This window comes from Nicotiana tabacum, chromosome 17 (genome assembly GCF_000715075.1).
Source record: "Nicotiana tabacum cultivar K326 chromosome 17, ASM71507v2, whole genome shotgun sequence".
Lineage (NCBI taxonomy): Eukaryota > Viridiplantae > Streptophyta > Magnoliopsida > Solanales > Solanaceae > Nicotiana > Nicotiana tabacum.
In genome coordinates, this window is record NC_134096.1 from 142,952,097 (window position 1) to 143,024,185 (window position 72,089).

At 40.2% G+C, this 72,089-nt stretch overlaps 2 protein-coding genes across 5 annotated transcripts; one reads left to right on the top strand and one right to left on the bottom strand.

Annotated features, from left to right (window-relative positions):
• The first annotated feature begins 24,231 nt into the window (after positions 1-24,231).
• On the top strand, positions 24,232-26,060 carry LOC107804548 (putative pectinesterase 53). The gene is made up of 4 exons (XM_016628459.2): positions 24,232-24,659; positions 24,798-24,987; positions 25,242-25,684; positions 25,810-26,060. The coding sequence occupies exons 1-4, from the start codon at positions 24,325-24,327 to the stop codon at positions 25,958-25,960; spliced, it is 1,119 nt and encodes a 372-aa protein (XP_016483945.1). The 5' UTR covers positions 24,232-24,324; the 3' UTR covers positions 25,961-26,060.
• A 279-nt stretch (positions 26,061-26,339) lies between these two features.
• Positions 26,340-34,905, bottom strand: LOC107804549 (PHAF1 protein At3g51130). 4 transcript variants are annotated; one of them, XM_016628460.2, is made up of 15 exons: positions 34,032-34,905; positions 33,750-33,832; positions 33,047-33,121; positions 30,398-30,465; positions 30,175-30,280; positions 30,013-30,073; positions 29,742-29,908; positions 28,752-28,814; positions 28,206-28,253; positions 27,979-28,092; positions 27,803-27,902; positions 27,633-27,709; positions 27,221-27,325; positions 27,021-27,079; positions 26,340-26,563 (listed from the first exon to the last, which is right to left on the bottom strand). In XM_016628460.2, exons 1-14 carry the CDS (start codon positions 34,123-34,125, stop codon positions 27,032-27,034), a joined length of 1,209 nt encoding a protein of 402 aa, XP_016483946.1. In that variant the 5' UTR covers positions 34,126-34,905; the 3' UTR covers positions 26,340-26,563; positions 27,021-27,031. The 4 variants fall into 4 exon arrangements, with proteins under 4 accessions (XP_016483946.1, XP_016483947.1, XP_016483948.1 ...); XM_016628461.2 differs by having other exon boundaries at positions 29,748-29,908; positions 34,032-34,901; XM_016628462.2 differs by having other exon boundaries at positions 27,639-27,709; positions 34,032-34,901.
• Positions 34,906-72,089: the final 37,184 nt, after the last annotated feature.

Genomic DNA, 72,089 nt, shown 5'->3' on the forward strand with positions numbered 1-72,089 from the left:
AACTGGTGAACCCGATCCTCCATCTTAGCTACAATAGTGGGAGCATACCTAGCCAAAGAATCAAACTGAAGGATGTACTCCCGAACACTCATATTACCCTGTCGAAGAGTCAAGAACCTATCAACTCTAGCCTGTCTAAGCTCTGGTGGAAAATAATGACGAAGAAAAGCCTCTGTAAAATCCTGTCATACTGCTGGAATGGCATCCTCACCTCTGGACAACTCCCAAGACTCGTACCAAGTAATTGCAATATCCCGAAGTCTATAAGAAGCTAGCTTAACTAACTCAGTCGCAGTGGCCTTCATTACCCTCAATGTCCTCTGCATCCTATCGATAAATACCTGAGTGTCCTCATTTGGATCTGCTCCAGTGAATATTGGAGGGTCCAAATAAATGAAATCACGAACCATCGCACTAATGGCCCTATCTGCATGACCAATACCAACCTCCTGGTGTCGAGCTTGTGCGGCCACTAATCGAGTCAATAGTTGAATATCATCTCTCATCTCCTGACCCGGTGCATCCGGATGAGGAGTTGGGGGTACTAGAGCTGGTGCTGGAGCTGGTGCCCCTCGGATCTCCTCTGGAGAGGGCAGGGTATGTAAAGTCTGATATGGAGTCTCACTATGCGACTCTCCCTTAGACCAGGTAACTCGTGGCGATCTATTTGTAGTCTCATCATCCACGGACTTGCCCTTCTGGGCGGTTGTAGCCTTCTTGGGCATCGCTGAAAACATAACTTGTCGTTAGGAAAATGAATTCTTATATCGCACGATCTAAGATAAGAAAGAAAAGTAACCATCCTAAATATCTTGTAGCCTCCTGTCTATAAGTATGGTGCATAACACACCCATAAACAAGACTCTACTAGACATGGTCTGTAGACAACCCTAGGACAGAACTGCTCTGATACCACTTTTGTCACGACCCAAACCGATGGGCCGTGACGAGTGCCCTAGTTCTACCTATTGAGCACCCTAAGCATTCATCTAAGATATAAACATGAAATAAGTGTAGGTCATGCATAACATCTGGAAATAAACTACTAATCCATATGAACAACCTACGTGAGAAAATATGCCCTAAGGACATATATATATATATATATATATATATATATATATATATATATATATATATATATATATATATATATATATATATATACGGAATACGGTAGGGCGAGCCGACAAGGCCACATACTATATAACTATACATGACTGTCTACAGACTTCTATTAGAGTGTACAACTATATAAAGGACGGGACAGGGCCCCGTCGTACCCATATATGTATGCGAACACATCGTACCAAAACTCAAAGCAGCTCCGGATCAAATGGAGCACACCAACTCTCGTTGATCAAGGATCCTAAGAAGGGGGACCGTCAGCCTATCTACATGCACCTGCGGGCATGAAACGCAGCGTCCCCAGGCAAAAAGGGACATCAATACGAATAATGTACTGAGTATGTAAACCATGAAAATCAGTACATAAAAGACATAGATGAAACATGGGGTAAAGAATTCCACATGTGAGTCTAAATAACTTTGTGAATTCTGAAACATTTATAATGCCATGCACGTGCATGTAAATGTCGTATCATGCATAGGTATAGGTGTACATAACATCATCAAGCCTCTGAGGGCATCCCATCGTATCATCTCAGCCACTGTGGGCAAAATAATCAACATATACCAGCTGATCAGGTGGTGGTGCATATATAACGCCGTAACCTTTTCCCATATCCCATATACATATAATATACGCGTATATAACGCCTTCTGGTCATGGGTCAATGTACATGTATAAATGCATGAAATGCATAAGAAATACATTAATATGATTTCTCGAATATCATAAAATTAATATGCCTTTCAGACAAACTTTATCAAATACGTATTTTTCTGAGACCCATGAATAGAGGATATAATAATAATTCACATAGGGAATCAAGAATATAGACACCCCTAGTATTTCTATGAATAGAGTCATTTATGAAAGTTGCGTATTTTGCTCGTTTCGTTTGTATCATTTGGATCATGCCAAAAAGAAAGAAGGGATAGCCTTAACATACCTCAAGTCGTCAATGCAACTCAACAACAAGCTTATGACAACTAGCGCGCCAACCCTATAACAAAGAAATGCTTTTACAATTTAGATGGTGATAGTATATTACGTAATTCAAACGATAACTCGATTCTAAAATAAAACGGGCAGCATTTCCCCTGATTTTACTGCTCCCTCAAGCCTATTATAGGCAAGATAAAAATATAATATTGTTAGCAACTCAAAACCAACCTAATTACAATTCGGGACCTTCAATACAACAAAACCTCAAATATACCATAATACACCAAATCAACAAGTTATCAATTAGCCTGTAACTACAACGATGAGCGACCAACCTACTACCCTACCACATGTAGCATTTCTCCACGCCTTTTCTTCCAAACACCATAAATCAGTAGCACAATAGACAGCCCAAAAGCAACACGAAACAGCCCACAAAATAGTCCACTACAAGTCAAATAACTCAAACTCATGGCTTCCGATCACCGTCCCGTGAGGTCTAACTGTTAGGAAACAAATTTATCAACTTTTCTTGATATTTTAAAGCTTAAATACAGAAAATAGGAATTTTTATTAATTATTAAATACATTCCAAAACTCAAACTACAAATAAAAAGAGAGGCGATATAGCGATACTTACGCCGTAGGGATCGTTCTGATGTTATCGCTTCTCGATTTCGTACCCGTGATGTTAGTATTATTTGAAGCACTATTAGAGAACTCAAGGACCATTTTTTATGGAGTTCTCTGGTCAGATTATGTGTAAAAATGAAGAGAGAGAGAGAGAGAGAGAGAGAGAGAGAGAGAGAGAGAGAGACGAGTTAAAGCAATATAACAACTTTTGAAAAGTCAAAAGGTGCTAGCTTGGCACCCTCTGATTCGCCTATCTTTCAACGCTTATATCTTTTTATCTGGATATCGTATGAATAAATGGTTAAGAGAGTTAGAAACTACATTCCAAGACCTTCAATTTGGTATATTATATGTCCCAAAAGGACCTCATATAGCATACGAAATATATTTCTCAAAAGGCTATGTTACATGGCAAATCCTTAGTTGGTTTTTCCGCAACTTTAATCCGATTTTTCCCAAACTTTATATATTTTATCCAAACATCATATATAGTTGAATTATGACTTTAAACTCATTTAAATCATAATTAACAAGTCTCATATTCATTATACGTCACCTTGGGGCGCACAGGGTGTAACACCTAGGCTTTTTATCTATTTGGAATAAACCTTAAAACAATTATCTCTAGTCTTCTTTCTTTATTTTACAATCATTAGTGTAACATTAGAAATACAAAACATATACTTGTTGTGGGAGTGCAATCTAGATAATCCAATTGCTCAACTTGGAATATTTACCCCTAGTTCCCATCTTAGCTCCTTGTGGATTCGATCCCGACTCTTAGTTGGGTTTCTATTATTGCATACGACCGTTTCATACCTCTTTTGAGGTGTGATTTTGACGTGATTAATTTTTGGCATCATTGCCGGGGAGTTACTCGCGATGCAATATAGGCTCTTGGTGATGGACGTTGGTATTATGTTAAAGAGGAGGAAAAGGTCTACTCGAGGAAGTCCGAGAATCAGGTGGGAACACTTAACTAAGGATAAAGCCCAAGAGTTGGAGGGGCGGTTTTTGGTTATGGGAGCTTGGAGGAGCAGTGGTGACGTGAGCAGTATGTGGTCAGCGAAAGTAGACTGTATTAGGGAGGCTGCAAGAGAGGTGTTAGGAGTCTCGACGGGCGTCTCTGGTAGGCACAAAGGAGACTGGTGTGGAATGAATTGGTTCAAGGTAAAGTGGAAGCTAAGAAGGCGGCGTACCTGAAGTTAGTGGGGAGCATAGATGAGGAGGAGAGGCGAGTATGCATGGAGATATATAAGACAGCTAGGAAGGAGGCCAAGTTGGCGGTCAAAGAGGCTAAGACTACGGCTTATGGTCGTATGTACGAGGAACTGGGTAAAAAATATGGGGAGAAGAAGTTATTCCGGTTGGCTAAGTTGAGAGAGAGGAAGGCTCGGGATTTGGACCAAGTGAGATGTATCAAGGACTAAAATGGTAGAGTATTAATGGAAGATGCCCAGATTAAGAGGAGATGGCAGACTTACTTTTATAAACTTCTGAATAAAGAAGGGGATCAGGATATTATGCTAGGCGAATTGGAGCGTCACCGTGACTTTGGGTACTACAGGCATATCGAGGTTGATGAGGTCGTGGGAGCTATGCATAAGATGAGTAGGGCAGAGCGACCGGGCCAGACGAGATTCCGGTGGAATTTTGGAAGTGTGGGGGGAGAGCAAGTTTGGAGTGGTTGACTAGGTTGTTTAATGTTATTTTTAAGGCGAAGAGGATGTCGCATGAGTGGAGGTGGAGTACGGTGGTCCCATTGTATAAGAACAAAGGTGATATCCAGAGTTGTAACAATTATAGGGGTATCAAATTACTGAGCCATATCATGAAAGTGTGGGAGAGGGTGGTTGAAGTGGGAGAGGGTGGTTGAAGTGGGGGTGAGGATGACAGTGTCTGTATCCAACAACCAGTTCGGGTTCATGCTGGGTCGTTCAACTACAGAAGCTATACACCTTGTTAGGAGGTTGGTGGAACTGTACAGAGAGAGGAAGAAGGATCTGCACATGGTCTTTATTGACCTAGAGAAAGCGTATGACAAGGTTCCTAGAGAAGTTCTCTAGAGATGCCTGGAGGCAAAAGGTGTGTCGGTTCCCTACATTATGGCGATTAAAGACATGTATGATGGGGCTAAGACTCGGGTTAGGACAGTATGAGGTGACTCTGAGCATTTTTCGATTGTAATGGGGTTGCACCAAGGTTCTGCGCTCAGTCCGTTCTTATTCGCCCTGGTAATCGACGCGTTAACACACCATATTCAAGGGGAGATGCCATGGTGCATACTATTCGCCGATGACATAGTTCTAATTGATGAGTTACGAGCCGGTGTTAACGAGATGCTAGAGGTTTGGAGACAGGCTATTGAGTCTAAGGGTTTCAAGCTGAGCAGGACGAAGATGGAATACCTGGAGTGTAAATTCAGCGCTGAGCCAGGGGAAGTGGGCGTGGATGTGAGGCTTGAATCACAGGTCATCCTGAGTAGAGGCAGCTTCAAGTACCTTGGTTCAGTTATCCAAGGGGTAGGGGAGATTGACGAGGATGTCACACACCATATTGGGGTAGGATGGATGAAGTGGAGGTTAGCATCTGGAGTCCTATGCGATAAGAGAGTGCCACCAATACTCAAAAGTAAGTTATATAAAGCGGTGGTTAGACCGGCCATGTTGTATGGGGCTGAGTGTTGGCCCGTTAAGAACTCACATATCCAGAAGATGAAAGTAGCAAAAATGAGGATGTTGAGGTGGATGTGCAGGCACACTAGGATAGATAAGATTAGGAATGATGTTATTCGGGAGAAGGTGCACGTTGCTTCCATTGATGACAAGATGCGGGAAGCGAGACTTAGATGGTTTGGACATGTTCAAAAGAGAAGCCCGGATGCTCTGGTACGGAGTTGTGAGCGGCTGGTTGTGGAGGGCACGAGAAGAGGTAGAGGGAGGCCTAAGAAGTATTGGGGAGAGGTGATCAGACAGGATATGACGAGGCTCCATATTTCCGAGGACATGACACTTGATAGGAAGATGTGGAGGTCGGGTATTATAGTTGTAGGTTAGGATGTAGTTGAGTCTAGACTTACTTCATACCATTGTGGGACTAGCCAGGTAGGGTTTTTGTCTAAGATAGCTAGTGACAATATTGTGTTTTACTACTTCGCTTTTCAGTGCATATCCTATTTACTAGCTATCGCTTTTGCTTTGCATCTTTCTTCTGCATTTCATGGTTTTCCTATTTTTTCTATGATTGTTGTGATGAAACTAATATTGTCTCCTTTTGTCCTTTTGCCTTTTTGTTTCTTGAGCCGAGGGTCTTTTGGAAATAGCCTCTCTACTCCTTTGGGGTAGGGGTAAGGTCTGCGTACACACTACCCTCCCCAGACCCCATTAGTGGAATTTTACTGGATTGTTATTGTTGTTGTCGCCGTTGCCGGGGGGTTAAAAACGGTGTTAGCTATATATTTGGGTGTGTTTTTGGAATATCTTCTTTTCCTTCCGTGTTACTAACTTGTTTGAGAAATCGTAGGTACAACCATGGCAAATAATGAGCTCGGAAATATTGCTTTGGGGGATGTGGACGTCGAGGATGAGCAAGTTGATGAGGTTCCTCTTGAACCTCAAGCTAATAGAAGAGGACGTGTGCCTCATAATAATGTCCCCGCTCCACCCCCACTTCTACCACGAGCGGCTCCACACCGGGTGTTACCCAATGATGGATATGCCAGTGCAATAGTCCATCCCCGTATTAGGGCGGACAACTTTCAAATCACTAATGTGATGCTCACTTTGCTAGAGCAACGAGGTTTCTTCACTGATGCTCCAAGTCAAAATGCATACAAACACTTGAAGGGGTTTGTGGACACTTTTTGGGGGAGAAAACAAACAAATGTCTCCGAGGATGCATTGAGGCTAAGGCTTTTTCTCTTCTCTCTATGGGGGAAAGCTTTAGATTAGTTGGAACGTTTGCCGAACAATTCCATTCACACTTAGGATGAGTTGGCGGAAACTTTTATCTCTAAGTTCTTCTTCCGTGGCACATGGCTACACTTGGGGATGAGATTTTGGCATTCAAGAAAGATCCAAATGAACCACTACACGAGATATAGGAACGCTATAGAACAATGGTTAAGTAATTTTCCAATAACGATATAATGGAGAATATGATTCAACAAACTTTCTATCGTGGGATCAACATAACCAACCAATGTGTAGTGAATCAACTTGTCGGTGAGAACTTCATGACTATGTCTTATGCGGAGGCGTATGAGATGTAGATGAAATAGAGAAAACATCATCAGCATGGCAATCCTGGCTAATGTTCTACAAGCTGATCCCAACGTGATCCACCTTCACAAAGAGTTGCATGACCATGGGCAAGACATTGCCGAATTCACTACCACAATGAATCAATTAGCAATGGCTCAACCTCAACAAGTGCAAAATCCTAAGTAAGTCAATGCCATGGAGGGAGTGAACATGATGGTGAACAAAAGAAGGACCAAGGGTCCACAAGAGGATAGTGGTTTTGATCAAGACAATTCTTATAATGAACAATAAGAAGAGGTGCAATATGTAAATAACTTTCAAGAGAAACGAAAACAACTTCCAAGGCCCAAACCAACAACAATGGCGACCCCAAAATAATCAAGGCAATTGGAATTCTAACAACCAAGTAAATTGAAGTGGTGAAAACAATCAAAGGAATTGGCATAACAACAACAATCAAGGAAAGTGGAGTGGCAATAACCAAGGAAATTGGGAGGATAACAATCAAGGCGTATGGAATAACAATCAAGGCAATCGGGGGTCGGGTTTTCAAAGGCCCCCGATGTATCAACAACCGATAAACATGCCTCCCTATCCTTCCCATGGCCCTAGTTCTTCAAACAATGAGATGGGGCGTATTGAGAACATGTTCAAATAAATGATGGAAAAGAATGCCGATTCGGATGCCCAACTTGCCTCACACAACACATCGATCCGTAACTTAGAAGTTCAAATGGGGCAAATATCTCAAGCTTTAAATTCCCATCCTAGTGGGGCACTACCAAGTGACACGGTGGTAAACCCAAAGGGTGGAAACAACACGCGGCATGCCATGGCCGTTACTACAAGAAGTGGAAGAGGTGTGAATGCACCCACCTCAAGTCAAAAGCAACTTGTGGATGATGAGCAAGTGGTACAAGAAGAAGAGGTCCCGAAAAATATAATGCAATCAAATGATGAAGTTTGGATTGATATTGATGATAGTGTGGAAGAGACTCAAGAGGAGGTGAACCCGTCTAGGGATCACATTATTGACATACCGGAGTCGGTAGTGCAAAGGTTTAAGGCACCCTTGCCTAAGCCTCCACGTCCTTACTCTCAAAGACTTGCCAAACAAAATGGCGAGAATAAATTCAAAAAGTTCATGCAAATGATGAAAGGTCTCTCAATAAATGTGTCATTAGTCAAAGCTTTGGAACAAATGCCCGATTATGCAAAGTTTATGAAGGATCTCGTGACAAAGAAACGGTCAATGAATTTTGAAACTATCAAAGTCACTCATCAAGTGAGTGCAATTGTGCACTCAATAGCTCCTAAGTTGGAGGATCCCGATGCTTTCATGATTTCTTGTACAATTGGAAGTGCCGAGTTTGCTAAAACTCTTTGTGATCTTGGGGCAAGTATCAATTTGATGTCCTATTTGGTTTTTAAGTCCTTGGAAATTGGGCAACCAAGACCCACCTCTATGAGATTGCAAATGGCTGATCGTACTATAAAGAGACCTTTGGGAGTGATTGAGGATGTCTTGGTTCATGTTGATAAATTCATTCTTCTGGCGAATCTTTTCATTCTAGATTGTGAAGTTGATTATGAGGTATCGATTATTCTTGGAAGACCTTTCCTTGCTACGGGGAAGGCTCTTTGTGATGTTGAAGCCGAAGAACTCACCTTCCAGGTGGGTGATGAAAAAGTGGTATTTCATGTGTGTAAGTCCATGCGGCAACCAAATAGAAACGAGGTGTGCTCTTTTGTGGACTTGGTGACCGATGTTATTATTGATGATACAAGTGCCACAATCAATGTTGGTGATATATTGGAGGCCGTCTTGCTCAACTTTGATGATGACGAGATGGATGGCTTTATGGAATCTGTGAACTCTTTGAAAGGAATGGGATTGTACAGTTATGCACCCCGGAAACTATCTTTTATCTTGAAAATAGGACAACTCCTCTTACAAAGCCTTCCATTAAAGAGCCTCCTACCTTGGAGTTGAAGCCATTGCCTCCATATCTTCGGTATGAATTTCTTGGCCCTTGTTCTACTTTACCGGTTATTTTTTCCTCTTTTTTAACTAACGTGCAGGTAGATGCTACATTGGCGGTGCTCCAAAAGAGGAAGAAGGCTATTGGGTGGACATTGGCGGATATTTGGGGGATAATCCCCGCATTTCGTATGCATAATATCAACTTGGAGGAAGGCGCCAAACCATCTATTGAACATCAAAGGAGACTCAATGAGGCTATGCAAGAATTTGTCAAAAATGAGATTATCAAGTGGTTAGATGCCGGGGTTGTTTACCCCATTTCCGATAGTTCGTGGACTTATCTGGTTCAATGTGTCCCGAAGAAGGAGGCGTGACGGTGGTCACTAATGAAAAGAATGAGTTGATTCCTACAAGAACGGTGACCAGTTAGAGAGTGTGTATGGACTATCACAAGCTCAACAAAGTCACAAGGAATGACCATTTCCCACTTCCTTTCGTAGATCAAATGCTTGATAGATTGGCCGGTTGTGCTTTCTATTGCTTTCTTTATGGGTATTCTGGCTACAACCAAATCCTTATTGCTCCGGAGGATCAAGATAAAACAACCTTTACATGTCCATAGGGTACGTTCGCCTTCGAGCGGATACCATTTGGTTTGTGCAATGCACCGGTAACTTTTCAAAGGTGTATGATGGCTATCTTCACGAACATGGTGGAGGACTACCTTGAAGTTTTCATGGATGACTTCTCAGTGGTTGGAGATTCTTTTGATGATTGTCTTAAAAATTTAGATAAAGTTTTAGCAAGATGTGAAGAAACAAATTTGGGGCTCAATTGGGAGAAGTGTCATTTAATGGTCGAGGAAGGCATTGTCCTTGGCCACAAAATCTCAAAGAATGGAATTGAAGTTGACAAGGCAAAGATAGAGGTGATTTCTAAACTTCCACCTCCATCTTCGGTGAAGGGTGTGCAGAGTTTCTTAGGCCACGCGGGATTTTACCAGCGTTTCATCAAAGATTTCTCTAAGGTGGTGAACCCGTTGTGCAAAATTCTTGAGAAATATGCTAAGTTCAACTTTGATGATGATTGCATGAGAGCTTTTGAATTGTTAAAGTTCAAGTTGACAACTACTCCTATCATCACCGCTCCAAATTAGAGAGTCCCTTTTGAACTCATGTGTGATACAAGTGACATAGCGATTGGGGCTGTTTTGGGGCAACGCATCAACAAGATTTTTCACCCGGTCTACTATGCTAGTAAGACCATGAATAGTGCCCAAGTCAACTACATCGTTACGTAGAAAGAGCTCCTTGCCATTATGTTTGCAATTGAAAAGTTCCGCACGTACTTGATGGGTGTAAAGGTCATTGTCCACACGAATCATATGGTACTTCGTTATCTTATGAGCAAGAAAGATTCCAAAGCTCGGTTGATGAGATGGGTGCTTTTGTTGCAAGAGTTTGATTTTGACATCCAAGATAGAAAAGGGAGTGAAAACCAAGTGGCGGACCACTTGTCTCGTTTGGAGGAAGAGGGGAGGTCGCATGATGGCGTTGAAATCAATGACTTCTTCCCTGATGAGCAACTATTGGCTACTTCAATGAAAGAGGTGCCATGGTTCGTAGATCTAGCAAATTTTCTTGTGTGTGGTATCATTCCGGATGAGTTCTCTTCAAACCAAAGGAAGAAGCTCAAACGGGATTGTCAAGATTATTATTAGGATGAACCATACCTTTTCCAGATTTCTACGGATGGGGTGATTAGAAGATGTGTGGCAGAAGAAGAGCAAGGTGAAATTCTTGGAGCTTGTCATTCTTCACCATATGGTGGTCACCATGATGGGTCAAGAACGGCGGCCAAAGTGCTAAGTTGCGATTTTTATTGGCCCACTCTTTACAAGAGTGCTAGTGAACTCGTGAAAAGATATGATTAATGTCAACGGGCCGGTGGAATCTCAAAGAAAAATGAAATGCCTCTCACCACCATTTTGGAGATTGATATTTTTGACCTGTGGAGTATTGATTTCATGGGTCCTTTTGTGAGTTCTTGTAGAAACACCTACATCTTGGTCGTAGTGGATTATGTGTCCAAATGGGTGGAGGTTGTTGCTCTACCCATCAATAAAGCGAGAAATGTGGTGGCGTTCTTGAAGAGGAATATTTTCACAAGGTTTGGTACTCCGCGGGCTATTATAAGTGATGGGGGTCACATTTTTGCAACAAGGCTTTCGACACTTTACTTATCAAGTATGGTGTTACTCATAAAGTCACACCTCCCTATCATCCACAACTTAGCGGTCAAGTAGAAGTCTCCAACCGGGAGATAAAGAGTATTTTGTCCAAAACAATGAATGCTAACTAGACGGATTGGTCCAAGAAGTTTGATGATGCATTATGGGCTTATCGTACAGCTTACAAAACACCTATCAGAATGTCGTCATACCGGTTGTTGTTCGGAAAAGCTTGTCACCTTCCGATGAAACTTGAGCACAAGGCTATGTGGGCTCTAAAGAAGTTGAATCTTGATTGGGATGTAGCCGCTAACTTGAGGGTTGCACATTTGAATGAATTGGATGAAATTCGGTACCATGCCTACACAAGTTCGTCCTTGTACAAAGAAAATATGAAATATCTTCATGACAAATACATTTGGAATAGAGAGTTCAAGGTGGACGATCTCGTATTGTTGTTTAACTCATGGTTGAGGATATTTCCCGGAAAGCTAAAGTCTAAATTGAGTGGTCCCTTTGAAATTTTGGGTATGACACCTTTTGGTAAATTGGACTTGAAGAACAAAAACAATAAAGTGTTCCGAGTCAATAGTCGCCGGGTGAAGTACTATTTTGGCAAAGTTGGAGATAGCCACATCGTGGAGGTCATTCATTTCAATTGATGGTATCCTGTGTCGTGTCGCGACGTTAAATCAGGCACTTCTTGGGAGGAAACCCATGTTTCTTTTCCTTTGTAGTTAGGTTTTATTTTTGTGCTAACTTGATTTGAAGTGTGCTACAGGGATGAGTGTGCCTTACATGAATTATGGACAGACATCAGCCTAAGTGTTGCATCACTTACGGACCGCAATTGAATTGTGCAGACCGCACATTTATAGTTGTTGCAGCAAAAGTGCTCTGCGGCGGACAATTATCTTGCGAACTGCATAAATGGAAGTTGGAAAATGCCAACTCTATGAAGTTGGTCTGTTAGAAAAATGGTCAATTTGTGGTCGCAACAGGAAATCTGTGGCCGCAACAAGGAATCTGTGGCCGCAAGAAAAATTCTGCGGACCGTAGATAAGACACCAACTTAAGCTCACAAGGTAACAGAGTGCGGACCGCAACTAAAATTGTGCGGCCGCACTCGCTCCTCCTTCCCTTAGAAAATCACTAGTATAAATAGAGGGCTAGTGCGACTGTTACACTTTTCTCTCTCAGAGCACAAAATCTTGCACTATATTGAAATTTCTTGTTGAATCATCTGCCCATATGCCCAACAATTGTGATCATTCATCCCTTGCACTCATTCACATCTGGTGTGCTTAAATTCCTTGTTAGAATTTTTTATTTTTTAGTTTAATTTGTAGCTTTTTAATTATTTCTAGGCCATTTGTCAATAGAATTCAATTGTGCATTAATGTGGGGGTATATCTGTAGTTGGTTAACTAATGCATGCTAATTGGGGACTGGGTCAATGTATTTTCATGCCTTTATGTTGTTACCATATCACAATTTGCACAAAAATTGCAAAACCTAGATTAAAAGGCTGGATTGTTCGTAGTGTTTTGAATTCTGCGGCCACACCTGAAATTATGCAGTCCGCAGAAGTTGATTCTAGGGCAGCTTTAGTAAAGAAGGGTATGCGGCTGCAAGAAAATTGTGCGGACCACAGAATTCCCATTGCGGCCGTAGAACAACCCTTTCACTATCATCAGAGAGTCTACACTTTGTGACTCAAATGTACGGCTGCAGGTCTAATTGTGCAAATCGCAGAAATCACGTTGCGGACGCACATCAGCCAATTCTCTGTCATTAGAGAGTCTGCAGATTTTGGGTTTCTGAGATGCGGTCATAAGTGAAATTGTGCGAACCGCACATCACTTTTGCGGCTGCAAAGCTAAATTGTGCGGTCTGCAAGGCCTCACCTGCGGCCGTAGTAAAATTGTGCGGACCGCAAATCCTTACCATGCAAGCATACTGTGTCTGTGACCGAAACTGTATTTTCTGGTGTATTCTTGCATATCTCCTCTGTATGCATGAACATTGAATTGCAACTAACAACCGCCTTTGCTTAATACAGACAATGGTTAGATCTAGAGGCAGAGGCAACACTTCCAAAGGGAGGGTGAACGTTCTCGGGGATGAGGCAAGAGAGCTTTACCTCTTTCCCAATAGTAGGAAATCATAAAAAAGACAATAGTCGGGAGAGGGAGAGGTGCAGATCTCTCTGAGACAAGTTCATACGCCCCGTCTAGGGACGTATCATAGGGTACATCAGCCCCTGTTAAGGAATAATCGGCAGTACAGTCCAGGCCTCAAGGGAAACTTCAACTTAGGGACGAGCCATCCTCATCCCACAGCACTTCCGAGGGATCGAAAAGTGCTAGTCAAGCTTATGAGCCTTCAGTAACACCAGTCCCTAGGACACAGGATACACCCATTCAGGACATACCCGATGATGGTAGAGGGGGAGATTCCATAACTACTGGGTTGAAAGAACAAAAAGGAAAGTGGTTTGGGAGGACCGATTCGTTAGCCTAACAACTTTCACTAGTTTCCGCACATGGTGGCTGGCGAGGTCGCTAACACTTGAGCGATAGTTCATATTGATAGATTTAGAGAGGTACAACTCGGCCGTGCTGAGGTAGTTTAGAGAACGCAAAGGGTGGATGTGGTTTACCCAGAGTGTGGTGGATGCTAAAGAATACCTTGTCCGGGAATTCTACGCCAATATGACGCATATCAAAAAGGGGACAAAGGTGACAAAAGTGTGAAACCTCAAAGTACGATTTGATCAGCACATACTGAACACATACTTGGGCGTTGCCTCTATTATGGTCGGGTACCCTATCAATGTGGGTGCCGTGATGTCGGCCAACATCTCAGTGATCGTTCTGCAGGATGACTCTTTCTACATGTATCCTAACACCATTACAAATTATCTTACGGATGCGGGGGTGGAACTAAGGGATTTTGAAACAAAGGTGAGGCGGAAGAAGACTTTCTCATGGTACTTACTTATGGATGCGAACTACCCAAAGAGAAAAGGTCAGCCGTCTACCACCACATGCCAATCTAATGAGCCAGTTGTGGTAACTGCGGAGGCAGTTGATGTTCCATCCACTACGGCCGAGCCTTCCTCTAGTGCCGCAGCTATGCCTCCACCATCATCTTCAGTCCCTACTGCAGTTCTTGCTATAGCTTCTACCTCAGCTTTGAAGCCGGTGCCCATGCCTACTGCTCCACTTTCTGCACTGCGAGTCTCCCAGACATTGGCGAGCCTCAACATCTGGATGTCGACATCAACTGCAAAGTTGTCTGACTTATCTAGTATTGTTGCAGCACAGTATATTGTTCAGGCACCTCAATTTCCCCCAACAGTTGAGGAGACCTTTAAGAAGATCTTAGAGAACCAGAAAACAATCATGGCTACCTTGGTATAGCACGGGTCAGTGATCGAAGAGCTGGGAAAAGAAGTAAAGAAGATAAAGAAGTCCCGGGCCAGTAAGAAGTCAGTGGACAAGCTACAGAGACATGTGACCAAGCTTGTTGTAGCCATAGATATCCCCTTTGACATGTTGATTGAACCACACCCTTCAGGCCCAGACCCTGCAGCACCATCAGCACCGGTGGCACCAGCTGGCCAGTCTGAGAAGTTAAACTCTGCTGCCGACACTATCGAGGTAGTGCGTCAGATGTTAACCAACCCAATCACACACAGAGTTGAGGATGATGAGATTCAATTGGATGAGACTGAGGGCGGTGACATTGCTGGGGACACAGAGATGTCCAAGGAGCCATAGGGAGTTTTCTTCACACTTTCCCCTCTTTTACTCTTATTTTGTTAAGCATTGGGGACAATGCTTATCTTTATTCGGAGGAGTGGAGTTTATTGATCATATTTGGTATATTCTTAAATATTTTGCCTGTAATAATTTGATATTATTTTCTTTTTCTTTCTTACTCTATATATATAAACTTCTAATAAGAGAATCTAATAAGAGAATACCCATCCCCAACGGTCAAAAACCAGACCAAACATTCACAGGCAGCCGGCGACCACCCCCACCAGCAGGTAAGCCCCATCTCCCCCCCTCATCTCTCACACCTCCCATTCCTCTCTCTCTCCTCTTTCTTATTTCCCTCTTCCCCACTCCCATACTTACTAGAGCAACAACACTGCCGGCGACTACTGTTTCGCCGGGCAACAACATCAGCCATTTTCCCTCTTGCTTTTCTTCTTTATTTTTAATTCTTAGTTGCGGGTAATCCCCCCCCCCTTCTCTGCTCCTTTCTTCTTTATTACCTTTTTCTCTTTGTTCCTTTTTCTTTGCGCTTTTTTTGCTACGACTGGGACTTCACTAGTTGTAGCGGTGATAGCCCCACCCCCCTTTGTTTGGCTTCGTGGTGTTTTATGTGTATTTCAGGTTAGGGTCGGTAGCTTTTGGCGGCGAGCAGGACGTGTGTGTGCAAACAGTGAAGAACAGACCGGGCGACTGTCAGCAAGGGGCGAGGCAGGAGTTGGACGTGAACGTGCAAGGTGGCCACAATACCGCCATGTATACCAAGACAATTCCAGGTTCTAATTCCGGTTGTTGATACCTCACGTTTTCCTGTTTCCCTTCATTGTGTTAGTTAAATTGCTACCATCTTAGTTCATATTAGTTTAATCACCATATTAGCGTGCTTGTAGTTATAATATATCTTCATCTACTCTGGTCTGTGCCTAGTGTGTGTTAGTGATTTCCTTTAGTCTGTCGTAGGTATAATGGTTGTGGTCTGAGATGGTCGAGTAAGGTTATGTCCTCGGGGGGGTGGGGGTGGGGCGGGGGTAGGGTAGGGTTTAGGGGGTGGGAAGGCAGACAAGGGAGGTAAGGGGAACAAGGGGGCCTATAGGTTGAGAATTGGGTCATGGAACATAGGTACATTGACGGGTAAGTCTATAGAGTTGGAAAAGGTCCTCCGGAAGAGGAGGGTCAATATAGCGTATGTCCAGGAGACTAGGTGGGTAGGGTCTAGGGTGAGGGATGCGAACGGGTATAAGATTTGGTACTCCAAAGTCCGGAAAGGTAAGAATGGAGTGGGTATCTTGGTGGATGGGGAACTTAGAGAGTCGGTGGTTGAGGTTAGACGGGTGAATAATAGATTGATGACTATTAAGATGGTGGTTGGAGAGTGCACTCTAAACATCGTTAGCGCCTACGCCCCGCATACGGGCCTAGATGAGGAGGTTAAACGGCGATTCTGGGAGGGGTTAGATGCGATTGTGCATCAAGTCCCGCCTACTGAGAGTCTATATATAGGAGGGGATTTCAATGCTCATATTGGGTCGACCGCAGGCGGCTATGGCGAGGTGCATGGAGGCTTCAGTTTTGGGGAGAGGAACGGAGGAGGTACTTCGCTGTTGGACTTCACTAAGGCATTTTGGTTGGTGATTGCGAACTCTAGCTTTTCGAAGAGAGAGGAACATTTGGTTACTTTCCAAAACATTATGGCGATGACTCAGATTGACTATCTTCTCCTCAGGAAGTGTGACAGAGGGTTGTGCAAGGATTGTAAGGTTATTCCAGGTGAGATACTCACGACGCAGCATAGGCTCTTGGTGATGGATGTTGGTATTATGTTAAAGAGAAGGAAAAGGTCCGACCGAGGACGACCAAGAATCAGGTGGGGTGCCTTAACTAAGGATAAAGCCCAGGAGTTGGAGGGGCGGTTGTCGGCTATGGGAGCCTGGAGGAACAGTGGTGACGCGAGCATTATTTGGTCGATGGCAGCGGGGTGTATAAGGAAGGCTGCGAGAGAGGTATTAGGGATCTCGACGGGTATCTCTGGCAAGCACAAAGGAGACTAGTGGTGGAATGAAGTGGTCCAAGGTAAAGTAGAAGCGAAGAAGGCAGCATACCTAAAATTAGTAGGGAGCACAAGTGAGGAGGAGAGGAGAGTGTACATGGAGGGGTATAAGGTAGCTAGGAAGAAAGCTAAGCTGGCGGTCACGAAGGCTAAAGTTGCAGCCTATGGCCGTATGTACGAGGAACTGGGGGGGAAAAGGCGGAGAGAAGAAGTTATTCTAGCCGGCGAAAACGAGAGAAAGGAAGGCCTGTGATTTGAACTAAGTGAGATGCATCAAGGACGACGTTAGTAGAGTATTGATGGAAGATGCTCAGATTAAGAGGAGATGGCAGACTTACTTTCATGAACTTCTGAATGAAAAAGGGGATCGGGATATTATGCTAGGTGAACTAGAGCATTCCGAGAGTCACTATGACTTTGGGAACTGCATGCGCATCGAGGTTGAGGAGGTCGTTATAGTTATGTGTAATATGAGTAGGGGCAGAGCGACCGGGCCAGACGAAAATCAGATTGAATTTTGGAAGTGTGTGGGCAGAGCAGGCTTGGAGTGGCTGAATGGACTGTTTAATATTATTTTTAGGACGAAGAGGATGTCGGAAAAGTGGAGGTGGAGTACGGTGGTTTCATTGTATAAGAACAAAGGTGATATCCATAGTTGTAACAATTATAGGGGTATCAAATTTCTGAGTCATACCATGAAAGTTTGGGAGAGGGTGGTTGAAGCGAGGGTGGGGAGGACAGTGTCTATATCTGACAACTAGTCTGGGTTCATGCCGGGTCGTTCTACTACGGAAGCAATACACCTTATTAGGAGGTTGGTGGAGCAGTACAGGGAGAGGAAGAAGGATCTGCACATGGTATTTATTAATTTAGAAAAAGCGTACGACAAGGTTCCTAGAGAAGTTCTCTGGAGATGCTTAGAGGCAAAATGCGTGTTGGATGCCTACATTTGGGCAATTAAGGACATGTATGATGGGGCTAAGACTCGGGTTAGGACGGTAGGAGGCGACTCTGAGTAGTTTCCTATTGTTATGGGATTACACCAAGGTTTTGCACTCAGCCCGTTCGTATTTGCCCTGGTGATGGACGCATTAACACACCATATTCAAGGGAAGGTGCCATAGTGTATGTTATTCGCCAATGACATATTTCTGATTGATGAGTCGCGAACCAGTGTTAACGAGAGGTTAGAGGTCTGGAGATAGGCACTTGAGTCTAAGAGTTTCAAGCTGAGCAGGACGAAGACGGAATACCTGGAGTATAAGTTCAACACTGAACCGAGGGAAGTGGGCGTGGAAGTGAGGCTTGAATCACAGGCCATACCAAGTAGTGGAAATTTTAAGTACCTTAGGTAGGTTATCCAGAAGGGAAGAGAGATTGAAAAGGATGTCACACACCGTATTGGGGTGGGGTGGATGAAGTGGAGGTTAGGATCTGGAGTCTTGTGTGATAAGAGAGTACCACCGATACTCAAAGGTAAGTTTTACAAAGCGGTGGTTAGACCGGCCATGATGTATGGGGTTGAGTGTTGGCCTGTTAAGAACTCACATATCCAGAAGATGAAAGTAGCAGAAATGAGGATGTTGAGGTGGATATGCGGTCACACTAGGATAGATAAGATTAGGAATGAAGATATTCGGGAAAAGGTGGGTGTGGCTTCCATTGATGACAAGATGCGGGAAGCGAGGCTCAGATAGTTCGGACACGTTCAAAGGAGAAGCCCAGATGCTCCGTTAAGGAGGTGTGAGCGGCTGGCTTTGGAGGGCACAAGAAGAGGTAGAGGAAGGCCTAATAAGTATTGGGAAGAGGTGATCAGGCAGGACATGGCGAGGCTTCAGATTTTCGAGGACATGGCTCTTGATAGGAAGTTGTGGAGGTCGAGTATTAGGGTTATAGGTTAGGAGGTAGTTGAGTCTCCCTTACTTTGTACCTTTGTGAGTCTAGTCTGGTAGGGTTTTTGTCGATGTCAGTTAGTGGCAATGTTGTGTCTTACTACTCCTTTGTTTACTATAGTGTCGGGTCTATGTATTGTCTATCGCGTTTGCTTTGCATCTACTTTCTCATTTCCATGATGTTATTTTCTTTATGGTTTCTATTGGTGATATTGATATTGTCTCTTTACGTCTTCTTGAGCCGAGGGTCTTTCGGAAATAGCCTCCCTACTCCCTCGGGGTAGGGGTAAGGTCTGCGTACATACTACCCTCCCTAGACCCCACTAGTGGGATTTCACTAGGTCGTTGTTGTTGTTTGTTGTTGTTCTTATTCTGTATATATTCTCTCTTTTTCTCTCATTATGTATATTCAGTAATTTTTGTTTATTAGCTTCTTTATTTTTTTTCCTTTGTTAGTTCTTAGTTTGAGTTAGTTGCTTCTTTGTTTAATTTAGTACCTTCTTTTTATATTCTAGTAGATAATAAGCCTTTGGTTTTTTTAATGTCATGGTTCTTTCCAAAGGTAGTTGTTGTGTGAACCAGGTGACTCGTCCCAACGATGGATGGCATGACAACCTTCTTAAGGGAATGAGTCTGTTCTTTGTGTTTAGGTAATAATAGTAGTAGTAATGAATAAAAAGACCTAATTAAATCATGCTCTAAGAGTCAAACATGCTTCAACTAGTACCAACACACTTAACTACGTGCTTATGGATAGAAACAAGGTTTTTGAAAGAAATAGCTCTAGTTAGTGACTTTGTGACTCTTGTGTTGACTTTGGCAACCATAGAATGGTTTAATTGAACTATAGTGATTTTCAATATTGAATGTGGTCGTTGTGGGCCCTCGACTCTATCCTCTTTAACAATCTAGTTGCGTGAGGGGTTAGATGCTTTGTTGCTAGTCCAAGTACTTGTGCGAAAGGTCTAGAACTTTCCTCGAATGTATTTTAAGGCGAAATCATAAGTTTTGCTTGGATTGAGAAGTGATTGTAGGCTTTCCTTGGCCCGTTTAAGTTTTCTATTGTCTACCAATGATGTTATCCCTAGTCAACCCCTTTGAGCCTCGAGCCTTTCTCATTTGATAACCATGTTACAAGCCTTTACCCATTTTGTCATGACCCCATCTTGGCACCCGAGCTTTCCTTAACACTCTTGAGAAACAAATGGCTAAAAACATAAGTTTGGGGGAGATACGAGGAACTTGAAAAAGGTATCAAGGCACAAAAAGAGAAAAGAAATGATGAGAAGGAAAGGCAAGAAAAGAAAAGAACAAAAAGAAAAATGCAAAAAAGTGAATAAGTGGAAGAGTTGAAGGGATTCAAAGAGAGGTAATGATCCCAAACATGGAGAAATCAAAGAGAGAGAAAATAAATTTAATGATAAAGAAAGAGTGATGTTAAGTCTCTCTAGTCCCCCAAGGAAAAGAAAGTGTCTCAAAGAATTGGCAAAGTATGAGCCGAGAAATGAAAAATGAAGTGCTTAAGGAAAGGTGTAACCACTCACCCATACTGTATCCAACCCTAATCCAAAAGCCTTCATTACCCGAAAGAAGTCCTACTTGATTTCAAGCCGAGTGATCTTACATTAGTGGCGATCTACATGAGGGGCAAGCCTATGGTACTTGAAGCCGTACTTGCGACATTCTCTTGAGAAAGATGAGTGAACCTTTCACAAATCTTTGGATTGAGTGCTAAATTTCTTAAGTGAGCCAGGCAAATGGAAAGTAGAGGAGAAAGAGTTTGGAGTCCACCATGACCTACATGATATAGAAAGAGTCCTTGATGAGTAAAGTTAATTCTTAAAGCTCAAATGTCACATTAGAACTATATGTGCATGAATGTTTAACTTGTCGTCTTGTTGATAATATATGAGTAGTATGGGTAATTGTTGGTCCCAACTGAAGTGTGGATGGCTCACCTTTGACTCGCTGAAATCACCCTTAACTTTTGGAGGTGGGAACTAATTTATTTTCTTGAGGACAACCAAAGACTTAAGTTTGGGGAAGTTAATAAGTGCAGTTTTTGACGGCTTAATAGCGCCTTTTAGCTTTTATTTTAGTCTAAAACCATTGAATTGTGTTCACGAAACTAATGAAATTGTGCAAAATTGCAGGAATGCTGGAAGTTGGTATCCCGAGATGAAATCCGACTAAAAAGGGAGTAATCCGAAGCATAAGGAAATCAAGGGCGCAGAAGCACAAATGTGCGGTCCGCAGAAGAAATTGCGGACCGCAGAATTCAATCTGTGGCCGTAAACAAAGAGAAAAAATCTAGCAGACATTTGCGCAAAGTGCGGACCGTACCTAAATTGTGCGGCCGCAAAGCTGGGCTAAGAGTCAAAATTTAGAAAGTACGCAAAAAGACCAAGTCCAGGAGCTTCTGTGAATTGAGGACCGCACAAGAGTTGTGCGGCCGTAGTCCAAATTGTGCGGACCGCAAAAGTGTTACCTTGCGTCTGCAATCCAGAAATGTGCGGCCGCAAAAGAATGCCTCGCGGTCGCAGTTCAGAAATGTGCGGCCGCAGAACTCCAGTTCCTGTCAAATGAAGAAATCTACGGACGCACATGGAATTGTGCGGCCGCAGAACCTCCCGAGGGACATTTTTGTCCGAGATTTTTAACCTTGTATAAATAGACGACTTTCACAAAATTAGGTTAAGTTTTGAACATAAAAAGTTGTTGTAGCGGTTTTTCTTTGCTATTTTAGGAAGTTTTAGCTTATTTGAGTATTTTAGCATTAGATTCCATCATTTTAACCTTCCATTATGAGTTTAATTAACTTTTCATCTTTATTTTCTTCAAATCCCATAATGAGTAGCTAGATTTTTAGTAGGGTTGTGACCCAACCCTAGTGTGTAAATCTTTGGGTGATTAATTTTATGCTTGTTTATGATTGGGTGTTGATTATTTAGCTTAGTTCATATTTTATTTTTAGAATTAATGGTTGCAAACATTGATTCATGCCTAGTCTCTACTTGAGAAAGAGGGACATAGTCTAGGATAACTAGGCTAACAAGGAATTTGGTCAATTGAGTGATTGATTAACCCAATTAAAGGGTTCAACCTAGAGATAATAATAACCCGACTTGAGCTCTTATCAACTATTTCGGGTGATACCCATTTGGTCTTGAGAAAGCCAAATTGGGCAAAATCACTCTGTGACCGAGAGGTAGTGAGTGGGTAATTTAGAGTTGAGAGCTATAATACACCCCAATCGGCAAAACAAGCATTAAAGTCTTTATCCTATCAGGCAAACACATAGGTCATGGTCACAGCCCTAGGCTTTTTATCTATTTTGAAAAAAACTTAAAATAATTATCTCTAGTCTTCTTTCTTTATTTTGCAATCATTAGTGTAACATTAGAAATACAAAACAAATCCTTGTTGTGGGAGTGCAATCTAGATAATCCAATTGCTCAACTTGAAATATATACCCCTAACTCTCATCTTAGCTCCATGTAGATTCGACCCTGACTCTTAGTTGGGTTTCTATTATTGCATACGACCGTTTCATACCTCTTTTGAGGTGTGCTTTGGACGTGATCAGTTGCCAAAAAAATAATTCTCTAAGTTATTGTTTGGTGGCGGAGCCACCTTATGCTAAGAGGTGTTAATTGACACTTTCGTCGGAAAATTACACTATTTAGCTAGGTAAAAAAATTATTTTTATGTATATACAATACCATATATTGGGTTTTTTTATCTCTTCGTGTATTTATTTTTTTATATTTTGATATCCTTTAATAAAATTCACGGCTCTACCAGCTTACGCCTACGCCCCTTTCCACAAATTACTACTCCTTCCTCCAAATTCACATGTGCAAATGCCTTCAAAATGCACAGTAGAACTTAGGATTTTAAAGCGTTTCAACTATAATGTTTAAAAACATAAACATAACACTACATCTAGAATCTTAATCAAGATGTTATACCTAAAAGGTCCATTAAATCATACTTCGTATCATTTTGACGACTGCTTAGGACACGACTTCTATAAGTTAATTAGGCAAAAATCATCCATCTTGTGCTTCAATTTTTTATCGGTTGAATACATAGACATCTCTCTAAACTTGTTTGAATTTTTCATCTAAACGCCCAAACTAAGCTTATGACTTATGCTTAGCCGATCGAACAGTTAATTTTCAAATGACTTGATTATATAATATATGTATAAAAATTTAAACAATGTACTTTTCAATGTTAATAATTTGATGCAACTACCTCAGTTTTCTTGTTCAAATCTGTATGTCACATCCGATGGTCAAACACATTGCATATGCAACACCTCCAATTCTTCATCACGGATAAGATATATCATGACTACCCTCATGCAACCACTCCATTCACGCCTCTTCCCCTAATTTAAAATACTCCCTTTTCTTCTTTCTCCCAACTCCAAGCTCTACTTTCTAACTCAAGAAACCAAACCTACTCAAAATCCCAAACTTTATTACTAATATTTTATACTGTAGCTCCGACCCTTATACTGTAGTTCCGACTCATGAATAGTTTTTCTTCCTCCCAACTTCCTTTGAAAAAATATATGGTCACATGAAAAATTAAATAATTGCACCAAACTCGTGCATGAGGGTCCCATGAATGATGCTAGAGTTTCTCAAAATCCGTTCCTGCTTTATCACTTTAGTCAACCTTCTTCTTCTTCTTAAAATCATTTATCTGCCGCAAACAAGGAGAAATCCATGCAAAATGATGCAATAGCTCTAGAGAGAGTTCATATTTTTTATTGCAAATATAAAATAGAGAATGGCCTGTAATGGCCATTGGAGTTGTGTACAGGTTGGTCGTTTGTGTTTTTTTCCTGCAATATAGTCACGGTTTTCCTCCTCACAGTCCCACTCTCCAGCTGACCAAAACAGACACTTCGCTATCAAACAGTGATAAGATGACAAACAATCGGCCCAACTAAACTCAATATTTTCTACATGGAACATAAATACATGTAATTAAAATTACTAAAATTTTAATAATTTTTTTTTAAACACATAATTTTAAAAGTACAATGAGTTCAACGCTAAGAACGTAACCTAATTAATAACTGAACTAATCAAGTTTAAATCTTGGGTTTGTTTCTGTTTCTGGTCATATAGGGCATATGGGCATAAGGTAAAATCAAGATTCAGGATAGATTGGTCTCAGTGAGCAAAGAAACAAAAAGATAATACGAATACGAGTACAGCCACGACTTGTCAGATTCTCTTCCTATGCTCTTTCTTATTCTTTCTCCCGGACCAATCATCTTTATCTCATACACGTACATTAATTCTTTTTTCACACTCTGTGGCCCTTTATATAGTACTCCTATTTCTGACTCTCATTATCTTAAAACTTCATCACGAGTATAATCATTATCACATAGGGACATGGCTACTTCAAGGATGAGATTACTAGAGCTGCTTTTTATCTTAATGTTACTGTTTGCTATTAGGGCAAATGCTAAAAGGGGTAAGCATTCTAGGAGGCATAATAAGTTGAGGGTGGCTAATGAAGATGGTTTCTTGAATTGGATTAATCTCATGAGTTCTCGCAATCATTCTGTATTCCAAGAAGCGAAGAATAAATTTGAGCCTTGCAAATTTATTAAGGTGAATAAAAACCCAAAGCATGGAGATTTTACTACGGTTCAAAAGGCTATTGACTCAATTCCGATAGTCAATTCTTGTCGAGTGGTTATTTCTGTTAGTCCTGGGATTTACAGGTAATTAATTATGCACATTACTTTCCATCGTCTTGTTTTCTGCATCTTGATTACGTACGATAAGGCATTCAATAGAAGAGAAACATGACATAATTCGGTGGAAGAAATTTTGTCTAATTGAGGTTAAAAAATTTGCAGGGAGAAGATTGAAATTCCAGCAACAATGGCATACATTACACTGGAAGGTGCAGGTTCACGCAAAACAACTATCAAATGGGATGACACTGCAGATAGGTTAGGAAAAGATGGCCAGCCAATGGGAACGTATGGTTCTGCAACTTTTGCTGTTAATTCTCCCTACTTCATTGCCAAAAACATCACCTTTAAGGTAAATTGTGTATTGTGTTTAGTTAAATAAGATGCATGTAGTAATGCTTATTTTTAGGGAATAGCGATGCATGTATTGTCAAGGTATAATTTTTAAGTTTAACTTATTGAAGGTAATTAAAGGCAACGATTGTAACTAGAAAAATTCTGTTCTGTGTTCAGTTTAACATGTTCAATTGCACTAGTTTTCTGAAAAGTTCATTTACATAGTTAGTGAATGTCAGATAAATTCATAATTATTTCCTCCGTGAACAGAATGTAGCACCACCACCACCATCAGGGGCACTAGGAAAGCAAGCGGTGGCATTAAGAATCTCAGCAGACACAGCGGCGTTTATAAATTGCAAATTCATTGGAGCACAAGATACACTGTATGATCACAGGGGTAGGCATTATTTCAAGAACTGCTATATACAAGGTTCTGTGGATTTTATATTTGGAGATGGACTATCCCTCTATGAGAATTGTCATTTACATGCCAAAACAAAAAGTTATGGGGCATTGACAGCCCAGAAGAGGGAGAGCATGCTAGAGGAAACTGGATTCTCTTTTGTGAATTGCAAGGTTACTGGATCTGGTGCTCTTTACTTGGGCAGGGCTTGGGGTACTTTCTCAAGGGTCGTATTTGCTTACACTTACATGGATAAGATCATCACTTCAAAGGGATGGTATGACTGGGGGGATAAGAACAGGCATATGTACGTTCCTTCCTTTCTTTTTTTCTATCGTACTTCTTACTGCACATTTTAAACCCCCCCAAAAAAATAAAATTATTTTGTTCGTCTAATATGATTGGTAATGTTCCCATTATATTGCTCTACAGGACGGTATTTTATGGGCAATTCAAGTGTTCGGGACCAGGGGCAAACCACGGGGGCAGGGTGAAATGGTCCAGGGAGCTCACTGAACAAGAAGCTAAACCGTTTGTATCACTCAGCTTCATCGATGGTCATGAATGGCTTCTCAATATTTGATGGTTTCTTTATTACCTATCATACTCATGTACAATTCTTCAATATAACATAATTAAATTTTACACTAGAAAATAATTGTCCCCAACCACCATAATATGGATCAACTTTCTCATCCAGGCATATCTGCATAGTCGCTATTTAAAAGCTACAACTCCAGCTACAACAAAATGAAGAAAACATTTTTTAAAGAAAGTAGCTTTGCTTGCCGAAGTACAGTCATTTAAGAATACGATATATACCCGAACACTTACAAGGTGATAGTTGCTTTCAAAAACTGTTGTAACTCTTCTCCAAAAGCTCTTACAATTTTTTTAAAAATTAATTTTCAGTTTTGATTGAAAAGTCAAAATCTTTCACCACCTAAGTTGGGCAAGCCAGCTGAAAGATAACATGCCACCAAGCTACACGTAATTGAATAATGATGCAGCAAGCATTGTATTACATAAGCTGGGAGCTATGTATTCAAGTTTAAAAGAGACATCGATTATAAATAAAAAAATAAAAAACTGTACAACTATAAACAAATGTACATGGTATACAATTCCACCACGACGGTCAGTTGCTTTCTTCACGTAATTGAACTGTACAATACCAACAGGCAGCCTGACAAAAGAGAACTGGAAAAGTCAACAACAAAAAGAAACATACAAGCCTTTAGGGAGATGAAATCAAAAGGGCAACGGAGAAAGACATGCTAGCATTTACTGGCAAACAAATATAAGTCCACTAGCCATCATATATAGAGAACATCATCTTGGGACATGTTCCAGATTGTGGTGGAGAAGATACCCAACTCCTAAAGAAAATGGACACTTCTTAAACAGGAATTCTGGATATATGCAGCAAGGACAACCCACACCACCCCCAAGACAAAAGGGGGAAAAAAATTGAAGCGAGAGAAATTACTGGGAACTAAATCAAGACACACAGCGATGGCATGATCTTTTTTTGCAACCAAAATGCAAACAGTTGTCAACAACTACAGGAAAATGCTACTGTTCGTTTAGAAGAATGTCTCCCTATATCAGAGAAAACTGAAAAGTGAACAGAGGCCACGCACCACACAGATCATTAAGACTGGAAGAGAGTTACAGTCGCAATGTAACCATTCTTCATCACCTGTGACAAATAAGCAAGATCCTGGTAAAGTAATAACAAAACACAAAGAAAGAAAGAAACATAAAGTGTAAAGCAGAACCACAGCTGGGAATGGTCACTATAAAGTGGTATATAGACATTTATTTGAAACAAAAAATTCACCTCAAAGGCAAGATTTTGGTAGCCATATACAAAGGTAGATCCAAATGGATTGCTTGTAGAGCCTTGCGTTTGGATAGCAGCTCGACCACAATCCCCTAGTATCTCCTGCAGAATCATTGCAACTTAATGATGAGTCAGCTTGAAATTGAGACCAGAAAAAGAAGATATCTGATGATAGTTATGGATACACAGATAACACTACACTAACCATTTGCTCATGAGTTCTAAAATATCATATAACATGAGCATATTGAGAGTTTTAAAAAAATGTGGTGGGCGGGGGCTTCTAGAACAAGGGGGAGTAACAATTATGCAGAACACAGTCAGTGAGAACTCCCAACTTGATAACCTCAAAGGAATACCAATGAATAAATAAAATAAAAACATATGAAACACGAAAGGAAGAATCCACCTTAACTTGTTCCCACTTTGAGCTGGCTGTTATAGTGCCTTTAGAGGAGTTTACATCCTGATTATATGACCCAACAACTGCAATCATATGATGCAAAATGTAAAACGAATATCTAACTTTTCTACATTGATATAATAAAGAGGGATTTAGTCTTGAAAGAATCAACTCACAATCAGAACAGTGGATAACAAAATTGCACTTCATATATGAATTGAAATCGGCATGCCCAGGATAGTTGGTGTGCAAGACAAACTTCTTGATCTTATGTGTCTGCAAAATAAGCACAATAATCTGTGAACCAACATCGACTTCATAAGTGCTCATAGAAACTCAGAGGATGATATACCTGCCCATCAAATAGTATATCTATGCCACGAGTAAAGTAGTTGTAGAAGTAATCACCACAAAGGGTGGTCCTCGGTCTGGGATCTGAAGCAGAATGAATCACCATTTGATCGACCTGTATAGAGGACAAAGTCAATCTCCACCAAAAATCTAACATGTAGAAACCTGACAAAAACTCACAAGAAGTTGTGTACGTCAATTTTCTGTTGGACAGTAAAAACAATGTACCTGTTTCTGATGGATTCCGCATGGTCGACCTAATTCGGTCCAAACATCCTGCATAAAGACAAGATAAGATTGCATGGTTGACTCAGTCATCATAACGTGTATAATAAAGTAATTGGACAAAATACAGTCCACAGAAAAGCCAATACCAGACTGCCACACAACATATAGGCACAACTAGATCCACGCGTTCTAAAACCAAAAGTGGAACTACTAAATGAACTAAGTCAACACCAAGTTCAATATATGACCTAAAATAGGTTTTAAGCCCCTTCAAAATACAGGAGAAGTAGAACTTCAGAATTGCAGCCCCTTCCTGAACTTCATTTTCAGTAAAAGGGATATGATAATTAGATGGAATCTAGACTGAAGATAGTATTCATGTGAACACCATTAGAGTTTTCACAACATCAAGGAAAAAATTATTCAATGGAAGAAAGAGATAATTTGCACAACTGTACCAAATAATTAACCCAAAACAATCTAAAGAAAGAGGAGTTACCTGTGGTGATGCACCAAAGGGAAACAATCTAAAGAAAGAGGAGTTACCTGTGGTGATGCACCAAAGGGGATGTGTTGGCCACCAATGCTAAACCATAATTCTTCCCCCAGCTAAAGAAAACAGAAACAAACATAATCATCTGTAAATCAACTGAATTGCATGTCGGAGTAATTTCAATTGTCAAACGTAATAGACGTTACTTGACACATCTTTTCTGATCTAAACTACTGTGCACAAACATACAAGAACTCTGGTCTCTTTTATCTTTGAAATTAGAAAATACTACGAAACTATTCATTAGATTCAGCATTATGGAGCACGGAAAAAAAAAATCTAACAACAAAATCAAACTAGATTTCATACCTTATCTATTTTAAGAGAAAGCAGAAGGTGTAGACGGCAGACACTGCTATTTTACGAATTCTAACCTCAAAAATAATAGGCATTTGCGAGTGGAGTAAGAACTATTAAAATGGAATGGCACCAGATTTAGTTTACTTTAATTCCATGTCCCTTCCTTCACAACTTGAGAGAGCACTAAGATGAAACAAAAGCACCATCAAGTTGATGCAATACTACAATTTTCTTGCTTGCAAGTTTGAATTCTCTGATGATTGATTTATAACAGAGATAGACACACATATCAGTCATAACTGCAAAATCCCAGAGGTCAACTTCCTTTTGCAATGGCTATATAATTGGAAAAGCAACACAAAATCATGAAGAAGCTAACCTAACGGTTCTCTGGGAAAAGAGAGCTGTGAACGGCCAAATTTAAGCAAATTAAATCTAAGCTAAAACTAATAAATTCCAGACGTGAACTTCCTTAAAGATCAGCTCTATGTAATGAAAAGCACCACAAGCGCGCAAAGTGGACATCCTAGAGAGTTTTCTACCTGAGAAACAACTAAGAGATGCAGCTTGAAGTAGGAGGACTAGACTTATTATTAAAACATTATTCAATAAGAAATCACATATAACATTAGAAGAGACTGCACAAAAACTTCAGTGTAGATATGTGAAGGACCGAAATAAACCTTTACATGCACTTCTTCCATGTAGAGGCTGCCAGCAGGAAGTGGAGGAGTACAGGCCTTGTCCATCATAGATCCAACGCCAACTTTACTGCCAGTAGAACTATCATATATTGATACACGGCAAGTAACAGGAGTCGTGCCATCTGGAAACTCCAGAGGTAGTTCCGCTTTTGAAGTGGGAAGAGAAAGAGAAAGAAAGGAGGAAAAAAATTTATAAGCGTAGATAATTTGAGTCTGCACAAGTGTGAACAACAAAAATAGCCAGGAATACCTTCTCCATCACGACAACAGTCTGTATACTGGGAGGGAATTGGAAAAGCAAACGACAATCCCTGCAAAGTTGCAAACCATCAGAAGCCTCAACACAGAACTAAATGATGGATAAAAGAATTGGAGATAAATGTGTCATTTCATAGACATCGGCTGCACATACTGGATAAAATAGAGTGTAAACTCCTCGATCCTTGTCATATGTTCCTGGATAGGTTGGCCCAAAAAGAGTATAGACTGCTACAAAAGTGGCTAAAGTGGACGGCCCACTGAAAGCAACAAAATTAAAAGACAATTTAATGAGCAGAAATGTAGGGGGGTGTAAACACAGCATTATGAAACCAATCCATTTAAAGAGTTGTGAAAGTAACACTATGAAAACTTACCCTATTACAGAGGTTGCATAGCGCATCTGGAGCCGTTTTACATCAAAAATTTCAACAAGGCGCAGCCTCTGAAACAGGTGAAGACTTAGAGAGTCAGAGATGCTTGAAAAATGTTCCCAGACGTCCACTATGCAAGCAGAATGCTCGAGTAGTGGTGGCAAAATGGATAAAAAAAATAATTATCCACCCATATTATCCGTTAAAAATGGGTTGGATAATGAACTCTTTAAAAATGGGCCAAATATGGATAAAATCCATAATTATCCACTTAAAAAATGGATACTTAATGGATAACCGGGTTTAGCTTTTACATTTGCATTGATTCAAATTGGGGGTTCCTCAAATTTGGGAGACTAGAAATTCTCCCAAAAATGACCACATTCAAGAAGCCATGGATAATATGAGTATCCATATTATCCGCCGGTTAACACATTCTCTAATCATATTAAATATGGGCAGGGCAGATAGTTTATCCGTTTTTGCATTACCGAGTTTTCGACTCACTCATATCCGACTTGATCCGCTCATTTGCCATCCCTACGCTTGAGCTAACTTAAAAATGAAATAAATCTTCTAAAAAAGAAACTTACAAAAAAATAAAGTCATGAGAAAGAAAAGTATAAAAGAAGTAAATTTAAAAGAGAATCACATAATTTTGGAAATATTTCCAGAAAGGTATTTCCATAACTCATTCTATCCCAAACCACGTTACGCTTCGGAAATATACATATCAAGAAAACTAGAGAACAAAGATGTCATCACGTTGTTCATACTTTTGCAAGTATATTCTTTATTTTGGGGTAAATCAAAGGAATTTCATTAATGCGAACCGAGATGATGCGAAGTGCTAAGGGGGAAAAGGTGTTTAGCGTTGAGCTTCTAGAAAACTATCCAACGATCTAGAAATAACTTAATCTCTTATTTACACCAAAATATAGGTAAAACAAGGTAATATTGATCTTCGACATCCCTCGTTCAACCCCTTCAGGCATCGTCCTGCTTTTTTCTCTCTGAATCATACATAATTGCATCAGTGCATTTTTTCTTTTGATAACCGAGAAATCCCATAGGGCTAGTGACGCGCGGTTAGAAACTCGACGGATAATGGGCCCACTCCTCTACCCTTTTCCACTTAAATACCAAGCTTTTGGAAAAGTGCATCATGGTATCATTTCTAAAGCTTCCTCCTTTCCTTCCCCATTTCGCTCAGCCTCCACGTTGCAATGGCATCTTCGACTGTGCAGCAAAATAATTACGGAATACACAAAACTCCTCCCTGCCCTGAATAGCGAATAGTGTAATGAAGGAGCGAAAGACTATTGTCTTCCCCTTTTTTCTTGCACATGCAACACTGACTATAGCCATTATGTAACTTCTCCTCCTATAATTGTTGCAACCTAAGGATAACGTCTGATCCCGCTGGTGGGATTTCAGTAGGTTTGTTGTTGTTGTTGTTGTTGTTGTTGTTAAGGATAATGTCCCATGAAGCGCACCAAGCAAAGAAAGCCAATTTTTAGTGGTTTTTAAACCATACATATAGAAAGGCTCCAAAAGGAACACCCCCCCTCCCCTCCCATGTCAGCTTTCAATACCATCCTATACTGCCCCTCCATAGTCACTACACTATTAATCTCTAAGGGAATTGCTCCATTTCCTACCACTCCCAATGTTTTCTGGGCTTCTCAAAGATATATCCCAAGAAATTCCACAGGTATTCTTTTCCGAGTAGATCTGAAATTGAACCTCCATATCATTTGCAATTAAGCATAAATGAGGGTACTTGACCTTTAATTACTTTCCCGCACCACATGTCAAGCCAAAATAGGATACAATTGCCTTTTTCCCATGAAATCAATATATTTTTTTAAATCGATCTTTCCCCTCACTATTCCTTTCAATAGAGAAGATGAATTCACCTTTTAGAAAGGAGACAACAATTCGGACAATCCACAAAAGGTAACAAGGACAAAAACATAAGATGAATTCATCCATACATTTCACAATTTTGAAGGTTCTCTTGGCACTATTTCCTAAATTTACAGCTTAAAGTTTAATTATAAAGCTTCACCACACCCTAAGAAAAGAAAAACTCATATTACTCCTTATGAATTTTTTACTATATAAAGGTGATGCGGCACTAGCAATCTTGCACAAAATTAACTTTCACTATTTTTTACCCTCCCTAGGAGTTCCCCCCATTTTTGCTCCATCAGTGACTCGTTTGGTGACTCGAACCCACAACCTCAAGGTTGGAGGTGAAGGTTGCTTACACTTGAGCAACCCTCTCTTGTCAACTTTCATATTTTTGCTGCCAGCATACTCCAGCTTAATAAATCTTTCGTTTCTCCAACTGCAGTAACGTGCACTTGTTTCTTCCCGTGCTCTACGCCGAATTCAGTTCAATAAAGTTTGCACATCTAATGTGCATTAAAATAAATGATCAGTATTACAAATAAAGGATATAATGTCAGGAAAAGCTGACAGTGCCACCACATTTTAGCTATGCATTAGTAAAGAATGAGCAGTAAATAAAATATCAACAGTTCAACTGAACAAATTACATTCAATAATCTTCCCATACAAGGTAAATGAATCTTCTCATTAACAAGACCCCAGCAGTAAGAGAAATGCATGCAGCAAACCTAATACCTGCGACCAAGGATCAAACCGCAGATGAAATCCATGATCTGGGAAGCTAATGACAATGTCAAGTTTTAAGGGCTCCTGCAAAACATAAAATTGAGCATTGAGCTATTTGTTATCTAATTTTTATGATGCTGGTGCGCAAAACTAGCCATGGACACACTATTGATTATGGTGTATCATATTAGGATAACATGTAAAACCTGAAAATCTCAGAACCATGTTATGCATGCAAATTGCAGAATTTTGTTTATAAACCCATTATGACTCCTACTACAAAATAGATTACGGGCTAAGGAAATGTTTCTATTCAACCAACAAAGGTACAAGCGTGTGACTAAGAAACAGCAGGACACTAAATAACAGAAAAGGGATTATTTAAAAAGCGAAGTGGTCAGCAATTGGAAAAAAGCTTGTTTTGAACTCCAAAGCAACTAAATGTTCAGAGAGTAAAGTTGATTAAAAAAGACATCTAAGATGCACAATTTAATGAGGTCCTCCAGTCAACTCGCTTTAACAAAGACGATATTCAGTTGTTGTTCCCGTAAGCCCAATACATATCCTAGCTGATACAAGAAATGAATCTCACTATAATAAGGAAAATGTACAAAAAGATGAACTTTGTAAAATTCTCCTACAGATATAGTAAAATAGAAGATAGCACAAATCAGCAACAATATTGTCCTAGGACAGACTCGCTGAATCATACCTCATCATAATACTTCACATGGACAACATCGTAAATGTTAGGCTGCTGCTCTATCTGTGCAAAAGCTTCGCAAATAGGCATTCCTGAAACATTTGCAGGCATTAACACAAATCATTACTTGTAGAATCAACAAAACTAAACCACAACAATCACAATTCGACCAACAAAGTAACTAGAATTGAACAATTGATCAATCAATTTAGAAAACAAAACATAAAATAAGACAAATTAATCAACCTAATTGACAATCGATGACCTAATCGGTAACTAAATTGAAATTACCGAGAGTAAAAGGACCGATGCCAGCACCAGGGCGGAGATCGAGAACGATAGCGCCCATGGCTGTGCCTTCGCAGCGGCGTCTCGGCCTCTGCATCCTTTGTTGTCGATGTTTGTTGAAATACGTTTCGTAGAGTCGAGTTGAATCGCGATTGTGACTTTTATGTCTACAGACGACGATAGATAGCTTTAAGTAGGAGGCAACTGACAACGATGTGGCAAAGTCGAATGGATGGAATCTTGTTACGGAATTTGGCACCCAGCACACGAAACGTCGGTAACTTGGAACATCTTTTGTTTTTTTACTTTTTGCTAATGTCTTGTATTAACCCAATTCAAACTTGGTCATCACTTACGGGAATTGTGAAATGGACGAACTAAAGATTAGAGTTAATGGAGATTTTGATAAGAAGTTTTCCTAATGAATTTACCTGGCATGAATTGGATAAGTTGGGCGAGTGATGTTGTGAATGGGGCCAAACAAAATGAGGCACTCGGGCCTGCGAATGGATTACACTGGGTCAAATGATTAAACAACCCAAAATAAGGTTTTTGGTTTACTATTAGGACCTGAGTTGAGGTACACGTGTTGAAGAGCTATTGAGCAAGAGGAAATATAGTGGTTATAATTATCAGATTGTGCGAGGAAGAAAGCATGCCTATTATTGAAGAAAAGAATGTTTGTTCCTTTCATCTCCTTCCTATGAGTCTAAGCTTCTCATCTCCCTTCTTCTATCTATCCTAGTTACTTTACTTCGCGCAATTCTTATTGTATTTCTGGTATTTGAGTTGTAATCGCACTTCAATCTTATTAGTACATTTGAGAATTTGGGTTTCTGTTACATTAGATTTGAGATCATTACATTGGTGCTTACATCCAGAGGACTCCAATGGCAGCGATGTTATTAGATCGATTCAGCGGCGGCGACAACCCAGAGAGTTGGATTTTTCGTGTCGAACGGTACTTCACCTACCTTGGCTTCTCAGAGAAGGACTGGCTACCTCTTTCTTACTTCTACCTTGATGGTGAAGCTCTTGCTTGGTTCACTTGGTTGCATCGAAACAAACAATTCTTCGATTGGATGCATTTTAAAGAAAAATTGAGTATACGATTTCGACAAAGGACATTCACAAATTCGGTGAGTAGGGAAGATACTCCACGAGCCTGTAATGACTACGTGAGTTACGCTAAATTTGATCCACCAGCGACCTCTGCATCTTCAGTTGCAACTCTGAGCCATGTCCCGAAATCATCTGACTTGGAAGCTGCCTTCAACCGTGGAAACTCCAAGGCAGCCAATGTGTTCGATAAATTGTCCAATAGAGCTGATGAGCGTGAATCGCCATCTTCAGTTCCATCTCCTAAAATCCAGGTGGCTTCGGACTCTGTTGAACTTGAACCTATAGATTATGCAGATAGTGACACTAAAGCTTTAGCAAACGATGAAGACAAAGTGTGTGACAAAAATTCACAAGGAACTAACTCGGTTCTGCTATACCAATCTTCACATACTGTTTCATTACCAATTTGTTATTACTACTCATTTTTGCTTCCATCCAGTGTTGAAAAATCAAATGCACAGGTCGTGTTTCCCTCAGATTGGCTCTCATTTGAACGAAGGAAAAATAAGCTATGTGAATAAGGTGTTCGCTGAAAGTCCCAACAAAGATACTTCAGAGTTACTTAGTCATGTTTCACATAAGGAATCATAGTTGATTCCTTTTCTAGCTAGATACGAGTATATACATCAACATGATACGAAGTTCATGATAGTTAATGAGCTTTCAGTTACTGTGAAGTCTGTATCTGATGAAACCTTATTTGTTGAGTCTGAAAATCCAGCTTGGGATGAAGAGTTTGTGTTGGTAATTAAGCAACCATTACAATGAGATTCTCAGCTTGTAGGGTTGAGTTGCATAATACTACATGGTTGCTCTACTTTGCCTTCTAATACTTAGAAAACAATTTTGAATACGGTTGAGAAGAATGACGTGATGATGGTAGAGGATTCTATACATTACTATAAGATAGTGACTGACATTTATGGAATTACGCCAGATGCCGCAGGAGAGCTAGTAATGTGCACGGCTGTTTATATACATTCTAATGTTGGGTGGGCATTATTCAGTTCTTGTGCTTGTAGGAGGGGTCAGTTTCCTTGTTCCTGCACTTATCTTCAATTTGCATCCACTTCCACCCTCTCACTTCGGACTTGACTTTCCATTTGACCCCGGTTCACGTTTGCATCCCTCGTACTGGAGCAATGACACTAAGATTGTTGGACTAGGTGTCATATTTAATAACATCGAATTAGAGTTGCTTGTTAATATTGCCTTTTATTTTGTTTTGTTTGCTACTATTGGTAAAGCTGGTGTGTGTTGTACAACGTGCATTGGTATGACCGAGAAAGCTTTACAAGAATTTAAGTGTATGTTGGCTACAGGTTCAAATGCATTTCAGATTCAGATTTCCACTTGGCGTAAACTCTTTAAAGAGCAGCGGAAGCACAATAGAATACATCGAGTTACTCAAGTCACTCCCTGGCCTAAAAATCCCTTTTGCTTACATATATGCAAATGTTTTGATACTGGTCAGATGCACAGGGGTAGCTTCATGTACTTAGCTACGACTGAACTAAACAGAGCAATTATAGAAATACTCTATAAAAATCTTTCAGTAGAAGAAACTGAGGTCTTTGTCTCTGCTGCTGCACAATATAACGCCTCCACGGTACAATTCCTTCTTTATTCCAACATGTCAATAAGTGAACAGAGACCAACTAAAGACAAAGTAATACTTGGGAATGCAAGATGCACTTTGAGCGACATGAATACGACGATATCTAGGGATGGTGTTGTTTATATTGTAGGGATGGTGTCTCTCCCCCTATCTTATACCAAGGAATTCAAGGTAAGTGTGCAGGGAATTAAAGTAACCATTCGTGCAACTGTGGATCTATATGTGTGAATCATGGGATAAGTTCCGCGTTCTTGGCTCTAACTGGTTATACAGAGAATGTGGCGGCACTAATATTGTTGGGCAGTACTGACAAGTTTTGCTTCATTGCATATTCTAACTCTAAGACTAGAGTGTAGGATCTCGGACAACCATGATTTGTGAATTCCTATAATTTACAATCTGATTTGGCCATGTCAGTTACTAGTTTACCAAATTGTGTCGAGGAGATAAAACTGGTATGCATCAATGATGCTCACTGCGCATCTTTTGAAATTATCAATTTTCTAAATAGTGGTGATGGCATCCTTATCAAAGGCAGTAGTCAAAAACAACGGGGAATGTCTTTGGCTCTTGTGAACTGCACTTCTCCTGAAGAACTATGTTGTGCAATAGTGAGAGAGAATAAGTTAACTGAATTATCTCTATTGAGTGTGAACTTTTGGAAAATTAGCACAATACATGCATCTATTTTTGGGAGTGGGTATATGTCAAACATATACCAGGTTGCTCTCTTTTTATCAAGATATATAAGTATTATGATTCTACGTGGACAAAGATTTCAGTTACAACACCCCATGATCAGCCTGCTTCTTAAAGCCATCACTGCTTTTGATCCTTGCTTTGAGAGGATTGTCCGGGATGCTCTAGTCAAGTGTGACCCTCTCCATGCAAAACTCCTAGCTTGCTGCCTTATGATTTGTGGGGACACAGTGCCAAATGATGTCAACATTACAACTATCTCAGGTCACGTTCACAAAATTATGACAGATCACGTCTTCTTATTCTATTTCCCAGCACACCTTTGTATAAAGACAGTTGGCGGAGTGTGCACTATTAACACTGTTCTTAAGCCAAACCTTGAGGACAAGGTTCTTATTCAAGGCAGAATTATTATTGTGAATGAGGCCGAACAAAATGAGGCACTTGGGCCTGGGAATGGATTACACTGGGGTCAAATGATTAAACAACCCAAAATAAGGTTTTTGGTTTACAATTGGGACCCGGGTTGAGGTACGCGTGTTGAAGAGCTATTGGGTAAGAGGAAATATAGTGGTTATAATTATCAGATTGTGCGAGGAAGAAGGCATGCCTATTGTTGAAGAAAAGAATGTATGTTCCTCTCATCTCCTTCCTCTGGGTTTAAGCTTCTCATCTCCCTTATTCTATCTATCCTAGTTACTTTACTTCGCGCAATTCCTATTGTATTTCTGGTATTTGAGTTGTAATCGCACTTCAGTCTTATTAGTACATTTGAGAATTTGGATTTCTGTTACATTAGATTTGAGATCATTACAAGTGATAGTCTGTTTGGTTGGGCGAGTGATAGTCCGTTTGGCCAAGCTGGGAAAATTAGCTTATTTTGAGAATTATTTTTTTTCAAAAGTACTTTTGTTAAGAATTAGTTTATTTTTGGCTAATTAATTTTAAAAGTACTTCTAAACAGCAATTAGTGTTTGGCCAAGCTTTTAAAAGGTAATTTTAAGTGTATTTTTCTCAAAAGTGCTTCTCGGAAGAAGCTACTTTTTTTTGCTTCTACTTCTCCTCAGAAGCACTTTTTTCTCCTAAAAGTTTGGCCAAACACTTCAAATTTGAAAAAAAAGTACTTTTTTGTAAAATAATACTTTTAAACTTGGAGAACCTTGGCCAAACAGGCTATGAATTTCTAATATGTTAATCCCAAAAAAATCCGAAATTGATTATGGACTAATTTGTCCTTGATAATCAGGTTGTGGATAAAGGAGTAGCAAAGTATTTTAAAAGGCTATAAAGTCACAATCAGCCCCTAAATTTATCCTTATTTTTCACTTAAACACCTCAACAGACATTTATTTTTATTAAACACTTCAATCTTAATAAACCTACTAGTTTCTCGACACGTGCGTTGCACGTGTGTATCGAGTTCATTAGTACACGTTATTATGAAGTAACATTAAAATTATTAAAATAAAGTTTTTAGCAAGTAAGTATACATGGAAGAATGTAGTATAATATTTTGTGAATGATCATTGAGGATCATCGTCAATTGAATTATTCGTCTAAACATGCAAAGATAAACAATAAAAAATAATAAGATACATGTGATTTGCATACTTATCTATGAAATTGAGGTTAAAAATTTGTAATTAAGTGTATCTCATCTAATACTTCCTTATAAACGATATTCCTCGCGTATGTTCTTTCCATTCGTTTTGGTTGTTCTGTCATAACCAAGACTCTTATTGTCAACATTGATATCCCTCTTGAAAGTGCAATGTAAAGTTGTTCGGGTTTGAAAACATGTAGATACAATCGAACATTGCATATTGTTTGACCCACGCTTTATTTATTGTCATTGTAAAACATAAGTGTACAAAAAAATATTTTCGCGCGAATTTGAAAGGATATCCTTCATTTTCAGGTGGACTTAGTTGGATTCCTGGAATAAACACATGCGTCTTAGCAAATTGACCCGTTGTAATTTTGGCATGTATGACATTGTTGTCAAATCCTCAACATATCATCCTTGTACCATTGAATACGCCATTTGAAGGGTCCAAATTTCTAAGTAGCATGATGGGTGCATTTTCTTTCAAAACTAACCTATTTATGTAAATATAGATATGTTTAATTTTTTGTGTTTTTGTATGTGTGTGTGTATATATATATATATATATATATATATATATATATATATATATATATATATATATATATATATATATATATATAGAGAGAGAGAGAGAGAGAGAGAGAGAGAGAGAGAAAGAAAGAGATGGTATTTTAAATGACATAATGGGTTTGGCGGCGATGTATCTATGTGGAGGAAGACCATTTGGTGTTAAAGTATTCACGTATTCTTCTTTCTTCTGCAGAGTTAAAACTAATAAATGTCTTGCTTACACTAGGAAACTTTGCTATCAACATTTCACTTAGTAGATCTACAAATTCATTTCTACTTGCTAAGATAGCCCTTTCTGTTATGAATTGCGTAGAACTGCATTTTGATGTAGTCATGAAAATATTTCTCTTATCAAGCATTCCTCTACTTTACCATTACTATTGTGTTTGATAACTATTTGTTCTGGAAGAAGTATCAAATTATCCTTTACTATTTGCTCTTCCCCGTTACCAAGACGAAGTAAGAAATTACTGAAATTTGGATCTGCTCTTGCTCTCATATTTGTTGTGAAATGTATCTTTTCCATTAAAGGTCACAAATATGATTTACTAAACTTGTGTTAACCGTCTCTGCTCTTGTAGATTTTGGAACAACCGGCAATACTTGTCAGAAATTGTAACGACCCGACCGGTCATTTTGAGTGTTGTAGTCACGTTCCCCCATTTACTGCTTTTTTATGCTCAATTGTCATTATGTGACTTCTCGGGGTAGTTGGTTCGGTTCCGGGGATGTTTCAGAATGAGATGAGACACTTAATCTCAGGGTTGGGAGTTTAAGAAGGTTGACCGGATGTGGACTTATGTGTAAACCATCCCGAATGGAGTTTTAATAATCCTCTTTCTTTGGCTTCTTTGAATGTCTCACATTTGTTTCATTAACATTGAGTAAATCTTCAAATGAAAATGGTCCTAGAATGTGATTCAGTAATAATCTTCAAATGATTAGCTACGTAAGAAGTGAATAATAATGTGAATTTAAATAGTAGTTGTCTTACCAATAGCAATTCGACCAATCACAGATCGCGTTTTTCTTTTTGTCCAAATTTTGGGTCGCAGATTCCAGACATAATGCTCTAGAAATTTTCTGTAAAGATCATTTCGTGCCTCGTCGTCTATGGAGCATAATATGCCTTACATTGTGTGATGCCATCACATTTTGAAGATTTTGCTTCTTTCAATAGTACACTAAAGTGTGGAATGTGGATACAATAGTAGAGCATAAATATTGATGTAGTTTCAGAAAAATAAATTGCTATAAATTTTGCTATATTACTTAATTAATTTTAGTACATGCTTGTTTGGCGGGTAGATGTAGTTGAAGGTTAATAATTTGAGGTTGTATTTCACTTAGATTAAACTCATAAATCTTCCATAGTGCTTCTGATGGATACACCCATCGTGCATCTTGAAAATTTCTTATTTCATCAACTATTTTTTCTCCATCATCTGACTGAATATAAAATAACACCTATCATATATATATATATATATATATATATATATATATATATATATATATATATATATATATATATATAGAGAGAGAGAGAGAGAGAGAGAGAGAGAGAGAGAGAGAGAGAGATATATTGCTTTTACTCCTGAGCAAACTTCTACATTGATATGGCAATTATATCTCATCAACAAATATGGATTATAAGGCACAATCCACTGGTTATTCATATTCATTCCACGAACGTTGATTATTTTTCCATCATTTCTTCTCCTATAAATAGGATATCCATCCTTTATCTTGTATTGATTCGTTGTTGAATGGTCGTGGATAATGAAATTTACATTGATCATCCTTCATGCATAGACTTGTTCGCCGATTTTCACCACAAGGTCCATGCATCATATGCCTGATAACTAATTAATTCACGTGCAGATGTTTGTCCTTATCAGGCAAATTTTGAAGAAATAAATCTATCATACTGATCTGTTATTGCTATCTTATGCTCTTATTTAAGTATTATCAAAAGGTGTATATGAGGTAAGCCTCTCTTTTGGAATTCAACCACAAAAACATGTGATGTAATAAGGTCAAATATTTCTTTCTTAAACTTTTGGTCTTTAAGATCTTGTAACTTTGCTCTAAAAACTCTGGTCACTAAGTCTGTCAAATCTTGAGAGAATTGACCTTCGCACAACTCTTCTTGTGTAATGACTCGGCCGGTAGTTTTGAGAGTTGTATCCCTATTCCCTTATTTACTGCTCATTATATGCTTTATAGCTGCTATGCGACTTGCCGGGGTAGTTGGTTCGGGTCCGGAGAGGTTTCGGAATGAGTTGAGACATTTAGTCTCAAGGTTGAAAGCTTAAGTTGAAAAGGGTGACCGGATGTTGACTTATGTGTAAATAATTAGGGTATAGAGTTTTGATGGTTCTGTTAGTTCCGAGCGTGTCTAGATTATGATTTGGAGGTCCGTAGTTGAATTAGGCTTGAAATGGCGAAAGTTGAAAATTTATAAGTTTGACCGAGAGTGGACTTTCTAGTTACCGAGCTCGAAATGGGGTTTCGAGGGTTGGAGTAGGTCTGTGGTGTCATTTTTGTCTTGTGTACAAAATTTGAGGTCAATCGGATGTGATTTGATAGGTTTCGGCATTGTTTGTTAAAGTTGGAATTCCTTAGTTTCATTAGGCTTGAATTGGGGTGCAATTCGTGTTTTGATATTGTTTGATGTGATTTGAGGTCTGTGGTGTCATTTTTGACTTGTGTACAAAATTTGAGGCCAATCGGACGCGATTTGATAGGTTTCGGCATTGTTTGTTGAAGTTGGAATTCCTTAGTTTCATTAGGATTGAATTGGGGTGCAATTCGTATTTTGATATTGTTTGATGTGATTTGAGGGCTCGACTAGGTTCGTATCATATTTTAGGACTTGTTGATGTATTTGGTTGAGGTCACGGGGGCCTCGGGTGGAGTTCGGATGATTAACGGATCAAGATTTGAAGTTTGAAAAGTTGCTGAAGCTGGGAGTCTTCTGGTGCAATCGCACCTGCGGAGCTTTGGTCGCAGGTGCGAGCTGGGAAGCGCATGAGGCTTGGAAAGGATTGGCCAGTGGTCACAGATATGAAGGGCAGGTCGCAGAAGCGTAGTCGCTCCTGCGGAAAGGTGGTCGCAAAAGCAGAGAATGAGAGAGGCTGAAGGGGGTCAGGTGTTTTCGTAGAAGCGGACGTGTGAGCGCAGAAGCGTTTCCGCATGTGTAGATTTTGGTGCGCAGGTGCGGAGTCTGGGAGCTTAAGTAAGCTCCATAGATGCGAAGGTTTCATTGTAGGTGCGGGCCCGCAAAAGCGGATTTTTGGGCCGCAGGTGCGAAAGCACTGGACAATGTTTAAATCCGAAGGGTTTCGTAATTTCTCTCATTTTGGACTTTGCAAACTCGGTCTAAGGCGATTTTTGAGAGGCGTTTGGATGAGTTTCTTGAGGTAAGTCACTTGTGGTTAAATTTATTCAATAATTTTGTTTCCTCATTGAATTCCCCACCGAAATTGTGTGGTTTTGATGTGTAATTTTGGGAGTTGAGGTTAGGGATTTAGAGAGTTTAAATTGGGGATTTGGGTGTCGATTTGGCGTTAGATTTTGGTAAATTTGGTATAATTGGACTCGTGGTTGAATGGGCTTCCCGATTTTGTGACTTTTATTGGATTTCGAGACGTGGGCCCGGGGGCCAGTTTTTGAGTCCACTTTTTTATTTTGATTAATAACTTAGTATTTTCTTATGGAATTGATTCATTTAGCCCGTGTTGATTGTATCAAACTGTTTATGGCTAGATTCGAGGCATTTGGAGGCCGATTCGCGAGGCAATGGCGTGTTGGAGTAGAGATTTGCACGATTTGAGGAAAGTAAAAGTTCTAAACTTGGTTATGAGGGTATAAAACTCTGAATTTTGTGTCATGTGATTGGTGTTGAAGTGATGCACATGCTAGGTGACAGACGTATGGGCGTGCACCATAGTAATTATGACCCGGTCAATTCCATGGAACTGTATAGTTGAATAATCTTTTTGTTATCTGTATATTATCCATGTTCTATAGAAATTGAACTACAAATCATGTTAGAAATCATGCTTAAGCTATGTGTTGATATTGTAGGGACCCCTAGAGGTCGTGTTACATGTTGAATTATCAGTTAAATTGCCACTCTATACTCAGTCACAGTTTCTACTCGCATATTATATCTTAGTCTTTGTTGTTCTTTATTGATGCATTATAGCATCGATGTTTGGGCTGTTTATCATGATTATTGAGAGCCTGAGAGACTGGAGAGATCGGTGATTGAGTGAGGCCGAGGGCTTGATTGTGAGGATATTAAGGGATCGGACTGCACACCGCAACATATTTTTATTTATTTATGCCCGGACCTGGCTTATTATAGCGCTTGGGCTGAAGGAGTCCCTCGGGAGTCTGCACCCCCACAATGAGCGCAATGGATATTATATTTGAGATGGAGTTCCCTGGGCATGGAGTTGCCCCATATATTCACATTTGGGATGGAGTTCCTTGGGCATGGAGTTGCACTATACATTTATATTGAGGGATGGATCTTCCCTGGACTAGACCTGCCACGTACTGTACTGAGTGATTGAGTAATCTGAGAGTGTGAGTACATGAGGCTTCCATTGTAGTGTACCACATACAACACGTACAGTGGCATGTAGATATAGAAATGTCATATCCCTCATATCATTCAGGGTTGATCTATTTTACTTGTATTGAGTTTTTATCTGTTAAACTTGAAAACATGCCTACATGTCTGTGTTATTAATTCTATATTGAACTGTACTTGATGAGCTCGTCACTACTTTCAGTTCAGTAGTTAAGCTTGTTACTTACTGAGTTGGTTGTACTCACGCTACACCCTGCACTTCGTGTGCAGATCCAGGTGTTACCGGTCACAGTGGGTATTAATTATCTTAGCAGCTTGATCATTCAGAGATTTCGAGGTAGCTTCCTGGCGTTCACAGACCTTGATTCTCCCTCCCTATCTTTCAGTTTTATGTATTTAGTTTCAGTTTTTCATAGGCATTATTTTCAGACTCGTGTTGTATAGACGCTCATGTACTGAGTGACACCCTAGTTTTGGGAACTTTCGTATTGAGTTTTAACTTTTTATTCAGTTTATGAAAGTTTTAATTATTTAAACATGTGTTAATTTATTTTTCACTTAAAAGTGTTGGAAATGTTTTGAGGTGTCGACTTGCCTAGTATCACGTTAGGCGCCATCACGACAGGCTAAGTTTTAGATCGTGACATCTTGGATCTCTGCCCATTCAGTATCACATGTCATTGTGATAAATAGATCTGGTCTTTCAAAATGTTGTACCAGAGCCCTAGCATCCATGTAGCGATTTATTGTGTCGTTTCAAATAGACAATAACTTATAGCATTCGTAATAACATAAACAATTTGTGCTGGCAGTAGCTTTTGTTAATGTAGTACAGATTGGAATAACCTTGATAACAAAAAAGTGAAGTAAAGATTCTCTTTAAAAAAAACAAAAAAAACAGAGTATTACCACCAATTATTTGAGCGAGCAATCTTGGGAACCTGTTAGAAGAGTAGTAAACTAATTAATATTAGAGCGAGCAATATAAATTAATGCTTAGGAAAATATGTAATCAAGTTACAATAGCATGAGTCCACAATAGGTCTCTAAACGGAACTTCCAGCTTGCAAAATATTAATAGCATGAGCATACAAGAAATGTTAGTTGCCTTTGATTTAAATTGACTTGTAACATTAGGTGAAATCAAAATGGCACGAGTGACAGGAGGTCCCTTAGCTTAACTACCAGTTTGCAAATTATTAATCATGTGACTATATCATAGCATGAGCATATTGAAAATGTCAGATGCCTTACATTAAATTTGACTTATTGAATTAAATTTCTATAAAGGAGTTATATCAGAACATATGGATAAGTTAGACAGTTTTTGTTAAGCGTGAGTAAGAGGAGATTTATAGAACAAAAGCGTAGTTTAATAGCTTTATAACAGTTTTCAGTTTAATAAGATGAATCGGAATCAACATATATGGTAGCTATTTATGATCCTTCTGATTTGTGTGTTGGTGGCACATAATTAAATGTGTCTGGTCTATATCCTAATTTACTCATAATATATACATCATTATCTAGTCATAAAAGGCCATATGGCCTAAGATACTGTAAAATATTTCACAATAGCTTGGAATCTAAAAAATGAATAGGAAAGAGATTGGGGTTGAAGGAGTAGAATGGGAGATGCATTTGAGAAAACTACTCTCTATAGTCCCTCAAAATTTTAATAGCCCATATTTTTCTCACTTATATGAAATGGCCCTTCAGCCCAAACATATTACATATAATAGCCCAGAATATCTATTTTGTATATTTGTTGTATAGTGACAGTCTATTTTGTATATTTGTTGTATAGTGACAGTCTATTTTGTATAGTGACAATATATTTTGTATATGTTTTTGTATAGTGACAGTCTATTTAGTATATATTTTATATAGTGACAGTCTATTTTGTATATATTTTGTATAGTGACAGTCTATTGTATATAAATTGTAGAGTGACAGTCTATTTAGTATATTTTTTGTAAAATGACAGTCTATTTTTGTATATATTTTGTATAATGACAATTTATTGTATATAAATTGTATAGTGATAGTCTATTTTGTATAATTCCCTTGCACTTCCATGTTTTCCCATTAGGGACCCATTAAATCTCGTGAACACAAAATCCAGACAAACACGACAGAATTCTCAACCCATGCGGCCCACAATCCAAAAAGGAATTTAAGTTCTATAAATTAATATAATTACATATAAATTTTAACCACTTTTGTTAGTGTAAAGATTGCTGGTTAAAATTTGCCAAAGAGCAAGAATTATCCAACTACTACGAGTTAGTATATCGAAGCATACTCTCATTTTAGAAGCATCACATTCAAATAAATCCATTAAGAAATTTCGTCGAGCAACTCCGAGGCATGACAATGAAGACTGCTCCAAAGTGTACAAACTAACACTCACCAAAACAATAGGTAGCTATCAACCTAAGACTAATAAACGAAAAATATTTCTAGAAGCAAATTAAATCTGCCACAAAACTATAAAACGGACATCCGCAGACGAATTTCATCGAACAACTCATATGTAAGGACAAACTTCAAAAACGCTGCTTTAGAGTATAATCGCTGAGGGAGAAGGAAGTTAGGGTTTTGAGGAGGTGGTGGTTGTAGCGTTGGGTGAGGATGAATGGATGGTGTGATTTGAATATGCCCTTATTGCTGAAAGAAAATTCATGCAATAACATTCCCGGGCGTTATAGGCAAATTTCACCCCAGGGTTAGAAGCACATCTGCTAATAAGTTCGAGTACAACAAAGAAACCAAAAACTATAAGGGATTTTTCGAGCTTTTCGGTTCGCTCCTTTAGCGGAGGAGAAGGAGGAGTATTTTCATTTGTATGAGGAGAAGAAAGAGGAGTATTTCAGTTTATCGATGGATGAAGTGGATGATTGTTTTAATTTGCCGAAAAATGAGAAGTATGAGTGTTTTCGTTTGTCGGAGGAGGAGTAGAAGGAGCATTTGGCTTTTGGACGTTGCCGTTTGCTAGAGGAAGATGAGAAGCGTTTGGCTTACAGTAAGAATGTGCAGAATGAAGAGGATGAGCCCACAATAATCTTGTGAGGAAGCCATCGGAGAAGAAGGTGTTTGGATGGAAATAATCAGGGAGTCAGCAGCAGGATTGTTGAAACTATATGGTTAGGAATTTATCCCCCACATGTAATATTCTTAGAAATTTTTTGTTGTTGATAAAAATCTTCTCAAATTGGTTGTTACTTATCTGAACCCGTCTTGAACATGTCTTGAATTTACTTCAATAATTGGCTCTGAACCATTAGCTCTAATACCATTTGTTGGGATCAAAATAATCAGGACGTCATGCAAAAACTAATAATTTGCACCCAAAGAAAACTATATTAAAAGAAGCATATTATTCTAATATGGTTTGACCAACTGGGTTACATATGAAAAAACTAATATAAAAATATAAAATCCTATTAAGAGAATAATCTTCCCTAAACAAGACTCTTTAATGACTACATTATTGCGTTCATGTGTATGAAGGACGAATCATCAATTTATAGAGTTTCACAATCTTTTCCTCTAAAAAAGAAATTTGTCAAATATGAAATAAATGTATATTTTTCTTTTAGAAAAGTAAAATCAATTATGACAAATTATTTTCCCTTCCTTCAACAAAAGGTAAAATCCAAATATAAGAAGAAAATCATGGGAAAAAATCCTAACAGAAGGTTCCAACAAAACCAGAAGAATTTTGGGTTTTGAAAAAAGAAACCCGATAGATAGAAAGAATAAAGGCAAATGTAACAAAAACCCTAAAAACCAAGACTTTAAGGATTTACTATTATTTTATCCCTTTTTATAATGGATTTACTGTTTTACCCACTTTTGATGAAGTGCGAATGTTAGATTATGAGGGGAGCTTTTAGAAGGAGTCAATATGTATGAAAGTCATTTACGAGCGTTGTGATTTCTGTGTTGCCAACACATAATTAAATGTATCTAGACTACATCCTAACTTACTCATAATAGATGATATACATTATTATCAAGTCATAAACTATCATATGACTTAAGATACCATGCACCATTTCATAGTCTCGGCCATGTCATTTCTCGGGCCAGTCGTCTCCTTCTTTGTCCTTTTCATCTCTTTCTTCACCCTAGCGATTTATTTTTCAATTGAGTAACCTCACCCTTGATATTTTTGAGTAGAAAGGGAGAGGGTTGTTGGGGTATAGAAATACGTTTCTTTTTTTCCTTGGGTTGAAACTCTTTTTTATTTTTGCGATTGGCTAAAGAGCTTTAAAACACAAAATTTATTTTTATGATTATTTTGGGTCAAAATACCATGTCTTTATTTAATTCGTTCTTTTGCCACATTATCTCGCGTGTCTATTACACACACTTTTTTTGACTAGTTGCTAGAAAGGTATTTAATCTACAATATATTAAAAATAATAAACTATTTAGTTAAAAGTCAGATTACTATATTATCCTTATCTTAATAAATTTCTACGAAATTACCCTTATGTTAAAAATTTCCTTTTTAAAATAAACTCTAATTAACTCCCCGATTGAACAGACGCAACCTTTGCTCGGCGATAGATGCCTTCTCTCTAAAAGATTAACGATCATCTTCCCCAACAGTTTCATCTGTTGATTTTGTTCTCTTTAAAATCCGAACCCCATGGCAATTTCATCTCGCTCTTTTCTCTTCTCTACTAAAGCAATACGTATGGAATCTGAACTCTCCTTCACCAAATTCTTATCTTTTCCAATTAGTCTTCTCACATTCATAGTTTTTACACAATCTCATTGCTTATCATAACTCCGGAGTCAATACTATTTCATCCATCTATTTCACCCCCTAAATCGCAGCCGATATTTAGCTCTCGCAAAAACAAGTTATAAGTCCCTTGGTTTTGTTTTCTTAATGATTTTCACGTCAATCATCGTTCACGAAAAATTACGTGGGATATGTTCTCTGAATTACTTCGAATTTAAACATGAGTTTTAATTTACTGGCTTGATGACTGTTTACTTTAATTTGTGTTTTTCAACTTACTTCTCTCTGATTCTCCACTGCCTTTCTTTACTTTGGTTGCTTCATAATCCCTTCTTTAATTTCTAATTCAAATGGTTAGCATGGTAATTAGGGGTGGGCATTCGGTGCTTCGGTTCGATATTTAAGAATTTCGGTTTGGTATTTCGGTAATCGGTTTATCAATTGTGTATACCAAATACCGTATTAAAGTATTTCGATACGGTTTAGTATTTCTTTGTCACGACCCAATTTCATGTAAGTTGTGATAGTGCCCAACACTACAGCTAGGCAAGCCAATTAATAATTTAAACCCATATTAAAATCCTTTAAAATTAACCGAGTAATTAAACTCTTCTTAATTGCAGGAATTTAGTAAATTAGAACAACCAAGAACAAAATTATCCAAACATTCTACTAGTGTGTGTGCCAAGACCTGGTGTCACAAGTGTATGAGCATCTAGTAGATTATACAAAATTTCAAATATTGTCTGAAATAAAATAGACAGAATGTAAATAAAAGAAGAGACACTGGTAGCTGCAGAACGGCTTAGAAAGGCAGCTCTCCACTACGCCTCTGGATAACGTGGGTGTAAGATGATAGGTCATCTACTAGTACTTGCCTCAGGTCCTGCACAAAAAGTGCAGCAAGTGTAGTATGAGTACGTAAACAACGTGTACCCAGTAAGTATCAAGCCTAATCTCGAAGTGATAGAGCCGAGATGACCGACTTTGACACTCATTATGGGTCAATAATAATAATTGAAATAAAACTAGAATATCTAAATCAATATGATTCACAGAGTTAACAATAATTTATTTAACCAGCAAAAATAATTAAATTCCTTCAAATGCAACAATTCTCAATATATTAATTAAATTCCTTCAATTCCAATAAATTTTCAGTTTATCAATTAGCCTCATTTACAGGAATAACAATAATTCCTTAACAAACAGAGATAATTAATTCTTCAAATTTCAAATATTTTTAATTTATCAATTAGTTTCACAAGCTGCAATAAACTATCAAAGTATCGTGTAATTATTATTATTAGGCATAATTTGTGCCGAAGTCGTACGATCCGATTCAGAGTGTCGTGTACACTGCTGAGGGATGTGCGGCGCGATCCATAGATGCATCTATCATGCCGAGGCGTTCGGCCCGCTCCACAAGAAAGGAGGACATTTTATTATGTACCTTCGGAAGGAGAGTATATTTATTATAAGATAAATTCGGGAGGATGAACAATTTCTTTTAACAATTAATTAATTTAAACAGAAAATTAAGCATATGAGATTTTCATCTTTTAATATTTTTATCTAACAATTCACAATATATACAAATTCATGCTTTTGAGTCCTAAACTACCCGGACTTTAGCATTAATAGTAGCTACGCGCGGACTCTCGTCACCTCGGGCGTACGTAGCCCCCACAATTAGCAGCAATTATTAATTTAATCACCTATGAGGTAATTTCCCCCTCACAAGACCCCACAATTAGCAGCAATTATTAATTTAATCACCTATGAGGTAATTTTCCCCTCACAAGATTAGACAAGAGACTTACCTCAACTTGCTCCGACTTAATCCAATAAAAGGCCTTTTTCACGATTATCCAACTCTGTCTGGCTCGAATCTAGCAAAAATAATTCAATACAATCACTAAAAATTATAAGAATCAATTCCATAAGAAATTACTATATTTTTCAATAAAAATTCGAAATTAATTCAAAACATGTCTGTGGGGCCCACGTCTCGGAATCCGACGAAAGTTATGAAATATGAACGCCCACTCAACCACAAGTCTACCCAAACCAAAATTATTAAATTCCGATAATAATTCGGCCCTCAAATCCTCAAATCTATCCAAGAGGGTTTTCAAACTTTTCCAACTCAATTCACCAATTAAATGATAAAAACAATGATGGATTGGGGTAATTTAACCAATATTGAGTTAAGAACACTTACCCCTTGTTTTCTTTGAAAATCTCCCAAAAATCGTCTAAATTCGAGCTCCAAATCGTTAAAAATGGAAAATGGGACGAAGTCCCTTTTTTAGAACTTAAACTCTCTGCCCAGTGATTTCTTCTACGTGATCGCGAACTTCCTCACGCGATCATGTAGCACAAGTTTTCACTGCCCAGAAAATAACCCTACGCGATCGCGAAGTTCAAACCTACAGGCCCACGCGATCGCAAACAATGCCACGCGATCGCGATGCACAGACTGGCCCAACATACGCGATCGCGGACTTGCCCACGCGATCGCATAGAACAAAATTCACCTCTGCCCAAATTACCCTACGCGATCGCAGGCAGACTTACGCGATCGCGTATAAGGAAATCAGAAGAAAATTCTAGCAACTATCAACAATCTCCCAAAAGCCAAAAATAATGTGTTAGCCGTCCGAAACTCACCCGAGCCCCTCGGGACCTCAACCAATTATACCAACAACTCCCAAAACATCATACGAAATTAGTCGAACCCTCAAATCACACTAAACAACGCTAAAACCACGAATCATCCTCCAATTCAAGCTTAATAAAACTTAAGATTTTTAACTTCTACATTCGGTACCGAAACCTATCAAATCAAGTACGATTGACCTCAAATTTTGCACACAAGTCATAAATGACATAACAGAGCTATAAAAATTTTCGGAACTGGATTCCGACCCCGATATCAAAAGGTCAACTCCCCGGTCAAACTTCCAAACTTAAATTCCTATTTTAGCCATTTCAAGCCTAATTTAACTACGGACTTCCAAATAAAATTCCGAACATGCTCCTAAATCTAAAATCACCATATGGAGCTGTTGGAATCGTTAAAATTCTATTCCGGGGTCGTTTTCGCAAAATATTAACCGAAGTCGAACTTGGCCTTTTAAAGCCAACCTAAGGAACCAAGTGTTCCAATTTCAACCCAAACACTTCCAAATTCCGAAAAAACTATCCCCGCAAGTCATAAATTATTAAAAGCACATACGGAAAATTTTATTTTAGGGAACGGGGTTCTAAGAGTCAAAATGACAGGTTGGATCATTACATTCTCCCCCTCTTAAACAAACGCTCGTCCTCGAACGAGTTTAGAATTATACCTGAAGTGCTGAATAAGTGTGGATATCTGCTTCGCATATTTTCCTCGGCCTCCCAAGTCGCTTCCTCGACTGGTTGGCCCCTCCACTGGACTTTTACTGCAGAAATCCTCTTGGACCTCAACTGGCGAACCTGTTTATCAACAATGGCAACTGGCTCCTCTTCATAACCCAAGCTATTATCTAGTTGAACTATACTGAAATCTAACACATGTGATAGGTCAGTATGATACTTCCGGAGCATAGATACATGGAAAACCAGATGAACTCCTGATAGATTGGGAGGCAATTCAAGCTTATAAGCAACCTCCCCAACTCGTCTCAACATCTCAAATGGGCCTATAACCCTTGGGCTCAACTTCCCCTTCTTCCCGAATCTCATGATTCCCTTTATCGGTGAAACCTTTAAGAGAACTTTTTCACCCATCATAAATGATAAATCACGCGCTTTCTGATCTGCGTAACTCTTCTGTCTGGACTGCGCTGTACGAAGTCGCTCCTGAATCAACTTTACCCTTTCCAAGGCATCCTTCACCAAATCAATACCATATAACTTAGCCTCACCGGGCTCAAACCATCCGATGGGCGATTGACATCGCCAATCATATAAAGCCTCAAATAGAGCCATCTCGATGCTGGATTGGTAACTGTTATTATAAGCAAACTCGGCCAAAGGCAAGAAACGATCCCACTGACCTCCCAAGTCAATCACACATGCCCTGAGCATATCCTCCAAAATCTGAATTGTCCGCTCTGACTGCCCGCCGGTCTGCGGATGAAAGGTTGTGTTGAGCTCTACACGGGTCCCCAATTCACTCTGTACTACTCTCCAAAAATGTGAAGTAAACTGAGAGCCTCTATCTGATATGATAGAAATTGGCACACCGTGCAATCGAACTATCTCCTGAATATATATATCTGGGCCAACCTCTCTGAAGTATATGTAGTCACAACTGGAATAAAATGTGCCGACTTGGTCAACCTGTCAACAATTACCCAAACTGTATCAAATTTTCGCAAGGTCTGCGGCAACACAACTACAAAGTCCATAGTGATGCGTTCCCATTTCCATTCTGGTATAGTCATCTGCTGAAGTAGGCCACCTGGCCTCTGGTGCTCATATTTAACTTGCTGGCATTCAGACACCTAGCTGCATACTCAACTATGTCCTTTTCATTTGTCGCCACCAATAATGTTGCCTCCGGTTACGATACATCTTCGTAGCACCTGGATGAATAAAATACCGAGAACTCTGTGCTTCCTTTAGGATCTTCTTCCTCAGTCCATCCACATTAGGAACACATAGACGATCACGGAGTCACAGAACACCATCCGCTCCAATAGTAACTTCCTTGGCACCACCCCGTAGTACCGTTTCTCGAAGAACCATCAAGTGTGGATCATCATAATGGCGAGCCTTGATCTGTTAAAATAGTGAAGACTGGGCTACAACACATGCAAGAAGTCGGCTGGGCTCTGAAATATCCAGCCGCACAAGTCGGTTGGCCAAGGACTGAATATCTGAAGCCAATGGCCTCTCTTCTGCTGAAATGAAAGCCAAACCACCCATACTCTCCGCCTTTCTACTCAAGGCGTCTGCAACCACATTTTCTTTGCCCGGATGATACATGATAGTAATATCATAATCTTTTAGTAACTCAAGCCATCTGCACTGTCTCAGATTTAGGTCCCTCTGCATGAACAAATTCTGCAAACTGCGATGATCAGTGTAAACTTCACAAGACACCCCATAAAGGTAATGCCTCCAAATCTTAAAAGCGTGAACAATCGTAGCTAACTCCAAATCATGCAATGGATAATTCTTCTCGTGGGGCTTCAGCTGACGTGAAGCATATACAATAACTCGTCCTTCCTGCATCAATACACAACCTAAGCCAACGTGTGAAGCGTCACAATACACTGTATACATCTCCGAACCAGAAGGAAACACTAACACTTGTATTGTAGTCAATGCTGTCTTAAGCTTCTGAAAGCTCACCTCACAATCATCGGACCATTGGAAGAGCTCCCTTCTGGGTTAATTTGGTCAAAGGTGTTGCAATAGATGAAAAACCTACCACGAACCGACGATAATAACCTGCTAAACCCAGAAAACTCCTGATCTCAGTCGCCGAAGTGGTACTATGCCAATTTTGAACTGCCTCAATCTTTTTGGGATCAACCTTAATGCCCTCGCCCGATACAATATGCCCCAAAAATGCTACAGACTCTAGCCAAAACTCAGATTTAGAGAACTTAGTATATAGCTTTTTGTCACGACCCAAACCGATGGGCCGCGACGGGCATCCGGTACCTTACTCAACCGAGTACCAATGTTACATATCTTTCTTATTACATTATCATATACACGTGACATACAAGCCTAATAGACCAACATCATCATTTATAAACTCAAAACATAGGCCGTACAATCGTTCACGTACACGACATATGTCTACAAGCCTCTAAGAGTACATAATTATCATAAAGGTCGGGATAAGGCCCCGCCATACTAATCAGTACATGTCCTAATCATACTGACCACATAAGCAACTCCGGAACAAATGGAGTGTACCAACATCTTCTGCTGAGCTGATCGCCTACTTGGAGGACTCTCAACCTGTCTATCGAGAACTGCGGGCATGAAACGCAGCGTCCCCAGGCAAAAGGGACGTCAGTAAAAATAATGTACCGAGTATGTAAGGAATGAAAATCAGTAAATAATAGACATGAGAGAAATATGGAGTAAAAGACTCGACATGTACGTCTGTGAATCATTTCAAATTTATAATGTCATGCATATGCATATAAATGTCATACCATGCATAGGTATATGTGTTCATAACATCATCAAGCCTCTGAGGGCATCCCATCATATCATTTCGGCCACTGTGGGCAAATCATCAACGTATACCAGCTGATCAGGTGGTGGTGCGTATATAACGCCATAACCTTTTCCCATATACATATATTTACATATATATGCGTATATAACGCCATCTGGTCATGGGTCAATGCACATGTCTAAATGACCGAAATGCATGAAAAATATGTAATAAAATCTCTCGGAACGTCATAAGACCATTATACCTCTGATTAGTATCATGAAATAAACATTATCAACTTACGTATTTTCTAAGACCCATGAACAGACGATAGAATAATATGACATATGGGAATTCAAGAACATAGGAATCTCTAATACTTTTATGAATAGAGTCATTTATGGAAGTTGTGCATTTGCTCATTTCGTTCGTATCGTATAGATCATGCCAAAAGAAAGAAGGGATAGTCTTAACATACATGAGTCGATTCTCTTGACAATACCTCTAACACACGTTAATTGCAACAACATGTAATGGCGGATCGAAGTAGTGGAAAATTCACATAATATTCTTGAGAAAGATTGCATCGCATTCCTTAGAATCGCAAAATCCCATTTCTATTACGCAGTATACTTTTATATGAAATATTTGTTGAAGCAGAGTCACTCAATCTATCTCACTCTGCTGCTTAACTCCAAGAGGAGAAGCTATGATGTAGGAAACTGTCCAGTCATAATATATATAAGGGTCTCCCGCTAAACAAACTGTTATCAAGTATAGAGGCAAACTCAAGAAAAAGAGACAAAAATAATTTGGTAATCCAGAGAACATTTGATTGTGATTGCAACCGTAGCTTTCTTGTTATCTGGTAATTGTTGTAATTCAATGTGAAGAAATAGAAAGAAATGGGGGAAACCGTAGCTTTGGGATCTTGAATTGTCACTTTAGAATTTGCTTCTTCTGGTTTCAGTATGAATTGTTGAGTCTTTCACCATAAGTGACTTATTTACAAGCTATATAAAATCCCTTACCTTTAGGATTTGTGGTCCCCACTTTTGGGGTTTAATTCATCCAAAATTTCCCTAACATGCCACCTAACTATCAAGACAAAATAGTCACAATTACTTCAAGGCCTTGCTGCCACATTGGTTGATTTCATTCTTATCCAAATATTTGAATTAATTATTCACTAATCACTTGATTAACTTGTTAATCTCCCATTAACCAATAATTATCCGATTATTTACATAATTAAGAATTATCTTAAATTACTTAAAATATTGCTCATTTTTAGCACACCTTGTACACCTCACTATCATGGTCATGTGGTACCTTGTATGACACTAGTCCATAAATACCGGGTATTTTAGCTCTAGCCGCATTTTATCCCAAAATATAAAACTTCGACGAAATTCATTTTCTTCGATTTGCTTACCCTCTCACCTTCACGAATTTACTCATCACTTGTTTGAAATATCATAATGCTTATAATCTCCAAAATAATCTCATTCCCGAACATACGTCGATTAACTTATGATGAAACTTTATCATACGTAAATGCGGGATGTAACATCTCATTTTCCGAGCTTCCATCAATTTACTTATGGCATATTTTTACGTATAAAAATATGGGATGTAACACTTTTGTTCCCGCAACGTCTGAAGTACTACTCTCATATGCTGCTCGTGCTCCTCCTTATTGCGCGAGTAAATCAAAATGTCATCAATGAAGACAATGACAAACAAATCAATATATGGCATGAATACCATGTTCATCAAATCCATAAACACTGTCGGGGCATTAGTTAACTCGAAAGACATCACCAAAAACTCATAATGACCATATCTGATCCGCAAAGCAGTCTTCGAAACATCCGAATCCCGAATCTTCAATTGATGGTACCCCGACCTCAAGTCGATCTTAGAGAACACTTTAGTACCCTGCAATGGGTCAAATAGATCATCAATACGCGACAACGGGTACTTGTTCTTAATTGTGACTTTGTTCAATTGGCGATAATCAATACATATCCGCATTGTTCCATCTTTCTTCTTCACAAATAATACTGGTGCACCCCAAGGCGATACACTCGGTCTGACGAACCCTTTGGCTAGTAACTCCTCAAGTTGTTCTTTCAATTCTTTCGGAGCCATACAATACGGTGAGATAGATATAGTGGGTATCTGGAGCCAAGTCAATACAGAAATCAATATCATGATCAGGTGGCATAGCTGGAAGATCTGAAGGAAATACATCGGAGAACTCCCAAACTACAGGCACTGAATCAATAGCAGGAGTCTCTGCAATAGTATCCGAACATAAGCTAGATAGGTTAAAAATAACCTTCTCACCCATGTGTTGAGCCTTTATAAAAGAAATAACTTGATTAAATGAACTAACAGACGAACCCTTCCACTCCAGCTTAGGAAATGCTGGAATAGCCAAGGTAACAGTCTTGGCGTGACAATCTAGAATAGTATGATATGGAGATAACCAGTCCATGCCCAGAATAATTTCAAAATCGGTCATCTCAAGCAATAGGAGATCTGCTCTAGTTTCATAACCACAGAATGTAATAATACATGACCGGTAGATCCCGTTTACAACCACAGAATCACCCACATGAGTGGACACATATACAGGAGTACTCAAGGACTCACGAGAAATACCCAGGAATGGAGCAAATAGAGATGACACATATGAATACGTAGATCCTGGATCAAATAATACTGAGGCATATTTGCCGCAAACAGAAATAATACCTGTAATCACGGCATCTGAGGCCTCTACATCTGGTCTGGCCGGAAAAGCATAGAACCTAGCTGGAGCGCCAACTGGCTGGCCTCCACCTGGCTGACCTCCACCTCTAGGACGACCCCTACCCACCTATCCTCCAACTCTTGGTAGTCGGACAACTGGTGGAGCAACTGGTTGAGTAATCATAGGTTGCTCACCATGTTGCACTAATTTACCCCGAAACCTAGGGAAGAATCTCTGTATGTGACTAGGATCCCCGCACTCATAACAACTCTTCGGTGCGATAGGCTGCTGACTAAGAGTCGGGTCCTGGGGAACTGAATACCCACCGGGAGGACCCCGAATAGCTGGTGGGCGATAAGAACTCTCTGGTATAACATTAAGATAGGGTCGCACTGGAGCACCTCGAGGAGGCGGTGGTGCTGGATATGGGGGCCTGCTGGACTGCCCTCTCACGAACTGACCTCTGCCCCCAGATGGAGCACCTCTGAACTCTCCAGAATACCTAAATCGCTTATCTCTAGTAACCTACTCTCGGCTACGCTGACACACACCCTCAATTCTCCGGGCTATCTCCACGACTAGCTCATAAGAAGTACCCATCTCAACCTCTCGAGCCATAGTGGCCTGAATGCCAGTATGTAAACCCGCAACAAACCTCCGTACTCTCTCCGCCTCAGTAGGGAGTATCATAAGTGCATGGTGAGATAACTCAGAAAACCTCACCTCATAATCGGTCACTGACATTTGACCCTGCTGGAGCTGCTCAAACTGAAATCGCAACTCTTCCCTCTAGGAGGGTGGTATATACTTGTACAGGAAGATACGGGTGAACCTGTCCCAAGTCATGGGAGGAGAATCTGCTGGTCTGTCAAGATCATAAGACTGCCACCATCTACGGGCTCTGCCCTCTAGCTGAAAAGTAGCAAAGTCTACCCCATGAGACTCTAATATCCTTATATTGTACACTCTATCCTTGCACCGATCAATGAAATCCTGGGGATCCTCATGTCTCTCACCCCTAAAGATAGGAGGATGTAGTTTAGTCCATCTGTCCAATAGTTTCTGAGGATCAGCGACTGCAGATGGCTTGGGCTTAGGTGTAGCTGCTGCCACTGGCTGGGCTTCACCCATAGGTAGTACACCCTGGGTCTAATATACAGCAGCTGCCTGCCCATGAGCCTACGCGGTAGGGGTTTGTGATCCCCCGCTCGCCTGGGATATGGCCGGGTCTACCAAAAATAAACCGTCATGAGTCATATTATCCATGAACCGCAGCATACGACCCATAACATCTTGAAATCCCGGTGCAGATGTGAAATCCACCAGAGCTGGCTCTGCCACATGCACCTCACCCTGTTCCTCAATAATGGGGTTCTCTGCTGGATCCACTGACGGCATAACTGGAACAGTCCTGGGACGTCCTCGCCCCCTACCACGGGATGGAGCCCTCCCTCGGCCTCTGCCTCAACCTCCAGCAACTAGGGGAGTAGCTCTTCCCTGGTCTGGAACCTCATTAGAGCTCATTCGCACTATATGTGAGAGAATAAGAGAAGGATATTTAGTACTACATTAATTGCACGATGGAATATGAAGAAATGTAGTTTCCTAACACCCTATAGCCTCTCGAAGATAAGTACAGACGTCTCCGTACCGATCCGCAAGACTATATTAGGCATGCTCATAACTTGTGAAACCTACGTGAACCTAGTGCTCTGATACCATGTTGTCACGACCCAATTTGACCTATAGGTCGTGATGGCGCCCAACACTACAACTAGACAAGCCAATTAGTAATTTAAACCCATATTAAAATCTTTTAGAATTAACCGAGTAATTAAACTCTTCTTAATTGCAGGAATTTAGTAAATTAAAACAACCAAGAACAAAATTTAAATCCAAACATTCTACTAGTGTGTGTGTGCCAAGACCTGGTGTCACAAGTGTATGAGCATCTAGTAGATTATACAAAACTCCAAATACTGTCTAAAATAAAATAGACAGAATGTAAATAAAAGAAGAGACACTGGTAGTTGCAGAACAGCTCAGAAAGGCAGCTCACCACTAAGCCTCTCGATAACGTGGGTGTAAGATAATAGGTCCTCCGCTAGTACTTGCCTCAGGTCCTACACAAAAAGTGTAGTATGAGTACGTAAACAACGTTTACCCGGTAAGTATCAAGCCTAATCTCGAAGTGGTAGAGACGAGATGGCCGACTTTGACACTCACTATGGGTCAATAATAATAATTAAAATAAAACTAGAATATCTAAATCAATATGATTCACAGAGTTAACAATAAATTATTTAACCAGCAGAAATAATTAAATTCCTTCAAATGCAACAATTCTCAATATATTAATTAAATTCCTCCAATTCCAATAAAGTTTTAGTTTATCAATTAGCCTCATTTACAAGAATAACAATAATTACTTAACAAAAAGAGATAATTAATTCTTCAAATTTCAAAGATTTTTAATTTATCAATTAGCTTCACAAGCTGCAATAAACTATCAAAGTATCGTGTAATTATTATTATTAGGCACGATTTCTGCCGAGGTCGTACGACCCGATCCAGAGTATCGTGTACACTGCCGAGGATTGTGCGGCGCGATCCATAGATGCATCTATCCTGCCGAGGCGTTCGGCCCGCTCCACAAGAAAGGAGGACATTTTCTTATGTACCTCCGGAAGGAGAGTATATTTATTATAAGATAAATTCGGGAGGAAGAACAATTTCTTTTAACAATTAATTAATTTAAACAGAAAATCAAGCATATGAGATTTTCATCCTTTAATATCTTTATCTAACAATTCACAATATATTCATATATATATATCCATTAATATTAATTAAACAAAGAATACAATGTACACAAGTAAAATAATTTAATTAAGTAAAGAATATAAATTTCACAAGTAATTCATGATTTTGAGTCCTAAACTATCCGAACTTTAGCATTAATAGTAGCTACGCACTGACTCTTATCGCCTCGTGCGTACGTAGCCCCCACAAGTAGCAGCAATTATTAATTTAATCACCTATGAGGTAATTTTCCTCTCACAAGATTAGACAAGAGACTTACCTGAACTTGCTCCGACTTAATCTAATAGAAGGCCTTTTCCACGATTATCCAACTCTGTCTGGCTCGAATCTAACCAAAATAATTCAATACAACCACTAAAAATTATAGGAATCAATTCCGTAAGAAAATACTACATTTTTCAATAAAAATCCGAAATTAATTCAAAAATTGTCCATTGGGCCCACGTCTCGAAATCCAGCGAAAGTTATGAAATATGAACGCCCACTCAACCACGAGTCTACCCATACCTAAATTACTAAATTTCGATAATAATTCGGCCCTCAAATCCTCAAATCAATCCAAGAGGGTTTTCAAACCTTTCCAACTCAATTCACCAATTAAATGATAAAAACAGTGATGGATTTAGGTAATTTAACCAATATTGAGTTAAGAACACTTATCCCGTTGTTTTCTCTGAAAATCTCCCAAAACTCGTCCAAATCCGAGCTCCAAATCGTTAAAATTGGAAAATGGGACGAAGTCCCATTTTTAGAACTTAAACTCTCTGCCCAGTGATTTCTTCTACGCGATCGCGTAGCATAAGTTTTCACTGCCCAGAAAATAACCCTATGCGATTGCAAACCATCCCACGCGATCGCGAAGTTCAAACCTACAGGCCCACGCGATCGCGATGCACAGACTGGCCCAACCTACGCTCACGGACTTGCCCACGCGATCGCATAGAACAAAATTCACCTCTGCCCAAATTACCCTACGCGATCGCAGACAGACTTACGCGATCGCTTATAAGGAAATCAGAAGAAAATTCCAGCAGCTATCAGCAATCTCCCAAAAGCCAAAAATGATCCGTTAGCCGTCCGAAACTCACCCGAGCCCCTCAGGACCTCAACCAATTGTACCAACAAGTCCCAAAATATCATACGAACTTAGTCGAACCCTCAAATCACACCAAACAATGCTAAAAACACGAATCATCCCCCAATTCAAGCTTAATGAAATTTAAGATTTTCAACTTCTACATTCGGTACCGAAACCTATCAAATCAAGTCCGATTGACCTCAAATTTTGCACACAAGTCATAAATTACATAACGGAGCTATGAAAATTTTTGGAACTGGATTCTGACCCCGATATCAAAAGGTCAACTCCCCGGTCAAACTTCCAAACTTAAATTCCTATTTTAGCCATTTCAAGCTTAATTTAACTACGGACTTCCAAATAAAATTCCGAACACGCTCCTAAGTACAAAATAACCATAAGGAGCTGTTGGAATTGTCAAAATTCTATTTCGGGGTCATTTTCTCAAAATATTGACCGAAGTCAAACTTGGCCTTTTAAAGCCAACTTAAGGAACCAAATGTTCCGATTTCAACCCAAACACTTCTAAATCTCGAACCAACCATCCCCGCAAGTCATAAATCATTTAAAGCACATACGGAAAGTTTTATTTTAGGGAACGGGGTTCTAAAAGTCAAAATGACCGGTTGGGTCATTACATTCTTATTTTATTTCGATACTGTTTCGGTTTGATACATATTCATGTGTCACGTACTGCTAAGTGCTAAGAGCCTACACATTAAGCAAGCAGAAACAAGCCAGATGCACACCTGATTATCACAGCAAGTACTTGAAGGGGAAAAGAAGTAAATAAATTATCACAGCAAGCTAAGATAGTAGGATGAAGTTGGATGGAAAGGTAATGAGATTTGACTCTAGAAGTTGGATTTTGAGATGGGATTGCATTTTTAAACGTGACTTGTTCACTACACGACAAGTGCTAAGTCGTTGACGTCCTTGAGCTTTTTGAATCCCTTCGTCAAAGTTTCTAGCTCAGCGACGACTGCTTGTTTTTTTCCAGAAAATAAGTAAATCAAACAATTATCTTGAATTGGTAATTTATAAAAGAGAGAAAATAATTTGTTACTATTAAACTATATCAATAATATAATTTTTCAAAGAAAAGTGCAGTAATCAAAGTCTAAAATTTTGCAGTGACCAAGTAGATCCACAAACAATGGGAAAAAGAAAAACTTAGATCCACAAACAATTTTTCTTATTCCAAGAACTACCAATTAATCTACCATAAATTTGTTTACCCGAAAAAAAGGATAGAGTTGAATTTATGCGCAGTTCCGAAGATACGTGGTACAACTTAATATAGAATGATAAGATAAATAAAAATATGAATATAGATTGGAGAAAATATAATCTAGGCCAATCAATTATGAATAGTGAAATTTAGGATTTAACAAAAATAGAATCAATCTAAGAAACTAGAAAGATCACTCTTGCTTGTAGAGGGGATAATACAATTTGTGATAGTGTAAGTCCTCCAATAGATGCCTTACAAAAATGATAAACAAGTCCTTTTATAGTGAAGGGGTTTGGCTCCAAGCATAATAAAATAAACATTCAGTGGGAAACCCATGATAAATCAGCTTTTCCATAATTTCTGCCAAGATTTCCTCTAGTGGGATTACAACGGCTTTTGTCTGCGAGCCCGATCTTGCTTAGAACCCTCGATTTTGGTTCGAGCTTGATTTTGGCTCGAAACTTGTGATCTTGACTCGAGCTCGATCCCGGTTCGAGCCCTCGAACGGATTCCTGGTCGATGTAGGTTGGTTTTTGGATTATCTGCACGATAGATCTACCCGTGCCATGGTTCGATTCTTGTTCGAGTTTGATTATGATATCGATCTCAATACGGACCGGCCTTCCCAGGCTCTAGATTAGTTCGTGCCCCCCTTCGGGATCTTACTTTGATACATCACCCTTCGAACCGTACCGTACATGCCAAATCCATTTTGACCGTATATAGATAGTTCCCTCGTTTCTCAAAAATAAATACGGCGAGAAACGATATGATTTTCAATAGCTCGATCGGATTATATTTTGTTGATTCCATCAGGTTCGACCATGACGCACATGATAGTTGTCCAGTCGGTTTAGTCTCCCAAGGCATTTAATGCATATCAGGCGGTGGTCGGCCACTACTGATAATGAACCGCCGCCGCTTTGAACCTATAAATCACTCTCACCTTTATCTTTTACCAATTTTACATCTTCAATCTTCTAAAATTTCTCAATATCTTCTTACAAAAAAGCTATGATTTCTTTCCGAAAGGATCCCTCAATTCTACCAAATCTCTATCACCTCCTTCTGCTCCTTATTTTTGAATTCAAAAATGGCGAAAACATAGCAAACAGTTGCTCAGAAAGAGAAAGCTTCATCTTCACAGTGTATCGCCGATGAGACACCGGTGGAACCACGGCCAGAGGAGTGTGTCCCCGGGGCGTGCGTCCTTACTTTAGATTTTAAAGTTGATAAAGGTTCATCGGTCCCTGGCCGGTGTGAGCCGGTATCGAGGTACATGTGTTCGATTACTGAGAAGCACCTCGATCTATTAAAGAAGGACTGCAATTGGGGGGAAAAAGAAGTGATAATACCTACCCCTGACGAAGACATTACTTCTCACGTGAAAGGGTTTTTGAACGTACATACTTACCATTTCACTTTGGGTCCCCTCGATTCCATCGTTATCGACTTCTGTCGACAGTATCAGGTAACCTTAGGCCAGGTCCATCCTTCTATGTGGCGGATCGTTATTCTGATCCGATATTTCGTGAGCAAAATTGAGGGGATGTCGTTCACCCTTGATCATCTTATCCGGCTATACCGTCCCCGACTTTTTCGGGGAGGTTTTATAAAACTCCAGCGTCGGGCTACCAAGGCTTTGTTCTCGAGTATTGACGAGGACAGAGACTGGGGTTGGATGAGCAGGTTCGTTCGAGTAAGGACTTCGGACCTGATCCCAACCGAAAAGATGCCCTTTCCCGAGGAGTGGAATTTGAAATGTAAGTGTGATTTTGTTGTTGCTTCTATTTTGTTCTTTCATTTGTTCTCTTATCGACACTCCTCTTTTCGTGATGTAGCGGTTCCCTGGATGCCCGGAGCGATTCCTGACCTCAAGAATTGGGTACGTGCTCTTGTTTCGACTTCCACATATGCCGAGCGCTCGTGGCGTGATTTGTCTAAGGATCGGTGGGAGGCCAAAAACCATGGTAAGCTCATTTCTCGGAATATGACGAGGCACTTCTCGATATATTTTTGATAAGGTTTCCCATATGCAGGTTTGGGTAAGGATACGGTCTTGAGACCTCTGTTTAATGAGGAGGATGTCTCGACCTTCGTTCCAAAGCCTGTGAAGGAAAATAAAAAGAAGAGAGCTTCGTTGTCCGAATATCCAAAACCGAAGAAGAGGACGGCTCGTAAACGAAACAAGAATGTCATTCCTTTGACCGTAGAATCCATTTTGTGCCTAAGGGATGAAGAAGAAGAAGAAAATAATGAGTCCACGCTGGCGGTCCAGACGAAGAGAGCCATCGATGCTTCAATGCCGGCTGGATCAATGATGCCCTATGGGGCTCCGTCTCGAACTGAAAATATACCGGAGAGTGGTTCCGATAGAGTCCCTGAACTATCGGATGTCGAAGACATCTCTCATCGGAATCAACCCACAGGGGTTACAATTAGGGAGCCCTTAGAACCCCTCCGAGCCAAGGAGAATGCTCCGAGCGATTCACTTGAGGCAGCAGCGATCGAGGACTCGCCTTTCTTTCTCGCTTTTTCCGTAGAGTGATTCGGGAAGCTCAAGCTCTGGGGGCCCTTAATCTAGATAGGCCTCACGATGAAGAGGACCCGTTTCGTGACCTGTTTACTGGTATCGAGGACGTTGCCGGTGCCGGTGATGAATCGGATCTTTTTCACGGTTTGCGGCAGGCTTTGGACCAAGTGAGTCTTTTGAAAACCTTTTTGTTGGTATTGCCTTTATGTTCGTCTTTCGTTAACTTCGCTCCTTGTTTCTTCATAGGCTGCGGAAGTCCATCGAGAACAATGTTCTCGTTCCCAGTATGAGATGCATCGATACGCGGCCGACCTGAAACGCGCTATCGATGAGAGGAACTCTCTCAAACTTTCCTTAGGACAGAGAGAGGAGGAAATAAAAGATCTCCGGGTCGAGCTGTCCAAGGCTTATCGAGACCAGAATGATTTGTCTGAGTAGGTAATGATGCTTTTGAAAACCTATGGGTTCGATACCGGAATAGTATCTAACATTTCGGTCTCACAGTTGCAGCAAAAAATATAGATGATAGGGAGGCTGCGTGAGGAGGTCGATGTGATAAGGATGGAATCCTTGCGGTGGAAAGAAGGTATGGACCGCTTTGCTGCAGAAAAAGAGATCGCTCGAGCCCAGTTATCGTCGTGTGAAACCTAACTTCAGAAAGTGAAGGGAAAAAATCTGGTTCAAGCAAAGAAAATCGAGGAGCTTCAGGCTCGGTTGGTCTCAGTACTCGCCAAGGCCGAATCCGATGCCGAAAAGGCAAAGACTTATGCGTATGGGCTCGTGGCCGTCTATCGGGCTGATGCTGAAGCTGCCTAAGTTCAGGCAAGAGAGGCAGCCGAATTCGCCGATGGTCGGGCGCATTGGGTTGCTGAACTTGCTAAGTACCGATCCAGGAGAGAAACCCTCGAGGAGATTCATGCTCGCGGCTTCGATCTTACGGAAGAGATAAAAAGGGCAAAAGAACTCGAGGCTGATGCCGAAGCTCTGGTTTCCGATGATGATGATGATGACGATGGGAGCAAAAGTGGATTCGAGAATGGGGGGGAATCTGATAAAGAAAAGACCGCTCCCGTTTAAATTTTTTTTTTTTGGCTATAGCCACCCATGTAAATAAATTTTGTGTATAAGCCTCTTCTCTTGCCGACTTGCCTTTGATTCTATTTCCTGGGTTGCTGTGATTTGCCTCATGAATATTTCCATAATGTTTTAAACCAATTAATCAAACTCGAACCTCGTAGTCTCTTCAATCGAGCGAGTGTGTGCTTGTGCTCGATTTAATTGTCAACGATTCGATTTTGAAGAGAATATAGCCCGTGGGCGTGATGGTCGAGCGAGTGTTTACTTGTGCTCGAATTAATGTAACCCGTAGGCTTGGTCGAGTGAATGATTCGAACTCGAATTAATGCAGCCCGTAGGCTATTTGGTCGAGTGAGTTTTTTGCTCGAACTCGAGATAATAAATAGCCCGTAGGCTTGATCGAGTGAATGATTCGAACTCAAATTAATGAAGCCCGTAGGCTATTTGGTCGAGTGAGTGTTTGCTCGAACTCGAATTAAAGAATAGCCCGTAGGCTTGATCGAGTGAATGATTCGAACTCGAATTAATGCATCCCGTAGGCTATTTGGTCGAGTGAGTTTTTGCTCGAACTCGAGATAAAAAATAGCCTGTAGGCTTGATCGAGTGAATGATTCGAACTCGAATTAATGCAGCCCGTAGGCTATTTGGTCGAGTGAGTGTTTGCTCGAACTCGAATTAAAAAATAGCCCGTAGGCTTGATCGAGTGAATGATTCGAACTCGAATTAATGTAGCCCGTAGGCTATTTGGTCGAGTGAGTTTTTGCTCGAACTCGAGATAAAAAATAGCCCGTAGGCTTGATCGAGTGAATGATTCGAACTCGAATTAATGCAGCCCGTAGGCTATTTGGTCGAGTGAGTGTTTGCTCGAACTCGAATTAAAAAATAGCCCGTAGGCTTGATCGAGTGAATGATTCGAACTCGAATTAATGCAGCCCGTAGGCTATTTGGTCGAGTGAGTTTTTGCTCGAACTTGAGATAAAAAATATATAGCCCGTAGGCTTAATGGTCGCATTATATCTTAATTCTTCACATGTTATTACACGCCTGGGTTCAGGCCAACTTATACGAGCATGGCTCGCTTCGATCATTTGGCTCTTTACAGTTTTCCTATCGGGACCCTGTTGCTGTGAAGTAACTCTCTTATGAGGCCTCGGATATTATCATAAGTGCTGCAAGACCAGTGGTTGCCTCATTAAAAACCTTGCCGAAAAACCCATTTGGAATAAAAACCGGTCTTAAGGAAAAAAGAGTGCAACGTGTGCTTTCTGATGAGAGATCCGTCCCCTGTTCGGACTTCTGCAGGGGTCAGTTTCGAGATGGAAACGAATATGGAAAGGTTGTACCTTAACAGTAGTACCGTTTCAGATGTGATACATTCCAGTTGCTTGATAACTGTTTGCCGTTTATAACGTCGATCCTGTACGATCCCTTTCCAATGTCCTCGAGTACCTGATATGGTCCTTCCCAATTCGGTCCTAGCTTCCCTTCATTCGGATTCCGAGTATTGATGGTAATTTTTCTTAACACTAAGTCCCGAGGCTTGAAATGGCGGAGCTTGGTTCTTCGGTTATAATACCTTTCGATTCATTGCTTTTGGGCGGCCATTCGGACGAGGGCAGTTTCTTGCCTTTCGTCCGATAGTTCGAGGCTTGTGTTCATAGCCTCGTTATTTGATTCTTCCATCGAGAATCGAAATCTGGCACTGGGTTTACCAACCTCGACTGGTATTAATGCTTCGAATCCATATACTAAGGAGAACAGGGTCGCCCCCGTACTGAATTTTGATGTTGTCCGATATGCCCAAAGGACTTCGGGCAGGATTTCTCTCCATCTCCCTTTAGGATCGTTCAACCTCTTCTTTAAGTTTTGAATGACAGTTTTATTCGTTGATTCGGCCTGTCCGTTCCCACTGGGGTGGTACGGCGTCGACAGTATCCTTTTTATCTTGTGGTCTTCGAGGAATCTTGTTACTTTGCCGCCAATGAATTGCTTTCCATTGTCATATACTATTTCGGCGGGTATCCCGAACCGGCATATGATATGATCCCAAATAAAGTCTATAACTTCTTTCTCTCTTATTTTCTCGAACGCCTGCGTTTCAATCCATTTAGAAAAATAGTCAGTCATAAACAAAATGAATTTAGCTTTACCTGGGGTCGATAGCAGAGGGCCGACGATATCTATTCCCCATTTCATGAAAGGCCACGGGGATAGGACCAAGTGGAATTGTTCTCCGGGCTGGTGGATCATTGGCGCGAACCTTTGACATTTATCACATTTACGAACAAATTCCTTCGTATCTTTGCCCATATCGATCCAATAATACCCTGCTCTGATTATTTTTTGGACTAATGTGTCGGCTCTAGAGTGATTCCCGCAAGTACCCTCATGCACTTCCCGTAGGACATAATCGACATCCCCCGGACCCAAGCATACCGCCAATGGTCCGTCAAACGTTCTTCGGTACAGTGTTTCATCTGAAGCCAGAGTGAATCGAGCAGCCTTGGTCCGTAGGGTTCTGGACTCTTTAGGGTCTTCTTTTTTGCTTCACCGGTCTGAACCTATGGTCCAAACTTAGCTGATGCGTCGTTATGTCCGGCGGGATCCCTGTTATATCTAAATGGGACCAGGCGAAACAATCAATGTTATTGATAAGAAATTGAACGAGTTTCTTCCTGAGTTCAGGGCTCAGCCCCGTTCCCAAGTATACCTTTTGCTCGGGCCGGCGCTCGATTAATACGACTTGTTCTAGCTCCTCGATTGTTGATTTTGTGGCATCGGAGTCATCGGTAGTTACGAAAGATCGAGGGACCCTTTGGTCTTCATTCTCTTCGACTTTCTGGTTGTCAGGCTGGGTTGGAGTCACTGTCTGTGATTGCTATTTGGTGTCCCGTTCTCCTTCCGGGCCCGGTCCCTTTATTGGCAAAAGTGAGGACATTGGTTTGGCTTCATCGACGGCGAACATTTCTTTTGCGGTTGGCTGCTCTCCGTATACCGTTTTGACATCTCCCGACACCGAAAATTTGAGGACCTGGTGCAAGGTCGAAGGCACGGCTCTCATGTTGTGGATCCATGGCCTTCCGAAAAGGGCGTTATACCTCATATCGCCTTCGATCACGTGAAACTTTGTTTCCTGGACAGTTCCGGCCACGTTTATTGGCAAAGCTATCTCCCCTTTGGTGGTTTCTCATGCCATATTGAACCCGTTTAGGACCAGAGTTGCAGGCATGATTCGATCCTGCAGGCCGAGCTATTCTACTACCTTCAATCGGATGATATTGGCCGAGCTACCTGGATCGATCAACACACGCTTAATCTTAGTTTTATTTACGAGTACGGATATTACCAGTGCGTCGTTGTGAGGTTGGATGACCCCTTCTGCATCTTTATCACCAAAGGACAAAGTCCCCATGGGTGCGTACTCTTGAGTCCGAGATCGCTTTTCCCTCACCATCGATATTTTACTGCGCTTAAGCATCGGTCCCCGGGGGTATCGGTGCCGCCGATGATCATGTGGATAACGTGCTGTGCTTCTTCTTTCTCGTTCTGCTTGCTGACATCCCTACTTCTAAAATGGCTTTTCGCTCTATCACTCAGGAACCCCCGAAGGTGCCCTTTGTTAAATAGGCGAGCTATTTCCTCTCTTAGTTGCTTGCAATCTTCCGTTCTGTGGCCATTGGTTCCATGGTATTCACACGTTTGATTGGGATTTCTCCGGGCAGGATTGGTTTGCATTGGTCAGGGCCATTTAGTGTCTTCGATGCGCCCAATGGCCGATACGAGAGCGGATGCGCCAACGCTGAAGTTATACTCTGATAATCGAGGTGCTTCTATAGGCTCGGCATATTTGTCGAAGCCGCTCTTACTTATAAGCCCCCGAGAATTTTGTCCTCGATCAATTCTTTGACTGTTCCGAACTGCGTTGCGTGTTGAACCATTGTTTACTCAATCGGTGATGTATGGTCGATGTCGGTCTCTGTTTGAGCTTTGTTCTCTGTCGATCTGCTTTTGATTAATAAGTGTCCTGTTCTGATAAACAGGTCCGTACGGGGTCCCCGACTGATCGTCCTCTACCCTAATTTTTGATTGATATCGGTTATGTACATCTGCCCAAGTTACCGTCGGGTACTCGATCAAATTTTGCTTCAGCCGATGTGATACTGTCGAACTTAGCTCGTTCAATCCTTGGGTGAAAGCTTTTACGGCCCAGTCATCGGTGACCGGGGGGTAATTCCATGCGTTCCATTTGAAATCGGGATACGAATTCCCTCAGCATTTCCCCCAGCCTTTGCTTTACTTTGAAGAGGTCTGATTTTCTCGTTGCGACCTTTATGGCACCAGCATGTGCTTTTACGAACGAATCTGCCAACATGGCAAAAGAATCGATGGAATTTGGTGGTAAATTGTGGTACCAAATCATAGCTCCTTTCGAGAAGGTCTCCCCGAACCTTTTCAATAGCACGGATTCAATCTCGTCATCTTCCAAATCGTTGCCTTTTATGGCACACGTGTAAGAGGTGACATGTTCGTTAGGATCGGTCGTACCGTTGTATTTGGGAATTTCTGGCATACGGAACTTTTTGGGGATTGGCTTCGGTGCCGCACTCGATGGAAAAGGCTTTTGTATGAATTTTTTTGAATCAAGCCTTTTTATCATTGGCGGAGCTCCCGGGATTTGATCAACCCTGGCATTATACGTCTCCACCCTCTTGTCGTTGGCTTCGACTCGTTTCGTGAGTTCCTCGAGCAGTTTAGTAATTCCGGAATTAGTCCCCGATTCCTGCTCGTTAGATTTTACTATGGCAGGCTCTGTTCTGGAGGTGACCTCTCGAAGTGGGTTGGAAACCGGCCTGCTCTGTGCACGAGTTTGGCTCTGTAGCTGAGCTATTGCTAATTGTTGGGCTTGTAACATCTCGAAGATCATGTGTAAGCTGGCCCCGATCTCCTCCGGGTTTTGGGTGTCTTGGGCTACGGATCGAGCACCACCCTGAATGCTTCTTTCCGGTTTGGAATGCTGGTTTGCTTACAAAGCAATTTGTGAATACATCTAGTGGTATTCCGGCTCGAATCTCGGGTAGTGCCAAATTGTTGGTTTCATCTTGAAGGCCAACTTCGTAATCGGTCGGCGAAGCCATTTGGTCGGTGGCTATTCGTAGCCGAACGTGAATTGAAGGTTGTTTTCGTAAATAAGTGACCACTATTATCCTCGCCCCCACGGTGGGCGCCAAACTGTTTACCCGAAAAAAGGGATAGAGTTGAATTTATGCGCAGTTCCGAAGATACGTGGTACAACTTAATACAGAATGATAAGATAAATAAAAATATGAATATAGATTGGAGAAAACGTAATCTAGGCCAATCAATTATGAACAGTGAAATTTAGGATTTAACAAAAAT

What these genes read in the sequence shown, in the direction of transcription:
- LOC107804548 (XM_016628459.2), top strand. Translation starts at nt 24,325, where the DNA reads ATGGCTACTTCAAGGATGAGATTACTAGAGCTGCTTTTTATCTTAATG. An exon ending in GTTAGTCCTGGGATTTACAG is followed by an intron (nt 24,660 to 24,797) that starts GTAATTAATTAT and finishes AAAAATTTGCAG; the next exon opens with GGAGAAGATTGAAATTCCAG. An exon ending in CCAAAAACATCACCTTTAAG is followed by an intron (nt 24,988 to 25,241) that starts GTAAATTGTGTA and finishes CTCCGTGAACAG; the next exon opens with AATGTAGCACCACCACCACC.
- LOC107804549 (XM_016628460.2), bottom strand. Translation starts at nt 34,125, where the DNA reads ATGCAGAGGCCGAGACGCCGCTGCGAAGGCACAGCCATGGGCGCTATC. An exon ending in CATCGGTCCTTTTACTCTCG is followed by an intron (nt 33,833 to 34,031) that starts GTAATTTCAATT and finishes CAAATGTTTCAG; the next exon opens with GAATGCCTATTTGCGAAGCT. An exon ending in GGTTTGATCCTTGGTCGCAG is followed by an intron (nt 30,466 to 33,046) that starts GTATTAGGTTTG and finishes CACCTGTTTCAG; the next exon opens with AGGCTGCGCCTTGTTGAAAT.